Below are 60,948 nucleotides of genomic sequence, written 5' to 3' on the forward strand. Positions count from 1 at the left end.
CTTGTGAGACACGCCCCAGAGGACCTTGTGAGACACGCCCCAGAGGACCTTGTGGGCCACGCCCAGAGGACCTTGTGAGACACGCCCCAGAGGACATTGTGAGACACGCCCCAGAGGACCTTGTGAGACACGCCCCAGAGGACATTGTGAGACATGCCCCAGAGGACCTCGTGAGACACGCCTCAGAAGACCTTGTGAGACAGGCCCCAGAGGACCTTGTGAGACACGCCCCAGAGGACATTGTGAGACACGCCCCAGAGGACCTTGTGAGACACGCCTCAGAAGACCTTGTGAGACACGCCCCAGAGGACCTTGTGGGCCACGCCCAGAGGACCTTGTGAGACACGCCCCAGAGGACATTGTGAGACACGCCCCAGAGGACGTTGTGAGATACGTCCCAGAGGACATTGTGAGACATGCCCCAGAGGACCTTGTGAGACACGCCTCAGAAGACCTTGTGAGACAGGCCCCAGAGGACCTTGTGAGACACGCCCCAGAGGACATTGTGAGACACGCCCCAGAGGACCTTGTGAGACACGCCTCAGAAGACCTTGTGAGACACGCCCCAGAGGACATTGTGAGACACGCCCCAGAGGACCTTGTGAGACACGCCCCAGAGGACATTGTAAGACATGCCCCAGAGGACCTCTTGAGACACGCCTCAGAAGACCTTGTGAGACAGGCCCCAGAGGACCTTGTGAGACACGCCCCAGAGGACATTGTGAGACACGCCCCAGAGGACCTTGTGAGACACGCCCCAGAGGACATTGTGAGACATGCCCCAGAGGACCTTGTGAGACATGCCTCAGAAGACCTTGTGAGACAGGCCCCAGAGGACCTTGTGAGACACGCCCCAGAGGTCATTGTGAGCCACGCCCCAGAGGACCTTGTGAGACACGCCCCAGAGGACCTTGCGAGACACGCCCCAGAGGACCTTGCGAGACACGCCCCAGAGGAACTTGCGTGACATGCCCCAGATGACATTGTGAGACACGCCCCAGAGGACCTTGCGAGACACGCCCCAGAGGACATTGTGAGACACGCCCCAGAGGACCTTGTGAGACATGCCCCAGAGGACCTTGTGAGACACGCCCCAGAGGACCTTGGGAGACACGCCCCAGAGGACCTTGCGAGACACACCCCAGAGGACCTTGCGAGACACGCCCCAGAGGACCTTGCGAGACACGCCCCAGATGACATTGTGAGACACGCCCCAGAGGACCTTGTGAGACGCCCCAGAGGACATTGTGAGACACGCCCCAGAGGACATCTCGAGACACGCCCCAGAGGACCTTGTGAGACATGCCCCAGAGGACATTGCGAGACACGCCCCAGAGGACATTGTGAGACACGCCCCAGAGGACCTTGTGAGACACGACCCAGAGGGCATTGTGAGACACGCCCCAGAGGACCTTGTGAGACACGCCTCAGAAGACCTTGTGAGACACGCCCCAGAGGACATCACGAGACACGCCCCAGAGGACCTTGCGAGACACGCCCCAGAGGACCTTGCGAGACACGCCCCAGAGGACCTTGCATGACACGCCCCAGATGACATTGTGAGACACGCCCCAGAGGACCTTGCGAGACACGCCCCAGAGGACATTGTGAGACACGCCCCAGAGGACCTTGTGAGACACGCCCCAGAGGACCTTGTGAGACATGCCCCAGAGGACCTTGTGAGACACGCCCCAGAGGACCTTGGGAGACACGCCCCAGAGGACCTTGCGAGACACGCCCCAGAGGACCTTGCGAGACACGCCCCAGAGGACCGTGCGAGACACGCCCCAGATGACATTGTGAGACACGCCCCAGAGGACCTTGTGAGACACGCCCCAGAGGACATGGTGAGACACGCCCCAGAGGACATCACGAGACACGCCCCAGAGGACCTTGTGAGACATGCCCCAGAGGACATTGCGAGACACGCCCCAGAGGACATTGTGAGACACGCCCCAGAGGACCTTGTGAGACACGCCCCAGAGGGCATTGTGAGACACGCCCTAGAGGACCTTGTGAGACACGCCCCAGAGGACCTTGCGAGACACGCCCCAGAGGACATTGTGAGACACGCCCCAGAGGACCTTGCGAGACACGCCCCAGAGGACACTGTGAGACATGCCCCAGAGGACCTTGTGAGACACGCCCCAGAGGACATTGCGAGACATGACCCAGAGGACCTTGTGAGACACGCCCCAGAGGACATTGTGAGACACGCCCCAGAGGACCTTGCGAGACACGCCCCAGAGGACACTGTGAGACACGCCCCAGAGGACACTGTGAGACACGCCCCAGAGGACCTTGTGAGACACGACCCAGAGGGCATTGTGAGACACGCCCCAGAGGACCTTGTGAGACACGCCTCAGAAGACCTTGTGAGACACGCCCCAGAGGACATCACGAGACACGCCCCAGAGGACCTTGCGAGACACGCCCCAGAGGACCTTGCGAGACACGCCCCAGAGGACCTTGCGTGACACGCCCCAGATGACATTGTGAGACACGCCCCAGAGGACCTTGCGAGACACGCCCCAGAGGACATTGTGAGACACGCCCCAGAGGACCTTGTGAGACACGCCCCAGAGGACCTTGTGAGACATGCCCCAGAGGACCTTGTGAGACACGCCCCAGAGGACCTTGGGAGACACGCCCCAGAGGACCTTGCGAGACACGCCCCAGAGGACCTTGCGAGACACGCCCCAGAGGACCGTGCGAGACACGCCCCAGATGACATTGTGAGACACGCCCCAGAGGACCTTGTGAGACACGCCCCAGAGGACATGGTGAGACACGCCCCAGAGGACATCACGAGACACGCCCCAGAGGACCTTGTGAGACATGCCCCAGAGGACATTGCGAGACACGCCCCAGAGGACATTGTGAGACACGCCCCAGAGGACCTTGTGAGACACGCCCCAGAGGGCATTGTGAGACACGCCCCAGAGGACCTTGTGAGACACGCCCCAGAGGACCTTGCGAGACACGCCCCAGAGGACATTGTGAGACACGCCCCAGAGGACCTTGCGAGACACGCCCCAGAGAACACTGTGAGACATGCCCCAGAGGACCTTGTGAGACACGCCCCAGAGGACATTGCGAGACATGACCCAGAGGACCTTGTGAGACACGCCCCAGAGGACATTGTGAGACACGCCCCAGAGGACCTTGCGAGACACGCCCCAGAGGACACTGTGAGACACGCCCCAGAGGACACTGTGAGACACGCCCCAGAGGACCTTGTGAGACACGCCCCAGAGGACACTGTGAGACACGCCCCAGAGGACCTTGTGAGACACGCCCCAGAGGACCATCAAAATTAACACTAGATAAAACGTGCCTATATCTGTGCAGCGGTTTGGTAGATTTATAAAAACAAAAAACTTGAATATTGATGGGAGCAGTGTGAATAAAAAAAATTGCCTGAAGCGGCTTCGCCCAGGAAATCTCGGGGTCTCCCAGTCGGAGCATATACGAGGTAAAGATCACCCAAATACTTTTATGTATATAAAATGTCAAAAATTACCAAACAATTACATGAGAAAACAAGGGGAAATCTGTGATAAGATACGTCCCCATGTTATGGCAAACCTACCCGCGTTAAACCGGAGAAATTCCTCCCCAAAAAATGAACAATTGTAAATATAGATATTGTATATATGCGCATTAGTAATCAATGTAGATGTCCCGTAACAACCCTCATAGACAGAACTACAAATGGCCACAATAAGGAATAGCTAGGACAAGAGGCAAACCAGGAGAAACGGACAAGAAATCAGATAAAATAAGTGAAATAAACGCTCTAGTCCTGGGGACGGGCGAGTAACGGGAGAAAAAAGGCATATACCTGTACTCCAGCATAGGTGCGGGACAGCAGGAAGGAGCCAACGTGTTTCGCCGTCCTCTGTAGGCTTCTTCAGGGGTGAAGGCACAGAGCGCACGCTGCCTTTGAACAAATACTGGCCACGTCTCATCTAGTGATAGGTTGTCTTTAAGGGTTTGCAAAAGGGGAGCCATGGTGGTTAAACAATAAAAGATATAATCGCCCAGGCGTTCCTCTTCCCACCGCAGGATTTCTGTTGCGACACTTTCCACAGGATCAGAAGCATAACTAACGGGGGGAGACACAACTCACCCGTGGTGACGGCTACTCTTAACTGTATGGTGTGGACAGCACGCCGAGACAGTTAGGGTATGTGCACACGTCAGGATTTTTTCCTGACAAAATCCTGAGATTTCTGCCAGAAATCCGCGTTTTTTTTGCACGGATTTCTCGCGGAAATTGCGCATTTTTTGCGCGGATTTTGCGCGGTTTTTTTTGCAGAATTTTAGCAGATTTTTTTTTTTCCGGAATGTCATTTTGGGTTAGAAATCCGCAAAAATTCCGGAAAAAGATAGAGCATGTCCGGATTTTTAGCGGTAAGCGTTTTTTTGCGGAAAAAAACGCTTACATCTGCACAAAAAAAACGGAATGCATTCTAAATGATAGGATGCATAATTTTAGCGTTTTTAATGCGGAATTATAGCGTTTTTATAGCGAAATTCCGCAAAAAAAACGCTAAAAATCCTGACGTGTGCACATACCCTCAAACCCTGCGGCTGAGCAGAGGGACATGATCTCCCAGCACTGAAGCGCTCTGCTCTGTAGTCGTGTGTCACCTTATGCCTGCGGCCTACAGGACGGCATGGTGGAGGACAGTGAGTTCAGTCAGGTGGCTGTATAATACGGACAACGATTGCATCGCGGTGCTCGGAGTGGCCGTCGGCTCTCCTGACCCGAGCGTGACAGCCGTATAGAAATACATGCGGTCACATGTGAGAGAGCCGACGGCCAGTCCGTGTGATTGTCGCGCACTGTTCCTTTTTTGTAGTGGAACAAAAAACGGACGGAAAGATCTCAGGACCGAGGCGCATCGCTGCAGAGAAGATGGAACCTCTGCCACGTCCCGGGCCGCTCCTCGCAACACAAGGACGACTGCTGCTCTCCTTTATAGTTTGATCCTCACTTTGGCATTGGATCTATGGGATGTGTACCCCACAGGGTTACTGCCAAAAAGATAGGGGAAGAAAAAGGCCATAAACGCCTCCAGGTTTTCGCCTCCATGGAGTTCAAGCTACAGTAAAAACGTCCCGGCGACGGGGATCCTCATATCGGTAAGACTATGCCGATACCAATCTGGCACGGTGCATTTTTATAATTTTTTTTTTTAGTTGTCATTTAAATGGAGGCAGAAACTTAAGTTTTGTTTTTACAAAGTTGTTAACTTTTTTTTTAAAGCCACAAAAATAAATAAAAATAAGCAACTTTGGTAGCGACTAAATCATACTGACCCAGAGAAACACGTTTTTTGCACATAACGCACAAAATCCCCCCAAAAGACATCATTATAATTTTTTCACACTTGGAAGTGTTCCCACATTTTTCAGTAAATTATATAAAAAGAATGGTGTCATAAAAAATACAACTTGTCCCCCCCAAAAACAGAACTCAGACCTCATACTGTGGCTATTTGGAGGGGAAAACATATGCTGTACATCACTTTATCACAAAGAGGCAGCATTTACATTGCAGTGCATGATTGTACCACAAGGAGGCAGTATTTACATTGCAGTGCATGATTTTACCACAAGGTGGCAGTATTTACAGTGCACTGCAATACTTTTCCACAAGATGGCAGTATTTACAGTGCAGTGCATGATTTTACCACAAGGTGGCAGTATTTACAGTGCAGTGCAATACTTTTCCACAAGATGGCAGTATTTACAGTGCAGTGCAACACTTTTCCACAAGATGGCAGTATTTACAGTGCAGTGCAACACTTTTCCACAAGATGGCAGTATTTACAGTGCCATTTCAGTGTATTACTTTCCTATTAAAAATATACATTAAGTATAAATTACTTCTCGAACGTTCCCACAAGAGGGCAGTGCAGTACGGCTGTTTCCATTCAATGCGTTACACATTGACATTTACAACAGCTGCTATAGCACATCATTATGCATAAACTACATTTCCCGGCAGCCACCTCTATATCATGACGTCACATCCTGTTTTCAAGAGTCCGTCGTAAAACAAATCCGCGGTTATTTTCGGGAATTGTAGTCCATGTTGATAAAACGTATAATCTTTTGAGATCTTACTGTGGAATGTGGACTTTATATTCCATCATCCTTTGCGAACACAAAGCTAAACCGTCTGAGCTGTCAGCTGCAATGTCGCTGTGCATGCCGGATATTGCAGTCTATTCGTTACAGACTAGGTCAACACACAGCCAGCGATGGACTACATTTCCCAGCATGCCTTCGTGGCTAGGTTGAATTCCATGGTTTGAATGCGGCCCCGTCAGCGCCCGGGACGGCGGAGTTGGCAGGCGGGATGGCGTCTTTTGTGACCGAGGTGTTGGCGCATTCTGGGCGCCTGGAGAAGGAGGATTTGGGAGTAAAGATCAGTCGCCTGTCCCGGAGGGTGGAAGAAGTGAAGGTAAGTGCTGGGAATCCTATGGCGGAGGGTCCCTCGGTAAAACCTCCTGTCAGGACCCCGGGCCTGGTCATGTGACATGAAGGGCACACTGTATAAAGCAATAACCCTGCCCGGCCCCTCCACACAGTGTGAACAGTGACTGCAGAACTAGCAGAAAGTCATTGCGGTAGAGGCCTCTGTTCACACTGTATGGAGGAGCCGGCAGGTTATTGTGCTCAGCTTATTACAGGACCTTACACCGTCCGTCACCCGCTGACCCCAGTGACACCGCTGCGGACCTGTGTGCTGGGCTCTGTGCCCCCCGTGCAGCGTTCTCCTCCATATTACAGGACCTTACACCGTCCGTCACCCGCTGACCCCAGTGACACCGCTGCGGACCTGTGTGCTGGGCTCTGTGCCCCCCGTGCAGCTTTCTCCTCCATATTACAGGACCTTACACCGTCCGTCACCCGCTGACCCCAGTGACTCCGCTGCGGACCTGTGTGCTGGGCTCTGTGCCCCCCGTGCAGCGTTCTCCATATTACAGGACCTTACACCGTCCGTCACCCGCTGACCCCAGTGACACCGCTGCGGACCTGTGTGCTGGGCTCTGTGCCCCTGTGCAGCGTTCTCCTCCATATTACAGGACCTTACACCGTCCGTCGCCCGCTGACCCCAGTGACACCGCTGTGGACCTGTGTGCTGGGCTCTGTGCCCCCCGTGCAGCGTTCTCCATATTACAGGACCTTACACCGTCCGTCACCCACTGACCCCAGTGACACCGCTGCAGACCTGTGTGCTGGGCTCTGTGCCCCCCGTGCAGCGTTCTCCTCCATATTACAGGACCTTACACCGTCCGTCACCCGCTGACCCCAGTGACACCGCTGTGGACCTGTGTGCTGGGCTCTGTGCCCCCCGTGCAGCGTTCTCCTCCATATTACAGGACCTTACACCGTCCGTCGCCCCGCTGACCCCAGTGACTCCGCTGCGGACCTGTGTGCTGGGCTCTGTGCTCCCCGTGCAGCGTTCTCCATATTACAGGACCTTACACCGTCCGTCACCCACTGACCCCAGTGACACCGCTGTGGACCTGTGTGCTGGGCTCTGTGCCCCCCGTGCAGCGTTCTCCTCCATATTACAGGACCTTACACCGTCCGTCACCCGCTGACCCCAGTGACACCGCTGTGGACCTGTGTGCTGGGCTCTGTGCCCCCCGTGCAGCGTTCTCCTCCATATTACAGGACCTTACACCGTCCGTCGCCCCGCTGACCCCAGTGACACCGCTGCGGACCTGTGTGCTGGGCTCTGTGCCCCCCGTGCAGCGTTCTCCTCCATATTACAGGACCTTACACCGTCCGTCACCCGCTGACCCCAGTGACACCGCTGCGGACCTGTGTGATGGGCTCTGTGCCCCCCGTGCAGCGTTCTCCTCCATATTACAGGACCTTACACCGTCCATCGCCCGCTGACCCCAGTGACACCGCTGCGGACCTGTGTGCTGGGCTCTGTGCCCCCCGTGCAGCTTTCTCCTCCATATTACAGGACCTTACACCGTCCGTCGCCCGCTGACCCCAGTGACACCGCTGTGGACCTGTGTGCTGGGCTCTGTGCTCCCCGTGCAGCGTTCTCCATATTACAGGACCTTACACCGTCCGTCACCCGCTGACCCCAGTGACACCGCTGCGGACCTGTGTGCTGGGCTCTGTGCCCCCCGTGCAGCTTTCTCCTCCATATTACAGGACCTTACACCGTCCGTCGCCCCGCTGACCCCAGTGACTCCGCTGCGGACCTGTGTGCTGGGCTCTGTGCCCCCCGTGCAGCGTTCTCCATATTACAGGACCTTACACCGTCCGTCACCCACTGACCCCAGTGACACCGCTGTGGACCTGTGTGCTGGGCTCTGTGCCCCCCGTGCAGCGTTCTCCATATTACAGGACCTTACACCGTCCGTCACCCACTGACCCCAGTGACACCGCTGCGGACCTGTGTGCTGGGCTCTGTGCCCCCCGTGCAGCGTTCTCCTCCATATTACAGGACCTTACACCGTCCGTCGCCCCGCTGACCCCAGTGACTCCGCTGCGGACCTGTGTGCTGGGCTCTGTGCTCCCCGTGCAGCGTTCTCCATATTACAGGACCTTACACCGTCCGTCACCCACTGACCCCAGTGACACCGCTGTGGACCTGTGTGCTGGGCTCTGTGCCCCCCGTGCAGCGTTCTCCTCCATATTACAGGACCTTACACCGTCCGTCACCCGCTGACCCCAGTGACACCGCTGTGGACCTGTGTGCTGGGCTCTGTGCCCCCCGTGCAGCGTTCTCCTCCATATTACAGGACCTTACACCGTCCGTCGCCCCGCTGACCCCAGTGACACCGCTGCGGACCTGTGTGCTGGGCTCTGTGCCCCCCGTGCAGCGTTCTCCTCCATATTACAGGACCTTACACCGTCCGTCACCCGCTGACCCCAGTGACACCGCTGCGGACCTGTGTGCTGGGCTCTGTGCCCCCCGTGCAGCTTTCTCCTCCATATTACAGGACCTTACACCGTCCGTCACCCGCTGACCCCAGTGACTCCGCTGCGGACCTGTGTGCTGGGCTCTGTGCCCCCCGTGCAGCGTTCTCCATATTACAGGACCTTACACCGTCCGTCACCCACTGACCCCAGTGACACCGCTGTGGACCTGTGTGCTGGGCTCTGTGCCCCCCGTGCAGCGTTCTCCATATTACAGGACCTTACACCGTCCGTCACCCACTGACCCCAGTGACACCGCTGCGGACCTGTGTGCTGGGCTCTGTGCCCCCCGTGCAGCGTTCTCCTCCATATTACAGGACCTTACACCGTCCGTCGCCCCGCTGACCCCAGTGACTCCGCTGCGGACCTGTGTGCTGGGCTCTGTGCTCCCCGTGCAGCGTTCTCCATATTACAGGACCTTACACCGTCCGTCACCCACTGACCCCAGTGACACCGCTGTGGACCTGTGTGCTGGGCTCTGTGCCCCCCGTGCAGCGTTCTCCTCCATATTACAGGACCTTACACCGTCCGTCACCCGCTGACCCCAGTGACACCGCTGTGGACCTGTGTGCTGGGCTCTGTGCCCCCCGTGCAGCGTTCTCCTCCATATTACAGGACCTTACACCGTCCGTCGCCCCGCTGACCCCAGTGACACCGCTGCGGACCTGTGTGCTGGGCTCTGTGCCCCCCGTGCAGCGTTCTCCTCCATATTACAGGACCTTACACCGTCCGTCACCCGCTGACCCCAGTGACACCGCTGCGGACCTGTGTGATGGGCTCTGTGCCCCCCGTGCAGCGTTCTCCTCCATATTACAGGACCTTACACCGTCCATCGCCCGCTGACCCCAGTGACACCGCTGCGGACCTGTGTGCTGGGCTCTGTGCCCCCCGTGCAGCTTTCTCCTCCATATTACAGGACCTTACACCGTCCGTCGCCCGCTGACCCCAGTGACACCGCTGTGGACCTGTGTGCTGGGCTCTGTGCTCCCCGTGCAGCGTTCTCCATATTACAGGACCTTACACCGTCCGTCACCCGCTGACCCCAGTGACACCGCTGCGGACCTGTGTGCTGGGCTCTGTGCCCCCCGTGCAGCTTTCTCCTCCATATTACAGGACCTTACACCGTCCGTCGCCCCGCTGACCCCAGTGACTCCGCTGCGGACCTGTGTGCTGGGCTCTGTGCCCCCCGTGCAGCGTTCTCCATATTACAGGACCTTACACCGTCCGTCACCCACTGACCCCAGTGACACCGCTGTGGACCTGTGTGCTGGGCTCTGTGCCCCCCGTGCAGCGTTCTCCATATTACAGGACCTTACACCGTCCGTCACCCACTGACCCCAGTGACACCGCTGCGGACCTGTGTGCTGGGCTCTGTGCCCCCCGTGCAGCGTTCTCCTCCATATTACAGGACCTTACACCGTCCGTCGCCCCGCTGACCCCAGTGACTCCGCTGCGGACCTGTGTGCTGGGCTCTGTGCTCCCCGTGCAGCGTTCTCCATATTACAGGACCTTACACCGTCCGTCACCCACTGACCCCAGTGACACCGCTGTGGACCTGTGTGCTGGGCTCTGTGCCCCCCGTGCAGCGTTCTCCTCCATATTACAGGACCTTACACCGTCCGTCACCCGCTGACCCCAGTGACACCGCTGTGGACCTGTGTGCTGGGCTCTGTGCCCCCCGTGCAGCGTTCTCCTCCATATTACAGGACCTTACACCGTCCGTCGCCCCGCTGACCCCAGTGACACCGCTGCGGACCTGTGTGCTGGGCTCTGTGCCCCCCGTGCAGCGTTCTCCTCCATATTACAGGACCTTACACCGTCCGTCACCCGCTGACCCCAGTGACACCGCTGCGGACCTGTGTGATGGGCTCTGTGCCCCCCGTGCAGCGTTCTCCTCCATATTACAGGACCTTACACCGTCCATCGCCCGCTGACCCCAGTGACACCGCTGCGGACCTGTGTGCTGGGCTCTGTGCCCCCCGTGCAGCTTTCTCCTCCATATTACAGGACCTTACACCGTCCGTCGCCCGCTGACCCCAGTGACACCGCTGTGGACCTGTGTGCTGGGCTCTGTGCTCCCCGTGCAGCGTTCTCCATATTACAGGACCTTACACCGTCCGTCACCCGCTGACCCCAGTGACACCGCTGCGGACCTGTGTGCTGGGCTCTGTGCCCCCCGTGCAGCGTTCTCCATATTACAGGACCTTACACCGTCCGTCACCCGCTGACCCCAGTGACACCGCTGTGGACCTGTGTGCTGGGCTCTGTGCCCCCCGTGCAGCGTTCTCCATATTACAGGACCTTACACCGTCCGTCGCCCGCTGACCCCAGTGACACCGCTGTGGACCTGTGTGATGGGCTCTGTGCACCCCGTGCAGCTGTCTCCATATTACAGGACCTTACACCGTCCGTCGCCCGCTGACCCCAGTGACACCGCTGTGGACCTGTGTGATGGGCTCTGTGCACCCCGTGCAGCTGTCTCCATATTACAGGACCTTACACCGTCCGTCACCCGCTGACCCCAGTGACACCGCTGCGGACCTGTGTGCTGGGCTCTGTGCCCCCGTGCAGCGTTCTCCTCCATATTACAGGACCTTAAACCGTCCATCGCCCGCTGACCCCAGTGACACCGCTGCGGACCTGTGTGCTGGGCTCTGTGCCCCCCGTGCAGCGTTCTCCATATTACAGGACCTTACACCGTCCATCGCCCCGCTGACCCCAGTGACACCGCTGTGGACCTGTGTGCTGGGCTCTGTGCCCCCCGTGCAGCGTTCTCCTCCATATTACAGGACCTTACACCGTCCATCGCCCCGCTGACCCCAGTGACACCGCTGTGGACCTGTGTGCTGGGCTCTGTGCCCCCGTGCAGTGTTCTCCTCCATATTACAGGACCTTACACCGTCCATCGCCCCGCTGACCCCAGTGACACCGCTGTGGACCTGTGTGCTGGGCTCTGTGCCCCCCGTGCAGCGTTCTCCTCCATATTACAGGACCTTACACCGTCCGTCGCCCGCTGACCCCAGTGACACCGCTGCGGACCTGTGTGCTGGGCTCTGTGCCCCCCGTGCAGCGTTCTCCATATTACAGGACCTTACACCGTCCATCGCCCCGCTGACCCCAGTGACACCGCTGCAGACCTGTGTGCTGGGCTCTGTGCCCCCCGTGCAGTGTTCTCCATATTACAGGACCTTACACCGTCCGTCACCCGCTGACCCCAGTGACACCGCTGCAGACCTGTGTGCTGGGCTCTGTGCCCCCCGTGCAGCGTTCTCCTCCATATTACAGGACCTTACACCGTCCGTCACCCGCTGACCCCAGTGACACCGCTGTGGACCTGTGTGCTGGGCTCTGTGCCCCCCGTGCAGCGTTCTCCATATTACAGGACCTTACACCGTCCGTCACCCGCTGACCCCAGTGACACCGCTGCGGACCTGTGTGCTGGGCTCTGTGCCCCCCGTGCAGCGTTCTCCATATTACAGGACCTTACACCGTCCATCACCCGCTGACCCCAGTGACACCGCTGCGGACCTGTGTGCTGGGCTCTGTGCCCCCCGTGCAGCGTTCTCCATATTACAGGACCTTACACCGTCCATCACCCGCTGACCCCAGTGACACCGCTGCGGACCTGTGTGCTGGGCTCTGTGCCCCCGTGCAGCGTTCTCCATATTACAGGACCTTACACCGTCCGTCACCCGCTGACCCCAGTGACACCGCTGTGGACCTGTGTGCTGGGCTCTGTGCCCCCCGTGCAGCGTTCTCCTCCATATTACAGGACCTTACACCGTCCGTCGCCCCGCTGACCCCAGTGACACCGCTGCGGACCTGTGTGCTGGGCTCTGTGCCCCCCGTGCAGCGTTCTCCATATTACAGGACCTTACACCGTCCGTCACCCGCTGACCCCAGTGACACCGCTGTGGACCTGTGTGCTGGGCTCTGTGCCCCCCGTGCAGTGTTCTCCATATTACAGGACCTTACACCGTCCATCGCCCGCTGACCCCAGTGACACCGCTGCGGACCTGTGTGCTGGGCTCTGTGCCCCCGTGCAGCGTTCTCCTCCATATTACAGGACCTTACACCGTCCGTCACCCGCTGACCCCAGTGACACCGCTGTGGACCTGTGTGCTGGACTCTGTGCCCCCCGTGCAGCGTTCTCCATATTACAGGACCTTACACCGTCCATCACCCGCTGACCCCAGTGACACCGCTGCGGACCTGTGTGCTGGGCTCTGTGCCCCCGTGCAGCGTTCTCCTCCATATTACAGGACCTTACACCGTCCATCGCCCGCTGACCCCAGTGACACCGCTGCGGACCTGTGTGCTGGGCTCTGTGCCCCCGTGCAGCGTTCTCCTCCATATTACAGGACCTTACACCGTCCGTCACCCGCTGACCCCAGTGACACCGCTGCGGACCTGTGTGCTGGGCTCTGTTCCCCCCGTGCAGCGTTCTCCTCCATATTACAGGACCTTACACCGTCCATCGCCCCGCTGACCCCAGTGACACCGCTGAGGACCTGTGTGATGGGCTCTGTGCCCCCCGTGCAGCGTTCTCCTCCATATTACAGGACCTTACACCATCCGTCGCCCCGCTGACCCCAGTGACACCGCTGTGGACCTGTGTGCTGGGCTCTGTGCCCCCCGTGCAGCGTTCTCCTCCATATTACAGGACCTTACACCGTCCATCGCCCCGCTGACCCCAGTGACACCGCTGTGGACCTGTGTGCTGGGCTCTGTGCCCCCCGTGCAGCGTTCTCCTCCATATTGCTGGACCTTACACCGTCCATCGCCCGCTGACCCCAGTGACACCGCTGCGGACCTGTGTGATGGGCTCTGTGCACCCCGTGCAGCGTTCTCCTCCATATTACAGGACCTTACACCGTCCGTCGCCCGCTGACCCCAGTGACACCGCTGCGGACCTGTGTGCTGGGCTCTGTGCCCCCGTGCAGCGTTCTCCATATTACAGGACCTTACACCGTCCATCGCCCCGCTGACCCCAGTGACACCGCTGCAGACCTGTGTGATGGGCTCTGTGCCCCCCGTGCAGTGTTCTCCATATTACAGGACCTTACACCGTCCGTCACCCGCTGACCCCAGTGACACCGCTGCAGACCTGTGTGCTGGGCTCTGTGCCCCCCGTGCAGCGTTCTCCTCCATATTACAGGACCTTACACCGTCCGTCACCCGCTGACCCCAGTGACACCGCTGCGGACCTGTGTGCTGGGCTCTGTGCCCCCCGTGCAGCGTTCTCCATATTACAGGACCTTACACCGTCCATCACCCGCTGACCCCAGTGACACCGCTGCGAACCTGTGTGCTGGGCTCTGTGCCCCCCGTGCAGCGTTCTCCATATTACAGGACCTTACACCGTCCATCACCCGCTGACCCCAGTGACACCGCTGTGGACCTGTGTGCTGGACTCTGTGCCCCCCGTGCAGCGTTCTCCATATTACAGGACCTTACACCGTCCATCACCCGCTGACCCCAGTGACACCGCTGCGGACCTGTGTGCTGGGCTCTGTGCCCCCCGTGCAGCGTTCTCCATATTACAGGACCTTACACCGTCCGTCACCCGCTGACCCCAGTGACACCGCTGTGGACCTGTGTGCTGGGCTCTGTGCCCCCCGTGCAGCGTTCTCCATATTACAGGACCTTACACCGTCCATCGCCCGCTGACCCCAGTGACACCGCTGCGGACCTGTGTGCTGGGCTCTGTGCCCCCGTGCAGCGTTCTCCTCCATATTACAGGACCTTACACCGTCCGTCACCCGCTGACCCCAGTGACACCGCTGTGGACCTGTGTGCTGGACTCTGTGCCCCCCGTGCAGCGTTCTCCATATTACAGGACCTTACACCGTCCATCACCCGCTGACCCCAGTGACACCGCTGCGGACCTGTGTGCTGGGCTCTGTGCCCCCGTGCAGCGTTCTCCTCCATATTACAGGACCTTACACCGTCCATCGCCCGCTGACCCCAGTGACACCGCTGTGGACCTGTGTGCTGGGCTCTGTGCCCCCCGTGCAGCGTTCTCCTCCATATTACAGGACCTTACACCGTCCGTCGCCCGCTGACCCCAGTGACACCGCTGAGGACCTGTGTGCTGGGCTCTGTGCCCCCCGTGCAGCGTTCTCCTCCATATTACAGGACCTTACACCGTCCGTCACCCGCTGACCCCAGAGACACCGCTGTGGACCTGTGTGCTGGGCTCTGTGCCCCCCGTGCAGCTGTCTTCTCTATATTACAGGACCTTACACCGTCCATCGCCCGCTGACCCCAGTGACACCGCTGCGGACCTGTGTGCTGGGCTCTGTGCCCCCGTGCAGCGTTCTCCATATTACAGGACCTTACACCGTCCGTCGCCCGCTGACCCCAGTGACACCGCTGCGGACCTGTGTGCTGGGCTCTGTGCCCCCCGTGCAGCGTTCTCCTCCATATTACAGGACCTTACACCGTCCGTCGCCCCGCTGACCCCAGTGACACCGCTACAGATCTGTGTGCTGGGCTCTGTGCCCCCCGTGCAGCGTTCTCCTCCATATTACAGGACCTTACACCGTCCGTCACCCGCTGACCCCAGTGACACCGCTGCGGACCTGTGTGCTGGGCTCTGTGCCCCCCGTGCAGCGTTCTCCATATTACAGGACCTTACACCGTCCATCACCCGCTGACCCCAGTGACACCGCTGCGGACCTGTGTGCTGGGCTCTGTGCCCCCCGTGCAGCGTTCTCCATATTACAGGACCTTACACCGTCCATCACCCGCTGACCCCAGTGACACCGCTGTGGACCTGTGTGCTGGACTCTGTGCCCCCCGTGCAGCGTTCTCCATATTACAGGACCTTACACCGTTCATCACCCGCTGACCCCAGTGACACCGCTGCGGACCTGTGTGCTGGGCTCTGTGCCCCCGTGCAGCGTTCTCCTCCATATTACAGGACCTTACACCGTCCGTCGCCCCGCTGACCCCAGTGACACCGCTGCGGACCTGTGTGCTGGGCTCTGTGCCCCCCGTGCAGCGTTCTCCATATTACAGGACCTTACACCGTCCGTCACCCGCTGACCCCAGTGACACCGCTGTGGACCTGTGTGCTGGGCTCTGTGCCCCCCGTGCAGCGTTCTCCATATTACAGGACCTTACACCGTCCATCGCCCGCTGACCCCAGTGACACCGCTGCGGACCTGTGTGCTGGGCTCTGTGCCCCCGTGCAGCGTTCTCCTCCATATTACAGGACCTTACACCGTCCGTCACCCGCTGACCCCAGTGACACCGCTGTGGACCTGTGTGCTGGACTCTGTGCCCCCCGTGCAGCGTTCTCCATATTACAGGACCTTACACCGTCCATCACCCGCTGACCCCAGTGACACCGCTGCGGACCTGTGTGCTGGGCTCTGTGCCCCCGTGCAGCGTTCTCCTCCATATTACAGGACCTTACACCGTCCATCGCCCGCTGACCCCAGTGACACCGCTGTGGACCTGTGTGCTGGGCTCTGTGCCCCCCGTGCAGCGTTCTCCTCCATATTACAGGACCTTACACCGTCCGTCGCCCGCTGACCCCAGTGACACCGCTGAGGACCTGTGTGCTGGGCTCTGTGCCCCCCGTGCAGCGTTCTCCTCCATATTACAGGACCTTACACCGTCCGTCACCCGCTGACCCCAGAGACACCGCTGTGGACCTGTGTGCTGGGCTCTGTGCCCCCCGTGCAGCTGTCTTCTCTATATTACAGGACCTTACACCGTCCATCGCCCGCTGACCCCAGTGACACCGCTGCGGACCTGTGTGCTGGGCTCTGTGCCCCCCGTGCAGCGTTCTCCTCCATATTACAGGACCTTACACCGTCCGTCGCCCCGCTGACCCCAGTGACACCGCTACAGATCTGTGTGCTGGGCTCTGTGCCCCCCGTGCAGCGTTCTCCTCCATATTACAGGACCTTACACCGTCCGTCACCCGCTGACCCCAGTGACTCCGCTGTGGACCTGTGTGATGGGCTCTGTGCCCCCCGTGCAGCGTTCTCCTCCATATTACAGGACCTTACACCGTCCGTCACCCGCTGACCCCAGTGACACCGCTACAGATCTGTGTGCTGGGCTCTGTGCCCCCCGTGCAGCGTTCTCCTCCATATTACAGGACCTTACACCGTCCGTCACCCGCTGACCCCAGTGACTCCGCTGTGGACCTGTGTGATGGGCTCTGTGCCCCCCGTGCAGCTGTCTTCTCTATATTACAGGACCTTACACCGTCCATCGCCCGCTGACCCCAGTGACACCGCTGCGGACCTGTGTGCTGGGCTCTGTGCCCCCCGTGCAGCGTTCTCCTCCATATTACAGGACCTTACACCGTCCATCGCCCGCTGACCCCAGTGACACCGCTGCGGACCTGTGTGCTGGGCTCTGTGCCCCCCGTGCAGCGTTCTCCATATTACAGGACCTTACACCGTCCATCACCCGCTGACCCCAGTGACACCGCTGCGGACCTGTGTGCTGGGCTCTGTGCCCCCCGTGCAGCGTTCTCCTCCATATTACAGGACCTTACACCGTCCATCTCCCCGCTGACCCCAGTGACACCGCTGTGGACCTGTGTGCTGGGCTCTGTGCCCCCCGTGCAGCGTTCTCCTCCATATTACAGGACCTTACACCATCCGTCGCCCCGCTGACCCCAGAGACACCGCTGTGGACCTGTGTGCTGGGCTCTGTGCCCCCCGTGCAGCGTTCTCCTCCATATTACAGGACCTTACACCGTCCGTCACCCGCTGACCCCAGTGACACCGCTGCGGACCTGTGTGCTGGGCTCTGTGCCCCCCGTGCAGCGTTCTCCTCCATATTACAGGACCTTACACCGTCCATCGCCCGCTGACCCCAGTGACACCGCTGCGGACCTGTGTGCTGGGCTCTGTGCCCCCCGTGCAGCGTTCTCCATATTACAGGACCTTACACCGTCCATCACCCGCTGACCCCAGTGACACCGCTGCGGACCTGTGTGCTGGGCTCTGTGCCCCCCGTGCAGCGTTCTCCTCCATATTACAGGACCTTACACCGTCCATCTCCCCGCTGACCCCAGTGACACCGCTGTGGACCTGTGTGCTGGGCTCTGTGCCCCCCGTGCAGCGTTCTCCTCCATATTACAGGACCTTACACCATCCGTCGCCCCGCTGACCCCAGAGACACCGCTGTGGACCTGTGTGCTGGGCTCTGTGCCCCCCGTGCAGCGTTCTCCTCCATATTACAGGACCTTACACCGTCCGTCACCCGCTGACCCCAGTGACACCGCTGCGGACCTGTGTGCTGGGCTCTGTGCTCCCCGTGCAGCGTTCTCCTCCATATTACAGGACCTTACACCGTCCGTCACCCGCTGACCCCAGTGACACCGCTGTGGACCTGTGTGCTGGGCTCTGTGCACCCCGTGCAGCGTTCTCCTCCATATTACAGGACCTTACACCGTCCGTCACCCGCTGACCCCAGTGACACAGCTGCGGACCTGTGTGCTGGGCTCTGTGCCCCCCGTGCAGCGTTCTCCTCCATATTACATGACCTTACACCGTCCGTCACCCGCTGACCCCAGTGACACCGCTGCGGACCTGTGTGCTGGGCTCTGTGCCCCCCGTGCAGCGTTCTCCTCCATATTACAGGACCTTTCACCGTCCGTCACCCGCTGACCCCAGTGACACCGCTGTGGACCTGTGTGCTGGGCTCTGTGCTCCCCGTGCAGCGTTCTCCTCCATATTACAGGACCTTACACCGTCCATCGCCCGCTGACCCCAGTGACACCGCTGTGGACCTGTGTGCTGGGCTCTGTGCCCCCCGTGCAGCGTTCTCCATATTACAGGACCTTACACCGTCCGTCACCCGCTGACCCCAGTGACACCGCTGTGGACCTGTGTGCTGGGCTCTGTGCCCCCCGTGCAGCGTTCTCCTCCATATTACAGGACCTTACACCGTCCGTCACCCGCTGACCCCAGTGACACCGCTGCGGACCTGTGTGCTGGGCTCTGTGCTCCCCGTGCAGCGTTCTCCTCCATATTACAGGACCTTACACCGTCCGTCACCCGCTGACCCCAGTGACACCGCTGTGGACCTGTGTGCTGGGCTCTGTGCCCCCCGTGCAGCGTTCTCCTCCATATTACAGGACCTTACACCGTCCGTCACCCGCTGACCCCAGTGACACCGCTGCGGACCTGTGTGCTGGGCTCTGTGCCCCCCGTGCAGCGTTCTCCTCCATATTACAGGACCTTACACCGTCCGTCACCCGCTGACCCCAGTGACACCGCTGTGGACCTGTGTGCTGGGCTCTGTGCCCCCCGTGCAGCGTTCTCCTCCATATTACAGGACCTTACACCGTCCATCGCCCCGCTGACCCCAGTGACACCGCTGTGGACCTGTGTGCTGGGCTCTGTGCCCCCCGTGCAGCATTCTCCTCCATATTACAGGACCTTACACCGTCCGTCACCCGCTGACCCCAGTGACACCGCTGCGGACCTGTGTGCTGGGCTCTGTGCCCCCCGTGCAGCGTTCTCCTCCATATTACAGGACCTTACACCGTCCGTCACCCGCTGACCCCAGTGACACCGCTGCGGACCTGTGTGCTGGGCTCTGTGCCCCCCGTGCAGCGTTCTCCTCCATATTACAGGACCTTACACCGTCCGTCACCCGCTGACCCCAGTGACACCGCTGCGGACCTGTGTGCTGGGCTCTGTGCCCCTCGTGCAGCTGTCTCCTCCATATTACAGGACCTTACACCGTCCGTCACCCGCTGACCCCAGTGACACCGCTGCGGACCTGTGTGCTGGGCTCTGTGCCCCCCGTGCAGCGTTCTCCATATTACAGGACCTTACACCGTCCATCTCCCCGCTGACCCCAGTGACACCGCTGCGGACCTGTGTGCTGGGCTCTGTGCCCCCCGTGCAGCTGTCTCCTCCATATTACAGGACCTTACACCGTCCATCACCCGCTGACCCCAGAGACACCGCTGCGGACCTGTGTGCTGGGCTCTGTGCCCCTCGTGCAGCTGTCTCCTCCATATTACAGGACCTTACACCGTCCGTCACCCGCTGACCCCAGTGACACCGCTGTGGACCTGTGTGCTGGGCTCTGTGCCCCCCGTGCAGCGTTCTCCTCCATATTACAGGACCTTACACCGTCCATCGCCCGCTGACCCCAGTGACACCGCTGCGGACCTGTGTGCTGGGCTCTGTGCCCCCCGTGCAGCGTTCTCCTCCATATTACAGGACCTTACACCGTCCGTCACCCGCTGACCCCAGTGACACCGCTGCGGACCTGTGTGCTGGGCTCTGTGCCCCCCGTGCAGCTGTCTCCTCCATATTACAGGACCTTACACCGTCCGTCGCCCGCTGACCCCAGTGACACCGCTGTGGACCTGTGTGCTGGGCTCTGTGCACCCCGTGCAGCGTTCTCCTCCATATTACAGGACCTTACACCGTCCGTCACCCGCTGACCCCAGTGACACCGCTGCGGACCTGTGTGCTGGGCTCTGTGCCCCCCGTGCAGCGTTCTCCTCCATATTACAGGACCTTACACCGTCCGTCACCCGCTGACCCCAGTGACACCGCTGAGGACCTGTGTGCTGGGCTCTGTGCCCCCCGTGCAGCGTTCTCCTCCATATTACAGGACCTTACACCGTCCGTCACCCGCTGACCCCAGTGACACCGCTGTGGACCTGTGTGCTGGACTCTGTGCCCCCCGTGCAGCGTTCTCCATATTACAGGACCTTACACCGTCCATCACCCGCTGACCCCAGTGACACCGCTGCGGACCTGTGTGCTGGGCTCTGTGCCCCCGTGCAGCGTTCTCCTCCATATTACAGGACCTTACACCGTCCGTCGCCCCGCTGACCCCAGTGACACCGCTGCGGACCTGTGTGCTGGGCTCTGTGCCCCCCGTGCAGCGTTCTCCTCCATATTACAGGACCTTACACCGTCCGTCACCCGCTGACCCCAGTGACACCGCTGCGGACCTGTGTGCTGGGCTCTGTGCCCCCGTGCAGCGTTCTCCTCCATATTACAGGACCTTACACCGTCCGTCACCCGCTGACCCCAGTGACACCGCTGTGGACCTGTGTGCTGGACTCTGTGCCCCCCGTGCAGCGTTCTCCATATTACAGGACCTTACACCGTCCATCACCCGCTGACCCCAGTGACACCGCTGCGGACCTGTGTGCTGGGCTCTGTGCCCCCGTGCAGCGTTCTCCTCCATATTACAGGACCTTACACCGTCCGTCACCCGCTGACCCCAGTGACACCGCTGTGGACCTGTGTGCTGGACTCTGTGCCCCCCGTGCAGCGTTCTCCATATTACAGGACCTTACACTGTCCGTCGCCCGCTGACCCCAGTGACACCGCTGAGGACCTGTGTGCTGGGCTCTGTGCCCCCGTGCAGCGTTCTCCATATTACAGGACCTTACACTGTCCGTCGCCCGCTGACCCCAGTGACACCGCTGAGGACCTGTGTGCTGGGCTCTGTGCCCCCCGTGCAGCGTTCTCCTCCATATTACAGGACCTTACACCGTCCGTCACCCGCTGACCCCAGAGACACCGCTGTGGACCTGTGTGCTGGGCTCTGTGCCCCCCGTGCAGCTGTCTTCTCTATATTACAGGACCTTACACCGTCCATCGCCCGCTGACCCCAGTGACACCGCTGCGGACCTGTGTGCTGGGCTCTGTGCCCCCGTGCAGCGTTCTCCATATTACAGGACCTTACACCGTCCGTCGCCCGCTGACCCCAGTGACACCGCTGCGGACCTGTGTGCTGGGCTCTGTGCCCCCCGTGCAGCGTTCTCCTCCATATTACAGGACCTTACACCGTCCGTCGCCCCGCTGACCCCAGTGACACCGCTACAGATCTGTGTGCTGGGCTCTGTGCCCCCCGTGCAGCGTTCTCCTCCATATTACAGGACCTTACACCGTCCGTCACCCGCTGACCCCAGTGACTCCGCTGTGGACCTGTGTGATGGGCTCTGTGCCCCCCGTGCAGCGTTCTCCTCCATATTACAGGACCTTACACCGTCCGTCACCCGCTGACCCCAGTGACACCGCTACAGATCTGTGTGCTGGGCTCTGTGCCCCCCGTGCAGCGTTCTCCTCCATATTACAGGACCTTACACCGTCCGTCACCCGCTGACCCCAGTGACTCCGCTGTGGACCTGTGTGATGGGCTCTGTGCCCCCCGTGCAGCTGTCTTCTCTATATTACAGGACCTTACACCGTCCATCGCCCGCTGACCCCAGTGACACCGCTGCGGACCTGTGTGCTGGGCTCTGTGCCCCCCGTGCAGCGTTCTCCTCCATATTACAGGACCTTACACCGTCCATCGCCCGCTGACCCCAGTGACACCGCTGCGGACCTGTGTGCTGGGCTCTGTGCCCCCCGTGCAGCGTTCTCCTCCATATTACAGGACCTTACACCGTCCATCTCCCCGCTGACCCCAGTGACACCGCTGTGGACCTGTGTGCTGGGCTCTGTGCCCCCCGTGCAGCGTTCTCCATATTACAGGACCTTACACCGTCCTTCGCCCCGCTGACCCCAGTGACACCGCTGCGGACCTGTGTGATGGGCTCTGTGCCCCCCATGCAGCGTTCTCCTCCATATTACAGGACCTTACACCGTCCATCGCCCCGCTGACCCCAGTGACACCGCTGCGGACCTGTGTAATGGGCTCTGTGCCCCCCGTGCAGCGTTCTCCTCCATATTACAGGACCTTACACCGTCCGTCACCCGCTGACCCCAGAGACACCGCTGTGGACCTGTGTGCTGGGCTCTGTGCTCCCCGTGCAGCGTTCTCCTCCATATTACAGGACCTTACACCGACCGTCACCCGCTGACCCCAGTGACACCGCTGCGGACCTGTGTGATGGGCTCTGTGCACCCCGTGCAGCGTTCTCCTCCATATTACAGGACCTTACACCGTCCATCTCCCCGCTGACCCCAGTGACACCGCTGCGGACCTGTGTGCTGGGCTCTGTGCCCCCGTGCAGCTGTCTCCTCCATATTACAGGACCTTACACCGTCCGTCACCCGCTGACCCCAGTGACACCGCTGCGGACCTGTGTGCTGGGCTCTGTGCCCCCCGTGCAGCGTTCTCCTCCATATTACAGGACCTTACACCGTCCGTCACCCGCTGACCCCAGTGACACCGCTGCGGACCTGTGTGCTGGGCTCTGTGCCCCCGTGCAGCGTTCTCCTCCATATTACAGGACCTTAAACCGTCCATCGCCCGCTGACCCCAGTGACACCGCTGCGGACCTGTGTGCTGGGCTCTGTGCCCCCCGTGCAGCGTTCTCCATATTACAGGACCTTACACCGTCCATCGCCCCGCTGACCCCAGTGACACCGCTGTGGACCTGTGTGCTGGGCTCTGTGCCCCCCGTGCAGCGTTCTCCTCCATATTACAGGACCTTACACCGTCCATCGCCCCGCTGACCCCAGTGACACCGCTGTGGACCTGTGTGCTGGGCTCTGTGCCCCCGTGCAGTGTTCTCCTCCATATTACAGGACCTTACACCGTCCATCGCCCCGCTGACCCCAGTGACACCGCTGTGGACCTGTGTGCTGGGCTCTGTGCCCCCCGTGCAGTGTTCTCCTCCATATTACAGGACCTTACACTGTCCGTCACCCGCTGACCCCAGTGACACCGCTGCGGACCTGTGTGATGGGCTCTGTGCCCCCCGTGCAGCGTTCTCCTCCATATTACAGGACCTTACACCGTCCGTCACCCGCTGACCCCAGTGACACCGCTGCGGACCTGTGTGCTGGGCTCTGTGCCCCCCGTGCAGCGTTCTCCTCCATATTACAGGACCTTACACCGTCCGTCACCCGCTGACCCCAGTGACACCGCTGTGGACCTGTGTGCTGGGCTCTGTGCCCCCCGTGCAGCGTTCTCCTCCATATTACAGGACCTTACACCGTCCATCGCCCGCTGACCCCAGTGACACCGCTGTGGACCTGTGTGCTGGGCTCTGTGCCCCTCGTGCAGCTGTCTCCTCCATATTACAGGACCTTACACCGTCCGTCACCCGCTGACCCCAGTGACACCGCTGCGGACCTGTGTGCTGGGCTCTGTGCCCCCGTGCAGCGTTCTCCTCCATATTACAGGACCTTACACCGTCCATCGCCCCGCTGACCCCAGTGACACCGCTGTGGACCTGTGTGCTGGGCTCTGTGCCCCCCGTGCAGCGTTCTCCTCCATATTACAGGACCTTACACCGTCCATCGCCCCGCTGACCCCAGTGACACCGCTGTGGACCTGTGTGCTGGGCTCTGTGCCCCCCGTGCAGTGTTCTCCTCCATATTACAGGACCTTACACCGTCCATCGCCCCGCTGACCCCAGTGACACCGCTGCGGACCTGTGTGCTGGGCTCTGTGCCCCCCGTGCAGCGTTCTCCTCCATATTACAGGACCTTACACCGTCCGTCACCCGCTGACCCCAGTGACACCGCTGCGGACCTGTGTGCTGGGCTCTGTGCCCCCCGTGCAGTGTTCTCCTCCATGTTACAGGACCTTACACCGTCCATCGCCCGCTGACCCCAGTGACACCGCTGCAGACCTGTGTGCTGGGCTCTGTGCTCCCCGTGCAGCTGTCTCCTCCATATTACAGGACCTTACACCGTCCGTCACCCGCTGACCCCAGTGACACCGCTGCGGACCTGTGTGATGGGCTCTGTGCACCCCGTGCAGCGTTCTCCTCCATATTACAGGACCTTACACCGTCCATCGCCCCGCTGACCCCAGAGACACCGCTGTGGACCTGTGTGATGGGCTCTGTGCACCCCGTGCAGCGTTCTCCTCCATATTACAGGACCTTACACCGTCCATCGCCCCGCTGACCCCAGAGACACCGCTGTGGACCTGTGTGATGGGCTCTGTGCCCCCCCTGCAGCTGTCTCCTCCATATTACAGGACCTTACACCGTCCGTCACCCGCTGACCCCAGTGACACCGCTGTGGACCTGTGTGCTGGGCTCTGTGCCCCCCGTGCAGCGTTCTCCTCCATATTACAGGACCTTACACCGTCCGTCACCCGCTGACCCCAGTGACACCGCTGTGGACCTGTGTGCTGGGCTCTGTGCCCCCCGTGCAGCGTTCTCCTCCATATTACAGGACCTTACACCGTCCGTCGCCCCGCTGACCCCAGTGACACCGCTGTGGACCTGTGTGCTGGGCTCTGTGCCCCCCGTGCAGCTGTCTCCTCCATATTACAGGACCTTACACCGTCCATCGCCCCGCTGACCCCAGAGACACCGCTGCGGACCTGTGTGCTGGGCTCTGTGCCCCCCGTGCAGCGTTCTCCTCCATATTACAGGACCTTACACCGTCCATCACCCGCTGACCCCAGTGACACCGCTGCGGACCTGTGTGCTGGGCTCTGTGCCCCCCGTGCAGCGTTCTCCATATTGCTGGACCTTACACCGTCCATCACCCGCTGACCCCAGTGACACCGCTGTGGACCTGTGTGCTGGGCTCTGTGCCCCCCGTGCAGCGTTCTCCTCCATATTACAGGACCTTACACCGTCCATCGCCCCGCTGACCCCAGTGACACCGCTGCGGACCTGTGTGCTGGGCTCTGTGCAGCGTTCTCCTCCATATTACAGGACCTTACACCGTCCGTCACCCGCTGACCCCAGAGACACCGCTGCGGACCTGTGTGCTGGGCTCTGTGCCCCCCGTGCAGCGTTCTCCTCCATATTACAGGACCTTACACCGTCCGTCACCCGCTGACCCCAGAGACACCGCTGTGGACCTGTGTGCTGGGCTCTGTGCCCCCCGTGCAGCGTTCTCCTCCATATTACAGGACCTTACACCGTCCATCGCCCTGCTGACCCCAGTGACACCGCTGTGGACCTGTGTGCTGGGCTCTGTGCCCCCCGTGCAGCTGTCTCCTCCATATTACAGGACCTTACACCGTCTGTCACCCGCTGACCCCAGTGACACCGCTGTGGACCTGTGTGCTGGGCTCTGTGCCCCCCGTGCAGCGTTCTCCATATTACAGGACCTTACACCGTCCGTCACCCGCTGACCCCAGTGACACCGCTGCGGACCTGTGTGCTGGGCTCTGTGCCCCCCGTGCAGCGTTCTCCTCCATATTACAGGACCTTACACCGTCCGTCACCCGCTGACCCCAGTGACACCGCTGCGGACCTGTGTGCTGGGCTCTGTGCCCCCCGTGCAGCGTTCTCCTCCATATTACATGACCTTACACCGTCCGTCACCCGCTGACCCCAGTGACACCGCTGCGGACCTGTGTGATGGGCTCTGTGCCCCCCGTGCAGCGTTCTCCTCCATATTACAGGACCTTACACCGTCCGTCACCCGCTGACCCCAGTGACACCGCTGCGGACCTGTGTGCTGGGCTCTGTGCCCCCCGTGCAGCGTTCTCCTCCATATTACATGACCTTACACCGTCCGTCACCCGCTGACCCCAGTGACACCGCTGCGGACCTGTGTGCTGGGCTCTGTGCCCCCCGTGCAGCGTTCTCCTCCATATTACAGGACCTTACACCGTCCGTCACCCGCTGACCCCAGTGACACCGCTGCGGACCTGTGTGCTGGGCTCTGTGCCCCCCGTGCAGCGTTCTCCTCCATATTACAGGACCTTACACCGTCCGTCACCCGCTGACCCCAGTGACACCGCTGCGGACCTGTGTGCTGGGCTCTGTGCCCCCCGTGCAGCGTTCTCCTCCATATTACATGACCTTACACCGTCCGTCACCCGCTGACCCCAGTGACACCGCTGCGGACCTGTGTGATGGGCTCTGTGCCCCCCGTGCAGCGTTCTCCTCCATATTACAGGACCTTACACCGTCCGTCACCCGCTGACCCCAGTGACACCGCTGCGGACCTGTGTGCTGGGCTCTGTGCCCCCCGTGCAGCGTTCTCCATATTACAGGACCTTACACCGTCCGTCGCCCCGCTGACCCCAGTGACACCGCTGCGGACCTGTGTGCTGGGCTCTGTGCCCCCCGTGCAGCGTTCTCCATATTACAGGACCTTACACCGTCCGTCACCCGCTGACCCCAGTGACACCGCTGTGGACCTGTGTGCTGGGCTCTGTGCCCCCCGTGCAGCGTTCTCCTCCATATTACAGGACCTTACACCGTCCGTCACCCGCTGACCCCAGTGACACCGCTGTGGACCTGTGTGCTGGGCTCTGTGCCCCCGTGCAGCGTTCTCCATATTACAGGACCTTACACCGTCCGTCACCCGCTGACCCCAGTGACACCGCTGTGGACCTGTGTGCTGGGCTCTGTGCCCCCCGTGCAGCGTTCTCCATATTACAGGACCTTACACCGTCCATCGCCCCGCTGACCCCAGTGACACCGCTGCGGACCTGTGTGCTGGGCTCTGTGCCCCCGTGCAGCTGTCTCCTCTATATTACAGGACCTTACACCGTCCATCGCCCGCTGACCCCAGTGACACCGCTGTGGACCTGTGTGCTGGGCTCTGTGCCCCCCGTGCAGCGTTCTCCATATTACAGGACCTTACACCGTCCGTCGCCCCGCTGACCCCAGTGACACCGCTGCGGACCTGTGTGCTGGGCTCTGTGCCCCCCGTGCAGCGTTCTCCATATTACAGGACCTTACACCGTCCGTCGCCCCGCTGACCCCAGTGACACCGCTGCGGACCTGTGTGCTGGGCTCTGTGCCCCCGTGCAGCTGTCTCCTCTATATTACAGGACCTTACACCGTCCATCGCCCGCTGACCCCAGTGACACCGCTGTGGACCTGTGTGCTGGGCTCTGTGCACCCCGTGCAGCGTTCTCCATATTACAGGACCTTACACCGTCCGTCGCCCGCTGACCCCAGTGACACCGCTGTGGACCTGTGTGCTGGGCTCTGTGCCCCCCGTGCAGCGTTCTCCATATTACAGGACCTTACACCGTCCGTCGCCCGCTGACCCCAGTGACACCGCTGCGGACCTGTGTGCTGGGCTCTGTGCCCCCCGTTCAGCGTTCTCCTCCATATTACAGGACCTTACACCGTCCGTCACCCGCTGACCCCAGAGACACCGCTGTGGACCTGTGTGCTGGGCTCTGTGCCCCCCGTGCAGCGTTCTCCTCCATATTACATGACCTTACACCGTCCATCGCCCCGCTGACCCCAGTGACACCGCTGCGGACCTGTGTTCTGGGCTCTGTGCCCCCCGTGCAGCGTTCTCCATATTACAGGACCTTACACCGTCCGTCGCCCGCTGACCCCAGTGACACCGCTGCGGACCTGTGTGCTGGGCTCTGTGCCCCCCGTGCAGCTGTCTCCTCCATATTACAGGACCTTACACCGTCTGTCACCCGCTGACCCCAGTGACACCGCTGTGGACCTGTGTGCTGGGCTCTGTGCCCCCCGTGCAGCGTTCTCTATATTACAGGACCTTACACCGTCCGTCACCCGCTGACCCCAGTGACACCGCTGCGGACCTGTGTGCTGGGCTCTGTGCCCCCCGTGCAGCGTTCTCCTCCATATTACATGACCTTACACCGTCCGTCACCCGCTGACCCCAGTGACACCGCTGCGGACCTGTGTGCTGGGCTCTGTGCCCCCCGTGCAGCGTTCTCCTCCATATTACAGGACCTTACACCGTCCATCGCCCGCTGACCCCAGTGACACCGCTGCGGACCTGTGTGCTGGGCTCTGTGCCCCCCGTGCAGCGTTCTCCATATTACAGGACCTTACACCGTCCGTCGCCCCGCTGACCCCAGTGACACCGCTGCGGACCTGTGTGCTGGGCTCTGTGCCCCCCGTGCAGCGTTCTCCTCCATATTACAGGACCTTACACCGTCCGTCACCCGCTGACCCCAGTGACACCGCTGTGGACCTGTGTGCTGGGCTCTGTGCTCCCCGTGCAGCGTTCTCCTCTATATTACATGACCTTACACCGTCCATCACCCGCTGACCCCAGTGACACCGCTGCGGACCTGTGTGCTGGGCTCTGTGCCCCCCGTGCAGCGTTCTCCTCCATATTACAGGACCTTACACCGTCCGTCACCCGCTGACCCCAGTGACACCGCTGTGGACCTGTGTGCTGGGCTCTGTGCCCCCCGTGCAGCGTTCTCCTCCATATTACAGGACCTTACACCGTCCATCGCCCGCTGACCCCAGTGACACCGCTGCGGACCTGTGTGCTGGGCTCTGTGCCCCCCGTGCAGCGTTCTCCATATTACAGGACCTTACACCGTCCATCGCCCCGCTGACCCCAGTGACACCGCTGCGGACCTGTGTGCTGGGCTCTGTGCCCCCCGTGCAGCGTTCTCCTCCATATTACATGACCTTACACCGTCCGTCACCCGCTGACCCCAGTGACACCGCTGCGGACCTGTGTGCTGGGCTCTGTGCCCCCCGTGCAGCGTTCTCCTCCATATTACATGACCTTACACCGTCCGTCACCCGCTGACCCCAGTGACACCGCTGTGGACCTGTGTGCTGGGCTCTGTGCCCCCCGTGCAGCGTTCTCCTCCATATTACAGGACCTTACACCGTCCGTCACCCGCTGACCCCAGTGACACCGCTGTGGACCTGTGTGCTGGGCTCTGTTCCCCCCGTGCAGCGTTCTCCTCCATATTACAGGACCTTACACCGTCCGTCGCCCGCTGACCCCAGAGACACCGCTGCGGACCTGTGTGCTGGGCTCTGTTCCCCCCGTGCAGCGTTCTCCTCCATATTACAGGACCTTACACCGTCCGTCACCCCGCTGACCCCAGTGACACCGCTGTGGACCTGTGTGCTGGGCTCTGTTCCCCCCGTGCAGCGTTCTCCTCCATATTACAGGACCTTACACCGTCCGTCGCCCCGCTGACCCCAGTGACACCGCTGCGGACCTGTGTGCTGGACTCTGTGCTCCCCGTGCAGCGTTCTCCATATTACAGGACCTTACACCGTCCATCGCCCCGCTGACCCCAGTGACACCGCTGCGGACCTGTGTGATGGGCTCTGTGCCCCCGTGCAGCGTTCTCCTCCATATTACATGACCTTACACCGTCCGTCACCCGCTGACCCCAGTGACACCGCTGCGGACCTGTGTGCTGGGCTCTGTGCCCCCCGTGCAGCGTTCTCCTCCATATTACAGGACCTTACACTGTCCGTCACCCGCTGACCCCAGTGACACCGCTGCAGACCTGTGTGCTGGGCTCTGTGCTCCCCGTGCAGCTGTCTCCTCCATATTACAGGACCTTACACCGTCCATCGCCCCGCTGACCCCAGTGACACCGCTGTGGACCTGTGTGATGGGCTCTGTGCCCCCCGTGCAGCGTTCTCCTCCATATTACAGGACCTTACACCGTCCATCGCCCGCTGACCCCAGTGACACCGCTGCGGACCTGTGTGATGGGCTCTGTGCCCCCCGTGCAGCTGTCTCCTCCATATTACAGGACCTTACACCGTCCATCGCCCCGCTGACCCCAGTGACACCGCTGCGGACCTGTGTGCTGGGCTCTGTGCCCCCCGTGCAGCGTTCTCCATATTGCTGGACCTTACACCGTCCGTCACCCGCTGACCCCAGTGACACCGCTGTGGACCTGTGTGCTGGGCTCTGTGCCCCTCGTGCAGCGTTCTCCATATTACAGGACCTTACACCGTCCGTCGCCCGCTGACCCCAGTGACACTGCTGCGGACCTGTGTGCTGGGCTCTGTGCCCCCCGTGCAGCTGTCTCTTCCATATTGCTGGACCTTACACCGTCCATCGCCACGCTGACCCCAGTGACACCGCTAAGGACCTGTGTGCTGGGCTCTGTGCCCCCCGTGCAGCGTTCTCCATATTACAGGACCTTACACCGTCCGTCGCCCCGCTGACCCCAGTGACACCGCTGTGGACCTGTGTGCTGGGCTCTGTGCCCCCCGTGCAGCGTTCTCCTCCATATTACAGGACCTTACACCGTCCGTCGCCCCGCTGACCCCAGTGACACCGCTGCGGACCTGTGTGCTGGGCTCTGTGCCCCCCGTGCAGCGTTCTCCTCCATATTACAGGACCTTACACCGTCCGTCACCCGCTGACCCCAGTGACACCGCTGTGGACCTGTGTGCTGGGCTCTGTGCCCCCCGTGCAGCGTTCTCCTCCATATTACAGGACCTTACACCGTCCGTCGCCCCGCTGACCCCAGTGACACCGCTGTGGACCTGTGTGCTGGGCTCTGTGCCCCCCGTGCAGCGTTCTCCTCCATATTACAGGACCTTACTCCGTCCGTCGCCCCGCTGACCCCAGTGACACCGCTGTGGACCTGTGTGCTGGGCTCTGTGCCCCCCGTGCAGCGTTCTCCATATTGCTGGACCTTACACTGTCCGTCGCCCCGCTGACCCCAGTGACACCGCTGTGGACCTGTGTGCTGGGCTCTGTGCCCCCCGTGCAGCGTTCTCCTCCATATTACAGGACCTTACACCGTCCATCGCCCCGCTGACCCCAGTGACACCGCTGCGGACCTGTGTGATGGGCTCTGTGCCCCCCGTGCAGCGTTCTCCATATTACAGGACCTTACACCGTCCATCGCCCCGCTGACCCCAGAGACACCGCTGCGGACCTGTGTGCTGGGCTCTGTGCCCCCCGTGCAGCGTTCTCCTCCATATTACAGGACCTTACACCGTCCATCGCCCGCTGACCCCAGAGACACCGCTGCGGACCTGTGTGCTGGGCTCTGTGCCCCCCGTGCAGTGTTCTCCATATTACAGGACCTTACACCATCCGTCACCCGCTGACCCCAGTGACACCGCTGCGGACCTGTGTGCTGGGCTCTGTGCCCCCCGTGCAGCGTTCTCCATATTGCTGGACCTTACACTGTCCGTCGCCCCGCTGACCCCAGTGACACCGCTGCGGACCTGTGTGATGGGCTCTGTGCCCCCCGTGCAGCGTTCTCCATATTACAGGACCTTACACCGTCCATCGCCCCGCTGACCCCAGAGACACCGCTGCGGACCTGTGTGCTGGGCTCTGTGCCCCCCGTGCAGTGTTCTCCATATTACAGGACCTTACACCGTCCTTCGCCCCGCTGACCCCAGTGACACCGCTGCGGACCTGTGTGATGGGCTCTGTGCCCCCCGTGCAGCTGTCTCCTCCATATTACAGGACCTTACACCGTCCATCGCCCGCTGACCCCAGAGACACCGCTGCGGACCTGTGTGCTGGGCTCTGTGCCCCCCGTGCAGTGTTCTCCATATTACAGGACCTTACACCGTCCATCGCCCCGCTGACCCCAGAGACACCGCTGCGGACCTGTGTGCTGGGCTCTGTGCCCCCGTGCAGCGTTCTCCTCCATATTACAGGACCTTACACCGTCCGGCACCCGCTGACCCCAGTGACTCCGCTGCGGACCTGTGTGCTGGGCTCTGTGCCCCCCGTGCAGCGTTCTCCTCCATATTACAGGACCTTACACCGTCCGTCACCCGCTGACCCCAGTGACACCGCTACTGACCTGTGTGATGGGCTCTGTGCCCCCGTGCAGCGTTCTCCATATTACAGGACTTTACACCTTCCGTCACCCGCTGACCCCAGTGACACCGCTGTGGTCCTGTGTGCTGGGCTCTGTGCCCCCCGTGCAGCGTTCTCCATATTACAGGACCTTACACCGTCCATCGCCCGCTGACCCCAGTGACACCGCTGTGGACCTGTGTGCTGGGCTCTGTGCCCCCCGTGCAGTGTTCTCTATATTGCTGGACCTTACACCGTCCATCGCCCGCTGACCCCAGTGACACCGCTGCGGACCTGTGTGCTGGGCTCTGTGCCCCCCGTGCAGCGTTCTCCATATTACAGGACCTTACACCGTCCATCGCCCCGCTGACCCCAGTGACACCGCTGCGGACCTGTGTGATGGGCTCTGTGCCCCCCGTGCAGCGTTCTCCATATTACAGGACCTTACACCGTCCATCGCCCCGCTGACCCCAGTGACACCGCTGTGGACCTGTGTGCTGGGCTCTGTGCCCCCCGTGCAGCGTTCTCCATATTACAGGACCTTACACCGTCCGTCGCCCCGCTGACCCCAGTGACACCGCTGTGGACCTGTGTGCTGGGCACTGTGCCCCCCGTGCAGCGTTCTCCATATTACAGAACCTTACACCGTCCGTCGCCCCGCTGACCCCAGTGACACCGCTGTGGACCTGTGTGCTGGGCTCTGTGCCCCCCGTGCAGCGTTCTCCTCTCTATTGCTGGACCTTACAACTGTCCGTCACCCCGCTGACCCCAGTGACACCACTGCGGACCTGTGTGCTGGGCTCTGTGCCCCCCGTGCAGCGTTCTCCATATTGCTGGACCTTACACTGTCCGTCGCCCCGCTGACCCCAGTGACACCGCTGCGGACCTGTGTGCTGGGCTCTGTGCCCCCCGTGCAGCGTTCTCCTCCATATTGCTGGACCTTACACCGTCCGTCACCCGCTGACCCCAGTGACTCCGCTGCGGACCTGTGTGCTGGGCTCTGTGCCCCCCGTGCAGTGTTCTCCATATTACAGGACCTTACACTGTCCGTCGCCCCGCTGACCCCAGTGACACCGCTGTGGACCTGTGTGATGGGCTCTGTGCCCCCCGTGCAGCGTTCTCCTCCATATTACAGGACCTTACACCGTCCGTCACCCGCTGACTCCAGTGACACCGCTGCGGACCTGTGTGCTGGGCTCTGTGCCCCCCGTGCAGCGTTCTCCATATTGCTGGACCTCACACTGTCCGTCGCCCCGCTGACCCCAGTGACACCGCTGCGGACCTGTGTGCTGGGCTCTGTGCCCCCCGTGCAGCGTTCTCCTCCATATTGCTGGACCTTACACCGTCCGTCACCCGCTGACCCCAGTGACTCCGCTGCGGACCTGTGTGCTGGGCTCTGTGCTCCCCGTGCAGTGTTCTCCATGTTACAGGACCTTACACCGTCCGTTGCCCCGCTGACCCCAGTGACACCGCTGCGGACCTGTGTGATGGGCTCTGTCCCCCCCCGTGCAGCTGTCTCCTCCATATTACAGGACCTTACACCGTCCGTCGCCCGCTGACCCCAGTGACACCGCTGCGGACCTGTGTGATGGGCTCTGTGCCCCCCGTGCAGCTGTCTCCTCCATATTACAGGACCTTACACCGTCCATCTCCCCGCTGACCCCAGTGACACCGCTGTGGACCTGTGTGCTGGGCTCTGTGCCCCCCGTGCAGCGTTCTCCTCCATATTACAGGACCTTACACCGTCCGTCACCCGCTGACCCCAGTGACACCGCTGCGGACCTGTGTGCTGGGCTCTGTGCCCCCCGTGCAGCGTTCTCCTCCATATTACAGGACCTTACACCGTCCGTCGCCCCGCTGACCCCAGTGACACCGCTGCAGACCTGTGTGCTGGGCTCTGTGCCCCCCGTGCAGCGTTCTCCTCCATATTACAGGACCTTACACCGTCCGTCACCCGCTGACCCCAGTGACACCGCTGCGGACCTGTGTGCTGGGCTCTGTGCCCCCCGTGCAGCGTTCTCCTCCATATTACAGGACCTTACACCGTCCGTCGTCCCGCTGACCCCAGTGACACCGCTGCGGACCTGTGTGCTGGGCTCTGTGCCCCCCGTGCAGCGTTCTCCATATTACAGGACCTTACACCGTCCGTCACCCGCTGACCCCAGTGACACCGCTGTGGACCTGTGTGCTGGGCTCTGTGCCCCCCGTGCAGCGTTCTCCTCCATATTACAGGACCTTACACCGTCCGTCACCCGCTGACCCCAGTGACTCCGCTGCGGACCTGTGTGCTGGGCTCTGTGCTCCCCGTGCAGTGTTCTCCATATTACAGGACCTTACACCGTCCGTTGCCCCGCTGACCCCAGTGACACCGCTGTGGACCTGTGTGCTGGGCTCTGTGCCCCCCGTGCAGCGTTCTCCTCCATATTACAGGACCTTACACCGTCCGTCGCCCGCTGACCCCAGTGACACCGCTGCGGACCTGTGTGATGGGCTCTGTGCCCCCCGTGCAGCTGTCTCCTCCATATTACAGGACCTTACACCGTCCATCTCCCCGCTGACCCCAGTGACACCGCTGCGGACCTGTGTGCTGGGCTCTGTGCCCCCCGTGCAGCGTTCTCCTCCATATTACAGGACCTTACACCATCCGTCACCCGCTGACCCCAGTGACACCGCTGCGGACCTGTGTGCTGGGCTCTGTGCCCCCCGTGCAGCTGTCTCCTCCATATTACAGGACCTTACACCGTCCGTCACCCGCTGACCCCAGTGACACCGCTGCGGACCTGTGTGCTGGGCTCTGTGCCCCCCGTGCAGCGTTCTCCATATTGCTGGACCTTACACTGTCCGTCGCCCCGCTGACCCCAGTGACACCGCTGCGGACCTGTGTGCTGGGCTCTGTGCCCCCCGTGCAGCGTTCTCCTCCATATTGCTGGACCTTACACCGTCCGTCACCCGTTGACCCCAGTGACTCCGCTGAGGACCTGTGTGCTGGGCTCTGTGCCCCCCGTGCAGCTGTCTCCTCCATATTACAGGACCTTACACCGTCCATCTCCCCGCTGACCCCAGTGACACCGCTGCAGACCTGTGTGCTGGGCTCTGTGCCCCCCGTGCAGCGTTCTCCTCCATATTACAGGACCTTACACCGTCCGTCACCCGCTGACCCCAGTGACACCGCTGCGGACCTGTGTGCTGGGCTCTGTGCCCCCCGTGCAGCGTTCTCCATATTGCTGGACCTTACACTGTCCGTCGCCCCGCTGACCCCAGTGACACCGCTGCGGACCTGTGTGCTGGGCTCTGTGCTCCCCGTGCAGTGTTCTCCATATTACAGGACCTTACACCGTCCGTTGCCTGCTGACCCCAGTGACACCGCTGTGGTCCTGTGTGCTGGGCTCTGTGCCCCCCGTGCAGCGTTCTCCTCCATATTGCTGGACCTTACAACTGTCCGTCACCCCGCTGACCCCAGTGACACCGCTGTGGACCTGTGTGCTGGGCTCTGTGCTCCCCGTGCAGCTGTCTCCTCCATATTACAGGACCTTACACCGTCCATCTCCCCGCTGACCCCAGTGACACCGCTGCGGACCTGTGTGCTGAGCTCTGTGCCCCCCGTGCAGCGTTCTCCATATTGCTGGACCTTACACTGTCCGTCGCCCCGCTGACCCCAGTGACTCCGCTGCGGACCTGTGTGCTGGGCTCTGTGCCCCCCGTGCAGTGTTCTCTATATTGCTGGACCTTACACCGTCCGTCACCCGCTGACCCCAGTGACTCCGCTGCGGACCTGTTTGATGGGCTCTGTGCCCCCCGTGCAGTGTTCTCTATATTGCTGGACCTTACACCGTCCGTCACCCGCTGACCCCAGTGACTCCGCTGCGGACCTGTGTGATGGGCTCTGTGCCCCCCGTGCAGTGTTCTCTATATTGCTGGACCTTACACTGTCCGTCACCCGCTGACCCCAGTGACTCCGCTGCGGACCTGTGTGCTGGGCTCTGTGCCCCTCGTGCAGTGTTCTCTATATTGCTGGACCTTACACTGTCCGTTGCCCTCTGACCCCAGTGACACCGCTGCGGACCTGTGTGCTGGGCTCTGTGCCCCCCGTGCAGTGTTCTCTATATTGCTGGACCTTACACCGTCCGTCACCCTCTGACCCCAGTGACACCGCTGCGGACCTGTGTGCTGGGCTCTGTGCCCCCCGTGCAGTGTTCTCTATATTGCTGGACCTTACACCGTCCGTCACCCGCTGACCCCAGTGACACCGCTGCGGACCTGTGTGCTGGGCTCTGTGCCCCCCGTGCAGCGTTCTCCATATTGCTGGACCTTACACTGTCCGTCGCCCCGCTGACCCCAGTGACACCGCTGTGGACCTGTGTGCTGGGCTCTGTGCTCCCCGTGCGGCGTTCTCCATATTGCTGGACCTTACACTGTCCGTCGCCCCGCTGACCCCAGTGACACCTCTGCGGACCTGTGTGCTCGGCTCTGTGCCCCCCGTGCGGCGTTCTCTATATTGCTGGACCTTACACCGTTTGTCGCCCCGCTGACCCCAGTCAGAACGCTGCGGACCTGTGTGCTGGGCTCTGTGCCCCCCGTGCATCGTTCTCCATATTGCTGTACCTTACACTGTCCGTCGCCCCGCTGACCCCAGTGACACCGCTGCGGACCTGTGTGCTGGGCTCTGTGCCCCCGTGCTGCGTTCTCCATATTGCTGGACCTTACACTGTCCGTTGCCCCGCTGACCCCAGTGACACCGCTGCGGACCTGTGTGATGGGCTCTATGCCCCCCGTGCAGTGTTCTCCATATTGCTGGACCTTACACTGTCCGTTGCCCCGCTGACCCCAGTGACACCGCTGCGGACCTGTGTGCTGGGCTCTGTGCTCCCCGTGCAGCTGTCTCCTCCATATTACAGGACCTTACACCGTCCATCTCCCCGCTGACCCCAGTGACACCGCTGTGGACCTGTGTGCTGAGCTCTGTGCCCCCCGTGCAGCGTTCTCCATATTGCTGGACCTTACACTGTCCGTCGCCCCGCTGACCCCAGTGACTCCGCTGCGGACCTGTGTGCTGGGCTCTGTGCCCCCCGTGCAGTGTTCTCTATATTGCTGGACCTTACACCGTCCGTCACCCGCTGACCCCAGTGACTCCGCTGCGGACCTGTGTGATGGGCTCTGTGCCCCCCGTGCAGTGTTCTCTATATTGCTGGACCTTACACTGTCCGTCACCCGCTGACCCCAGTGACTCCGCTGCGGACCTGTGTGCTGGGCTCTGTGCCCCTCGTGCAGTGTTCTCTATATTGCTGGACCTTACACCGTCCGTCATCCGCTGACCCCAGTGACACCGCTGCGGACCTGTGTGCTGGGCTCTGTGCCCCCCGTGCAGTGTTCTCTATATTGCTGGACCTTACACCGTCCGTCACCCGCTGACCCCAGTGACACCGCTGCGGACCTGTGTGCTGGGCTCTGTGCCCCCCGTGCAGCGTTCTCCATATTGCTGGACCTTACACTGTCCGTCGCCCCGCTGACCCCAGTGACACCGCTGCGGACCTGTGTGCTGGGCTCTGTGCTCCCCGTGCGGCGTTCTCCATATTGCTGGACCTTACACTGTCCGTCGCCCCGCTGACCCTAGTGACACCGCTGCGGACCTGTGTGCTCGGCTCTGTGCCCCCCGTGCTGCGTTCTCTATATTGCTGGATCTTACACCGTTTGTCGCCCCGCTGACCCCAGTGAGACCGCTGCGGACCTGTGTGCTGGGCTCTGTGCCCCCCGTGCAGCGTTCTCCATATTGCTGTACCTTACACTGTCCGTCGCCCCGCTGACCCCAGTGACACTTCTGCGGACCTGTGTGCTGGGCTCTGTGCCCCCGTGCTGCGTTCTCCATATTGCTGGACCTTACACTGTCCGTTGCCCCGCTGACCACAGTGACACTGCTGCGGACCTGTGTGATGGGCTCTATGCCCCCCGTGCAGTGTTCTCCATATTGCTGGACCTTACACTGTCCGTTGCCCCGCTGACCCCAGTGACACCGCTGCGGACCTGTGTGCTGGGCTCTGTGCCCCCGTGCGGCGTTCTCCATATTGCTGGACCTTACACTGTCCGTTGCCCCGCTGACCCCAGTGACACCGCTGCGGACCTGTGTGCTGGGCTCTGTGCCCCCGTGCGGCATTCTCCATATTGCTGGACCTTACACTGTCCGTTGCCCCGCTGACCCCAGTGACACCGCTGCGGACCTGTGTGCTCGGCTCTGTGCCCCCCGTGCAGTGTTCTCTATATTGCTGGACCTTACACCGTTTGTCGCCCCGCTGACCCCAGTGAGACCGCTGCGGACCTGTGTGCTGGGCTCTGTGCCCCCCGTGCAGCGTTCTCCATATTGCTGGACCTTACACTGTCCGTCGCCCCGCTGACCCCAGTGACTCCGCTGCGGACCTGTGTGCTGGGCTCTGTGCCCCCCGTGCAGCGTTCTCCATATTGCTGGACCTTACACTGTCCGTCGCCCCGCTGACCCCAGTGACTCCGCTGCGGACCTGTTTGATGGGCTCTGTGCCCCCCGTGCAGTGTTCTCTATATTGCTGGACCTTACACCGTCCGTCACCCGCTGACCCCAGTGACTCCGCTGCGGACCTGTGTGATGGGCTCTGTGCCCCCCGTGCAGTGTTCTCTATATTGCTGGACCTTACACTGTCCGTCACCCGCTGACCCCAGTGACTCCGCTGCGGACCTGTGTGCTGGGCTCTGTGCCCCTCGTGCAGTGTTCTCTATATTGCTGGACCTTACACCGTCCGTCACCCGCTGACCCCAGTGACACCGCTGCGGACCTGTGTGCTGGGCTCTGTGCCCCCCGTGCAGTGTTCTCTATATTGCTGGACCTTACACCGTCCGTCGCCCCGCTGACCCCAGTGACACCGCTGCGGACCTGTGTGTTCGGCTCTGTGCTCCCCGTGCGGCGTTTTCCATATTGCTGGACCTTACACTGTCCGTCGCCCCGCTGACCCCAGTGACACCGCTGCGGACCTGTGTGCTCGGCTCTGTGCCCCCCGTGCAGTGTTCTCTATATTGCTGGACCTTACACCGTTTGTCGCCCCGCTGACCCCAGTGAGACCGCTGCGGACCTGTGTGCTGGGCTCTGTGCCCCCCGTGCAGTGTTCTCTATATTGCTGGACCTTACACCGTCCGTCGCCCCGCTGACCCCAGTGACACCGCTGCGGACCTGTGTGCTGGGCTCTGTGCTCCCCGTGCGGCGTTTTCCATATTGCTGGACCTTACACTGTCCGTCGCCCCGCTGACCCCAGTGACACCGCTGCGGACCTGTGTGCTCGGCTCTGTGCCCCCCGTGCAGTGTTCTCTATATTGCTGGACCTTACACCGTTTGTCGCCCCGCTGACCCCAGTGAGACCGCTGCGGACCTGTGTGCTGGGCTCTGTGCCCCCCGTGCAGCGTTCTCCATATTGCTGGACCTTACACTGTCCGTCGCCCCGCTGACCCCAGTGACTCCGCTGCGGACCTGTGTGCTGGACTCTGTGCCTCCCGTGCAGCGTTCTCCTTATTGCTGGACCTTACACTGTCCGTCGCCCCGCTGACCCCAGTGACACCGCTGCGGACCTGTGTGATGGGCGCTCTGTGCCCCCCCGTGCTGCGTTCTCTATATTGCTGTACCTTACATTGTCCGTTGCCCCGCTGACCACAGTGACACTGCTGCGGACCTGTGTGATGGGCTCTATGCCCCCCGTGAAGTGTTCTCCATATTGCTGGACCTTACACTGTCCGTTCCCCCGCTGACCCCAGTGACACCGCTGCGGACCTGTGTGCTGGGCTCTGTGCCCCCGTGCGGCGTTCTCCATATTGCTGGACCTTACACTGTCCGTTGCCCCGCTGACCCCAGTGACACCGCTGCGGACCTGTGTGCTGGGCTCTGTGCCCCCGTGCGGCGTTCTCCATATTGCTGGACCTTACACTGTCCGTTGCCCCGCTGACCCCAGTGACACCGCTGCGGACCTGTGTGCTGGGCTCTGTGCCCCCGTGCGGCGTTCTCCATATTGCTGGACCTTACACTGTCCGTTGCCCCGCTGACCCCAGTGACACCGCTGCGGACCTGTGTGATGGGCTCTGAGCCCCCCGTGCAGTGTTCTCTATATTGCTGGACCTTACACTGTCCGTTGCCCCGCTGACCCCAGTGACACCACTGCGGACCTGTGTGCTGGGCTCTGTGCCCTGTGCACCCGTGCGGCGTTCTCCTCCATATTGTTGGACCTTACACCGTCCGTCGCTCGCTGACCCCATTGACACCGTTGCGGACCTGTGTGCTGGGCTCTGTGCCCCCGTGCGGCGTTCTCCTCCATATTGCCGGACCTTACACCGTCCGTCGCCCCGCTGACCCCAGTGACACCGCTGCAGATCTGTGTGATGGGCTCTGTGCCCCCCATGCAGCTGTCTCCTCCATATTGCTGGACCTTACACCGTCCGTCGCCCCGCTGACCCTAGTGACACTGCTGCGGACCTGTGTGAAGGGCGCTCTGTGCCCCCCGTGCAGTGTTCTCCATATTGCTGGACCTTACACCGTCCGTCGCCCTGCTGACCCCAGTGACACCGCTGTGATCCTGTGTGATGGGCGCTCTGTGCCCCCCTTGCAGTGTTCTGCTCCATATTGCTGGACCTTACACCGTCCGTTGCCCCGCTGACCCCAGTGACACCGCTGCGGACCTGTGTGATGGGCGCTCTGTGCCCCCCGTGCAGCTGTCTCCTCCATATTACAGGACCTTACACTGTCCGTCGCCCAGTTGACCCTAGTGACACCGCTGCGGACCTGTGTGCTGGGCTCTGTGCCCCCGTGCAGCGTTCTCTATATTGCTGGACCTTACACCGCCCGTCGCTCTGCTGACCCCAGTGACACCGCTGCGGACCTGTGTGCTGGGGTCTGTATCTCCGTGCGACGTTCTTCTCCATATTGCTGGACCTTACACCGTCCGTCACCCCGCTGACCTCAGTGACACCGCTGCGGACCTGTGTGATGGGCTCTGTGCTCCTCGTGCAGTGTTCTCTATATTGCTGGACCTTACACCGTCCGTCGCCCGCTGACCCCAGTGACACCGCTGCGGACCTGTGTGATGGGCTCTGTGCCCCCCGTGCAGTGTTCTCCATATTGCTGGATTTTATACCGTCCGTCACCCGCTGACCCCAGTAACTCCGCTGCGGACCTGTGTGATGCGCGGTGATGTCCGGTCCTTCTGTCTCCACAGGGTGAAGTCTGTGACATGATTAATAAGAAATATGACGAGTTCCTCCCCAGCATGCAGAGCGCCGAGGACCTGGTGGCCCAGGTGAGCAGTCTGCACCGGGACGTGGACGTGCTAAAGTCAACTATTGAAAACGAGGTGAGTCCGGAGGAAGAGCCGCCGTCTGTGATGTCCTCGGTGGGGTAGAGGAGTCCCCCGTCTGTGATGTCCCCGGTGGGGTAGAGGAGTCCCCCGTCTGTGATGTCCCCGGTGGGGTAGAGCAGTCCCCCCATCTGTGATGTCCCCGGTGGGGTAGAGCAGTCCCCCGTCTGTGATGTCCCCGGTGGGGTAGAGGAGTCCCCCCGTCTGCGATGTCCCCGGTGTGTTAGAGGAGTCCCCCGTCTGTGATGTCCCCGGTGGGGTAGAGGAGTCCCCCCGTCTGTGATGTCCCCGGTGGGGTAGAGGAGTCCCCCCGTCTGTGATGTCCCCGGTGGGGTAGAGGAGTCCCCCCGTCTGTGATGTCCCCGGTGGGGTAGAGGAGTCCCCCCGTCTGTGATGTCCCCGGTGGGGTAGAGGAGTCCCCCCGTCTGTGATGTCCCCGGTGGGGTAGAGGAGTCCCCCCGTCTGTGATGTCCCCGGTGGGGTAGAGGAGTCCCCCCGTCTGTGATGTCCCCGGTGGGGTAGAGGAGTCCCCCCGTCTGTGATGTCCCCGGTGGGGTAGAGGAGTCCCCCCGTCTGTGATGTCCCCGGTGGGGTAGAGGAGTCCCCCCGTCTGTGATGTCCCCGGTGGGGTAGAGGAGTCCCCCCGTCTGTGATGTCCCCGGTGGGGTAGAGGAGTCCCCCCGTCTGTGATGTCCCCGGTGGGGTAGAGGAGTCCCCCCGTCTGTGATGTCCCCGGTGGGGTAAAGGAGTCCCCCCGTCTGTGATGTCCCCGGTGGGGTAGAGGAGTCCCCCCGTCTGTGATGTCCCCGGTGGGGTAGAGGAGTCCCCCCCGTCTGTGATGTCCCCGGTGGGGTAGAGGAGTCCCCCCGTCTGTGATGTCCCCGGTGGGGTAGAGGAGTCCCCCCGTCTGTGATGTCCCCGGTGGGGTAGAGGAGTCCCCCCGTCTGTGATGTCCCCGGTGGGGTAGAGGAGTCCCCCCGTCTGTGATGTCCCCGGTGGGGTAGAGGAGTCCCCCCGTCTGTGATGTCCCCGGTGGGGTAGAGGAGTCCCCCCGTCTGTGATGTCCCCGGTGGGGTAGAGGAGTCCCCCCGTCTGTGATGTCCCCGGTGGGGTAGAGGAGTCCCCCCGTCTGTGATGTCCCCGGTGGGGTAGAGGAGTCCCCCCGTCTGTGATGTCCCCGGTGGGGTAGAGGAGTCCCCCCGTCTGTGATGTCCCCGGTGGGGTAGAGGAGTCCCCCCGTCTGTGATGTCCCCGGTGGGGTAGAGGAGTCCCCCCGTCTGTGATGTCCCCGGTGGGGTAGAGGAGTCCCCCCGTCTGTGATGTCCCCGGTGGGGTAGAGGAGTCCCCCCGTCTGTGATGTCCCCGGTGGGGTAGAGGAGTCCCCCCGTCTGTGATGTCCCCGGTGGGGTAGAGGAGTCCCCCCGTCTGTGATGTCCCCGGTGGGGTAGAGGAGTCCCCCCGTCTGTGATGTCCCCGGTGGGGTAGAGGAGTCCCCCCGTCTGTGATGTCCCCGGTGGGGTAGAGGAGTCCCCCCGTCTGTGATGTCCCCGGTGGGGTAGAGGAGTCCCCCCGTCTGTGATGTCCCCGGTGGGGTAGAGGAGTCCCCCCGTCTGTGATGTCCCCGGTGGGGTAGAGGAGTCCCCCCGTCTGTGATGTCCCCGGTGGGGTAGAGGAGTCCCCCCGTCTGTGATGTCCCCGGTGGGGTAGAGGAGTCCCCCCGTCTGTGATGTCCCCGGTGGGGTAGAGGAGTCCCCCCGTCTGTGATGTCCCCGGTGGGGTAGAGGAGTCGCCCCGTCTGTGATGTCCCCGGTGGGGTAGAGGAGTCCCCCCGTCTGTGATGTCCCCGGTGGGGTAGAGGAGTCCCCCCGTCTGTGATGTCCCCGGTGGGGTAGAGGAGTCCCCCCGTCTGTGATGTCCCCGGTGGGGTAGAGGAGTCCCCCCGTCTGCGATGTCCCCGGTGGGGTAGAGGAGTCCCCCCGTCTGCGATGTCCCCGGTGGGGTAGAGGAGTCCCCCCGTCTGCGATGTCCCCGGTGGGGTAGAGGAGTTCCCCCGTCTGCGATGTCCCCGGTGGGGTAGAGGAGTTCCCCCGTCTGCGATGTCCCCGGTGGGGTAGAGGAGTCCCCCCGTCTGCGATGTCCCCGGTGGGGTAGAGGAGTCCCCCCGTCTGCGATGTCCCCGGTGGGGTAGAGGAGTCCCCCCGTCTGCGATGTCCCCGGTGGGGTAGAGGAGTCCCCCCGTCTGCGATGTCCCCGGTGGGGTAGAGGAGTCCCCCCGTCTGTGATGTCCCCGGTGGGGTAGAGGAGTCCCCCCGTCTGTGATGTCCCCGGTGGGGTAGAGGAGTCCCCCGGTCTGTGATGTCCCCGGTGGGGTAGAGGAGTCCCCCGTCTGTGATGTCCCCGGTGGGGTAGAGGAGTTCCCCCGTCTGTGATGTCCCCGGTGGGGTAGAGGATTCCCCCCGTCTGTGATGCCCCCGGTGGGGTAGAGGAGTTCCCCCGTCTGCGATGTCCCCGGTGGGGTAGAGGAGTTCCCCCGTCTGCGATGTCCCCGGTGGGGTAGAGGAGTCCCCCGTCTGCGATGTCCCCGGTGGGGTAGAGGAGTCCCCCCGTCTGCGATGTCCCCGGTGGGGTAGAGGAGTCCCCCCGTCTGTGATGTCCCCGGTGGGGTAGAGGAGTCCCCCCGTCTGTGATGTCCCCGGTGGGGTAGAGGAGTCCCCCCGTCTGTGATGTCCCCGGTGGGGTAGAGGAGTCCCCCCGTCTGTGATGTCCCCGGTGGGGTAGAGGAGTCCCCCGGTCTGTGATGTCCCCGGTGGGGTAGAGGAGTCCCCCGTCTGTGATGTCCCCGGTGGGGTAGAGGAGTTCCCCCGTCTGTGATGTCCCCGGTGGGGTAGAGGATTCCCCCCGTCTGTGATGCCCCCGGTGGGGTAGAGGAGTCCCCCCGTCTGTGATGTCCCCGGTGGGGTAGAGGATTTCCCCCGTCTGTGATGTCCCCGGTGGGGTAGAGGAGTCCCCCCGTCTGAGATGTCTGGGAACCCTATTGATCCTAAAAATAAATGGGCACAATGCCCTTATGGTTCTTCCCGCTCTGCACGGGACTGTCCCACGGCTCTGTGTGAATAAGGCCGAGCTGCACCTCTGTGTCTCACAAGTTGTCCTCCCATCAATTATAAAATACCCCCATTACCCCATCTTGACATAATATAGCATGTATCTAAGGGGTAATTAGCTTTAGTCAGATCAGTCCTCATACTTTGCCCTGACGAGGGGCAGTACTCTGAAACAGTGTCTGCAAACTGAGATTCTGGTTTGGCTATTATGTTAAGTCATGTGACAAGGCTCGTTAAAGGGTCAATGTTGACTGTTAGGATTGCTACTTCCAATAGGTGGCACTGGAGTTCTCGTCCTCTTCCTCTCTGAAGAGACAATTTGCATACATACCTGTCTGTCCCACGTCTGGTGCAGGTGTATGGAGCGAGCTCAGGAGCTGAGCCTGCACCATACCCAGCCTGCTCCTGCCTCTAACCAATCAATGACAGCAGCAGTTCAATGGCGCATGCATCGACTCTTGTTATCCAGTGGGTTGTGAAGCCCCCATGGTGGCCATCTTGGTACACCCGCGGGAGGGCGTCATTTTGGTTGCATGCTGCAGAAGGTAAGTATGGGTTATTTATTGTAGGACAGTTTGGTGTCGCCGTGTTCACACTGAGCTGAACAATCATGTTGCAGGTAAGTTTTACCGGATTGTGGGGACCCTGCCGACTTCGCCGGACCCTGCAGAGCCGCGGGGGTCTCACTTCTGACTGGACAGTATTTTCCTTTTATCTCTTCAGGTTCAGAATGAGCTGAAAGTGGCGATCAGCGAATTCACCGAACTGAAGCATCAGCTGGAGAGGAACACCATGATCCTGGCGGTGCTGCGGCAGCTGCAGGAGGTGAGCCACATGATCAGTGTCCGACCACTGAGACTCCCACCCATCCAAAGGATAAAGGGGGCTGCAGAGTTAGTGCAGTGGCCTCTTTGTTTCCCCTGTCCATCCGCTGTTCTTGAATTACAGTCGACCCCGTTCACTTCCTTGAGGATTATGTCGGATGGCTCGCTGGCGGAATAGCAGTGCTGGATAGGTTGGTTGACTCACTGGTGGAATAGCAGAGCTGGATATGTTGGGTGACTCACTGGCGGAATAATAGAGCTGGGTATGTCGGGTGGCTCACTGGCGGAATAGCAGAGCTGGATAGGTTGGTTGACTCACTGGCGGAATAGCAGAGCTGGATATGTCGGGTGGCTCACTGGCGGAATAGTAGAGCTGGGAATGTTGGGTGGCTCGCTAGCGGAATAGCAGAGCTGGATAGGTTGGTTGGCTCACTGGTGGTATAGCAGAGCTGGATAGGTTGGTTGGCTCACTGGTGGTATAGCAGAGCTGGATAGTTTGGTTGGCTCACTGGTGGTATAGCAGAGCTGGATATGTCGGGTGGCTCACTGGTGGAATAGCAGAGCTGGATAGGTTGGTTGGCTCACTGGTGGAATAGCAAAGCTGGATATGTCGGGTGGCTCACTGGTGGAATAGCAGAGCTGGATAGGCTGGTTGGCTCACTGGTGGTATAGCAGTGCTGGATAGGCTGGTTGGCTCACTGGTGGTATAGCAGAGCTGGATATGTCGGGTGGCTCACTGGTGGAATAGCAGAGCTGGATAGGTTGGTTGGCTCACTGGTGGAATAGCAGAGCTGGATATGTCGGGTGGCTCACTGGTGGAATAGCAGAGCTGGATAGGTTGGTTGGCTCACTGGTGGTATAGCAGAGCTGGATAGGTTGGTTGGCTCACTGGTGGAATTGCAGAGCTGGATAGGTTGGTTGACTCACTGGTGGTATAGCAGAGCTGGATATGTCGGGTGGCTCACTGGTGGAATAGCAGAGCTGGATAGGTTGGTTGGCTCACTGGTGGAATAGCAGAGCTGGATAGGTTGGTTGGCTCACTGGTGGTATAGCAGAGCTGGATATGTCGGGTGGCTCACTGGTGGAATAGCCGAGCTGGATAGGTTGGTTGGCTCACTGGTGGTATAGCAGAGCTGGATAGGTTGGTTGACTCACTGGTGGTATAGCAGACTGGATATGTCGGGTGGCTCACTGGTGGAATAGCAGAGCTGGATAGGCTGGTTGGCTCACTGGTGGAATAGCAGAGCTGGATATGTCGGGTGGCTCACTGGTGGAATAGCAGAGCTGGATATGTCGGGTGGCTCACTGGTGGAATAGCAGAGCTGGATAGGTTGGTTGACTCACTGGTGGAATAGCAGAGCTGGATAGGCTGGTTGGCTCACTGGTGGAATAGCAGAGCTGGATATGTCGGGTGGCTCACTGGTGGAATAGCAGAGCTGGATAGGTTGGTTGACTCACTGGTGGAATAGCAGAGCTGGATAGGTTGGTTGACTCACTGGTGGTATAGCAGAGCTGGATAGGTTGGTTGGCTCACTGGGTCATCAGATCGGAGCTGCAGATAAGTGAAGGACACAGGGTTGGGGCCTCAGTGACACATGCTAACACCCCGCATTCTCAGGAGATCCTTCACTGCCTGAGCCGGCTACGTGGCCGGGTAGAGTGATGTGAAAAGAGCGCAGCGGGTTGCATGGGCACCCTGGAGCAGAGAGTCGGGGGCTTTAGGGCATGTGCACACATTGTGGATTTGACGCTGCGGATTCGCAGCAGTTTTCGATGCGTTGTACAGGACTATGTAAACCTATGGAAAACAAAATCCGCAGTGCGGAAAATACAGTGCGGAAACGCTGCGTTGTTTATTCTGCAGCATGTCAATTCTTTGTGCGGATTCCGCAGCGTTTTACACCTGCTCCATAATAGGAATCTGCAGGTATAAAACCGCTGTTGAAAACCGCACAAAAAACGCGGTAATTCCGCTGTAAATCTGCAGGTAAAACAGGGCGTTTTTCCTGCGGATTTTTAGGAATCTGCATGGAAAAATCCGTGGTAGATTCCGCAACGTGTGCACATAGCCGCAGACCGAGGACAGAGCACTTGGCGCAGGAGAGATAAGGTAACAAGGATTGTGCTGTAGTTCCCCCGCACAATGTGCAGCGGTGCCACCGCCATGCAGATAAAGCGTAGGACCGATTGCTCTGTATCCGCGCTGCAGCCCCTTCATTTTGGGGATCGGTTGGGGTGTCCGCGGTCGATCACAGATGCTAACGATACGATTCGCCATCACTTTATATAACTGATCTCTGCTCCGACATTGGTATGGATGAAAGTGACAGTCATGAGGGGTGAGCGTCGCTGTGACTGCCGCGCTCCCCTCCATGAGACCAGGGCAGAAGAGTCGTCCCGAAATAAGGGGTAACGTGGAGGAGTGGCAGTGCGCCCTTCTCATATATCCATCTTCCATCTCTAATCTGGGCCCATTTCTCTACATCTCCCCCTAATGTGCTGACAATGCACTTCCTCCACGTCTGTGGCTTTCTGGCTGGGAATAAAAACTGAGCATCGTAAAGAGTTTGAGAGACCCCAACACACGACCCCCTCCCCAGCGACGGCGCGACCTCCCTGTGTGGTGCTGTCACCACAGGCGGTGCATATAGAATAATCTGATCTATAGATTTCTCCCTCTGACACTTGATTACTTGTCTCCTGTTTCAGTTTAATAGCGCCATAGAGACGTACAACGCCGCCTTGTCCGAGAGGAACTACATCAGCGCCGCCGAGCAACTGGAAAAGGTAAGTGACTAATGCGGCCATAAATCACCGATGCCGCGCTATGTCCTCTTTATAAAGTTACAGTATGTTATATTGTTTTAATGGGAAATTTAGCAATACTGTCTTTCTTTTTTTTTTTTTTTTTCCTGGAACAAGAAAATCATTTAACAGTTTAAAAAGATATAAAGACTTCAAATCTGTGGGTTGAGGAACTATATATATATATAATCAATACATAGGTGAGATCACTGCTCACCTCCTCCTCCTCCTGTACAATGACTGATAACACCTCTATATACAGTAGATAACACAGGATCCACCATTCACAATAGGTGAGGTCACAGCTCACCTCCTCCTGTACAATGACTGATAACACCTCTATATACAGTAGATAACACAGGATACACCATTCACAATAGGTGATGTCACAGCTCACCTCCTCCTCCTGTACAATGACTGATAGCACCTCTATATACAGTAGATAACACAGGATCCACCATTCACAGTGGGGGATGTCACAGCTCACCTCCTCCTCCTTCTGTACAATGCCCTCTGCAGAGATACCAGAGCATGCTTGCATGACTCCCTTTACAATAAAAAAAGGTTTGCCAAATTATAGATAACTCAAGAACAGTGATTCCTGGTTGTTGATGTTACAGCTCGCCTCCTCACCCTTCTTGCCCTCAACATGACTGCCCACTACACTTTCCCATTACAATGAATGTAACTATAACCTATTTGTAGATAACACAAGATCCCACATTTATGTGTCACTCCCCCTCCTCCCTCCCTGCACAGCGACCTCTGCACAGGTCATAGAGCATGCCCATAACAATGTCGCAGCCATGTTTTCCAGCTGGTAATGCCAGTTGTTGTGAAGAGCCTGTACTGGCAGTCCGGCCACCAATGTTACAGTGTATCCCAGCTTTGTCGCGATCTGTGGTTCACCGCTCAGAGACCGAATAGGGAGCAAGTGATGGGCGCTGGAGAGCGGCATTCCAGCTCATGTCCACACAGGATGGATTTTTCTGAAGTGAGAAATTGTTAGTAAAGTTGTCAATGGCCAAATGGGCTCCAGTCTTGCAGCCGCTTTCACATCGCTCCGCAGGTCACTTCAATGTGAATGAGTCCGGTTTCTTAAACGCTTATCCACAATGCCGTGACATTATTTTGCAGCGGATTCTCCGGCCACAATCTGTCGGGGTAAATCCGCCGTGGGAATGTACGATCACAGGACACGATCGATTTTCTCTTTTCAATCTCAGGCACAAAACTGTCTGAAAATCCTCAAGTCTCGGAAAGGCTTTGAGCTGAAGGTGCTGAAATCTCTGGGAATCGAGCTGACGGTGCAGAAGCAGAACATGCTGTACCACCTCGGGGAGGAGTGGCAGAAGCTGGCGGTGTGGAAGCTGCCCCCATCCAAAGGTACCAACCTCCGTATAAAGGGTGGAAGGCGCAGAAATCTCCAGGTCACACTTCCGTCTCTTACGGCGGCCTCCCACCACACCGCCTCCAGTGGGGCGCACTCTCCTATTACTGGCACATTGGGTTACGATACATTGTATCAGTGTGGAATACACTTAATTTTCTTTGTTAATTTTTTTACTTTCAGATTACTCAAGTCTGGAAATGGTCTTGAAAACCGAACTGCACTTGTGCACCCTGCCGTCTCCGGACGACACCGGTTCTGCGCCAATTCTGGGATCTGTCCTTCAGGCCTTGGCCATTCTGGGAGAGCTGAACACAAAGCTGAAGTTTTTCAGTAAGATCCTGATGGTTTGATATTATTTTGATGGGACACGGACCTTGGACATCCCAATTAGGCTATGTTCACACTTTGCGTTTTATTTTTTTTTCTGCAGGCAAAACCCGCTAGCTTTTGTTGGTACTGTAAAAACCCAGCTTTTAACCCCTTAACAACCAATGACTGATTTATACGTCATTGGCCGCCTCTCTCCCTGCTTGGTGCGGACTCCGGCGGTGAGCCCGCACCTTTTCCGGCACATGTCAGCTGTTATGAACTGGCTTCTAATAATAGTGCGGATCTGATTGGTGCTTGCGGACATTTTTACACGCAGATTATTGGCAGTGAAGACATTGTCTGGTTGACAGTGGCATTTAAAAGGTTAATCACCGGAGCTAAGCCGTGACTGTAGGTTCACATTGCGTTAGTGCAGTCCGTTCAACGCATACGTTAAACGGACTGCGCTGACGCAAGTGCCGACTTTGCACAGCGCTAGCGCAGATGGAGCATCTGCTAGCTCCATCTGCGCTAGCGGTGATGGACCCGGAAACGCTGCAGCCCGCGTCTCGGGTCCGTCACTCAATGCGATGCGTCCGACATTGCATTCAATGGCGCCGTTAAAGGAACTACGTTACACCGCGTTATGCCGCGGTGTAACGTAGTCCGTTAAACGGAGACACTGAACGCAATGTGAACCTAGCCAGGAGGCAGATGACGGCTGTGAATCACAGCTCACATTTCTCTGGTATGGTGCAGCCTCGGCTCCTGAGCCCGCCGAGACCACGTGTTAACGGCAGCAGGTAGACGCCCTTCTTGTAATAAGGCGGTACGTAAACGCTCCAGCTCTGTCCCTCAGGTCAGCTGCTCCTGAACTTCATCCTCAAGCCTCTGGTGTCGTTTCCATCTCTCCACGTCCTCGTGGAGACGCAGCCTCAGGGGGTCGTACTGCGCTTCGACAGCCTCAAGAGCGACCAGACGCACCCGCCGCCCGCAGAGGTGTTCCTGAAGCTGAAGCAGGTGCTGGAGCTGCTGCACAAGCACTTACTAGGTGAGGAGCCAGCGAGGTCCGATAATGTATCAGGAAGGGTTAGTCACTGCCTCGTATGCACACATCACGTCATATGAAGTGCGACCTGAGACCGAGGAGGTTCCTCCAGAATATCGGCACAGCCGGCACAACTTATTCCACTAATACCGCTGCTCTATGCCTCCTACAGGATCAGTTCTTTGAAGTTAGGAAGCCTCTAACCTTACATTTAAATGGAATCTTTCATCAGAAAAGACCTGTTGTGCAAAATGGGCCTTTATATTATATTATTTTTTTTAGTTCTTCTCAATTTTGTAATTTTCACACTGGCCAGACTCCACATGAACATTGGCGCCAATAGACTGACTCAGACCCTATTGGTTTGAACAGCAGCATTATCTGAGCATGCTCGACTGGGTAAAGTTCATTGTGAAGAGAGGGGGAGGAGGTGGTTGTGACACATTCTGCAAGATACGGTTACAGCACAACTCCAGCATTTTGTTGTTGTATTGCAGCGCTGCAGTGGTCCCTGATTGTAGTCTTATACTTGCCCACCACCACCTTCACCTATCAGCGTCGCTCCAGTCGGTCTTCAGCAGGTTGTGACCTGCCGGATCGCTCCAGCGTTTGCTGGGCGAGCTGCAGGTCACTTCTCCATGTAATGTGGCGCTCATATACTTTGAGAGCCTGTGGGCAGCCGGAAGTGGCGGTTATAAGATGGCGGGACTGGAGTGGCACTGATAAACGTTAAGTATAAGACATAGGACAGGAACTTTAGGTTGGTAGCACCACGCCAGCACTGAAAAATCCAACCCTGGAGTGGTCGTCACCCAGTTTTTTTATTTATTGTATGTATTAATAATAAGCGGCTGAGGCCACCAGAAGAGCGGACCGGTCACTTCTACTTTTTGACGGCCAGAAGAGCTTACGATGCGGCACTAATCTACCCAGTGCTGAGAAGATTATCCAAGACTGGGAATTAATGGCCGATCTGTCAAAGTCAACTGATCTTGGTAGATCACAAGGCATCCATGATATCTGCCACGGACTCTGTGTGGACTGAGCCTTGGTATTTCATTGGCTTTATTATTATTTTTTTTATCCATTCTTTAGATTGGACGAAAGCCATCAGGACAGGCCAAGCGTCTGGTGCTCATGACGTGACGGCCTCTTCACTCTTCCTCTTGGTAGATGAACGGTTGGGCAGTGGAAATTTTAACCTCCACTCTTCTTGTTTTCAGGGGAGATGTCTCATATCTGCCCATAGAAACCTCATGAACACCCGACCGTGCCTAACGTTAATTTATATGGGGGGGGATTGGGGGCGAGCTGTCATTTTGGGTTAGATTGACAGGCGCATACCCAAACACCTGGGATGTGGAGGAACCGACAGTCTCCGCTTTTCGAGGCCAAGGAGAGCGGGACTTCAATAATAATCTGGTGATTTAAGCTCCAAGCTTGATCTAAATTCCAGTGGAGTATGAAGCTTCAGATCCTCTGGGAGAAATTAACGTCACATTTCTGCTAGAACTTCCATCACTTTCTGTAAGAGGCAGCGCTGCCGTAAAGCCGCATCATCCACGTTATTGCACAAGTTCACCAAATGTTTTGATTCTTTACACCAGTTTTCCGGTGACAACTGAATGACTTCTTTTTGACCTTTTTGTCCGTTTTTTTTTTTCTAGATATACCCGTAGAAAACAAACGAGGGGAAGGAGGAAATAAAGTGGTCCTGGCTGAAGTTCTCGGTGATCTGATCTGGGAGGATATTTCAGAATCCATCATTAAAGACTGTCTGGTCTACTCCATCCCCACCAACAGCAGCAAACTGGAGCAATACGAGGAGGTAATTACTAAATAATCGGGGTCCTGAACTATTGGATCCCCGGGATGAATGCTTCTTCTCTAACCCATGATCAATCGGCCGTTATCAGCCGTTACGCTGGAGAATTGTGGTATTATATGGCAATAAATGAGGGTAAATGAACCTCGGAGGCTCCATCTTGGGTGGGGGTCTGCCAGAGTCAGAGTGCCCCTTTATAACTTCAGCTGTGTTGTTCCACAGCTAGAATCCAGGGCTGTCCCCAGAGAGTTCTGTATTGGACATGCAGCAGAGTTACACGAGGATTAACCCCAATGTCATGTCGAAACGGGGCAGTTATTCTTGTTAGACTGGTGCAGGTGTCGGACTGCCTCTTCGTTTGTTCCCTTTGGGGCTGCTGAGTGCCTCACTCTCCTTTTTTCCAGCAGCCCCATAGAGAATGATAGGAGTGACTGTCGGGCATCAGACCTGTTGCTCTATATTTCACTATGATAGAGCGCCCCCTACTGTTCTTTTGATTTTCTCTCAAAGTCCTACATGTGTGTCTAGTGCTGGCGACACGTCGTCTTTAGTATTGATCGGTCGGCTGCTCGTGTACAAGAGGATACGGGTGATGTCTGAGCGCTGGACACATGGCACGGATGTTCTGAGAGGGAATTAGCAGCAGGGGGCGCCACGTCACGGATGTAACAACAATCACTACACACGGGAGCATTTAATAGGAAACGTTTCCATTTTAATTCTCTCTTGTTCATCATCATCATTTCTTTGTATTCAGGTTATCAAATCAACCGAACAGTTTGAGAATGACCTTAAAGAGATGCAATACCTGAAGGGCGACGCCACCGAACTTCTAAAATACGCGCGAAATGTCAACTCTCACTTTGCAAGCAAGAAATGCCAGGACGTGATCGTTACCGCCAGGAACCTGATGACCTCCGAGATCCATAACACTGTGAAGGTGAGAAAGTCCGATGTACGTCCTCTGTATTCTCTCCAGCAAGGGTTAAAGGATTCCTTAGATGGACTAGTGATTACCTGAGTGCAGGGGAATCTGTTCACATGAGCGGATCTCCCCTCCTTCCTCTGACACCACAGCTCATCCGCCATTAATCCACCGTGTGATCCAGACATCTCAGTGCATGAGCGTAGCGGACATTGAGTATCAAAAAGTCAGAACCTTTTTTTTGTTTTTGTTTTGATACTTGCTTGTCCCGATATCGCTGCTGCTGCACAAAGCTACATGTCCTGTGTCGTGGCGGTCCAGCCCAGCCGTAAGGATAGGCCATCAATATTGTGATCCTAATTAAAGCCTTAATAATGATGGATAGATTTAGGATAAGCCAGTATTCTATCATGTAGGATCACACATTGGTGACTGCGCCTGTGTCCTGCAGCTCTGCCGAATCTCAGGTAACCCTTTTTAAAGGGGGTTTCTATTTTCAGGCAGGTAATGCTGTAAAATGGCAACATACGGTAAGCATTACTTGCCTGTTGAAGCCCCTGCCGCTCCAGTGCCGCCTTTCTGTTGATCCTGGACAGTTTTTCTACACCGGTCCACAGCGGTGACATCCCATCTCCAATATGCGACTGATGCAAACAATTTCTAGGCTCGCCTGTGATGGCACCAGACTGCTGAAGTCAGGGATTGCCTGCAGCGGTCATAGGTTGTAGACCTGGCTCCTCCGCTGCAGTCCTGTCGGCAGAGACCGATGAGGATCAGCGGAGAGGCGGCTACAATAAGTAATACTTGTTCTGTATTTTAAAGTCTTGCCAGCTTGTGGGATGATATTTTTTTTTCTAAGCCGGACAATCCTTTTAGGAGAAAGTCCTGTTCCCAGTGTGAATAGTAATAACACAATCGGTACAATGGGCTTCGTTCACCTGCAATGTAGCAGCAGAGAGATCTGAAATGGTGGCTGACAAGAGCTTGAATAATATTTCAAGGTTTGGTGTAAATCCGGCCCCATAACGCCCAGTTCACACGTCCAACATTTCTGGTCAGAGTATTCACCGCGAGGCTTGACCTGAACTCAACACGATCTTAAACATGTATGCGGCTATTGATTTCAGGTCAGGAGACCCGCGCCCGGTCTTGACACCGTGGTCCGTACACTGTATGTGACCGCACTCCTTACTGGACTTCATTTTTTTTTTTTTTTGCTTTGTTATTGTAGATCACACCCGATTCTAAAGTCAATATACCAAAGCTCCAGAGTCCTGGGGGCGAGAAGGTGAAAACACAGAAGAGTCCGTCACATGAAGCTCAAGCTTTAGAAAACGAAGTCAAGATGGGGCAGCACACGTTCTCGCTGCCCACCTGCCGGATCAGCGAGTCAGTACAGAAGCTGATGGAGCTCGCCTACCAGACCCTCTCAGAAGCTACTGCCAGCAAGAAGCCCTGGTGAGTGTGGCCCACGGCTCCAAGGACAGGAAGGATACGTGTTAGAGTTGTATGGATCCTTTGTAAGTCTGGGATTTCTGCCACCCAGGAACAGAATGTGCACTACATATTCCAGAGGGAATGCTCTTTGCAGCCTGTCGACACATGTCTTTATGTAGACCCCATTACTATAGGGCAGAGATATTGGGGCATAAGAGTTGTATCCGACAGCTTGAGGGCATTAGATGCTCATGTCTCCTAAAAATATGTCCCCTCTTGGGCTTTCAGGACGGAATTGAAATCTAGACATTCCTCGCATTGTGGAAGGGGAGCGCGGAATGAAAAAACATACTTTTTTTTTTCTTTTAGACAGAATCTGGCGTACATACCTTTTAAAGGAGTTGTCTAACTTTTCCTTCTCCTGGAGCACCCCGCACCTCTGCTTTCAAGCTTTATTTCTGCAGGGAACCTGTGTTCTGACGATTGACAGCTCAGGCAGAGGCAAGGTCTCATCGGAGGAAGCTCCGGTGCTGCAAGAGGTGGTCTTACCTCCAGCATCAAGGGGGCGCGCGATAATATGGCCAGCAACAGAGCTGCTCTTACATGCACATACATGCTCCTTGCCCAGGATACCGGCCACGCCAGCAGAGGAAGCCGGTAACAAAGGCAAGGAGTTGTAAATCATAACATTTTGAATAAATCGTAAGTTGCAACGTTCTTAGTTTTTACAAGCACGTTGCAATTTTAACCATTGAGACAACCTCTTTAATAGATTCCCTCCAAGTCTTTTAAGCCATTGGCCGAATGTGTGCGCAGCCAAAAGCTGTTCTTTCTGACCTTCCACGCACACGCACGCTCGCCTCAGTTTTGTTTGCATGTGTTCTCAATGATGAGCAGTCAGTAAGTCATTGCCAGATCCCAATGGTGAAATCCAAAATGCCCGACCTTTCTTTTCCTAGGGTCACGGTAATGGCGTTGGTGGTACTTTGGAAGGCTTTATACACAATAAGGGGGGCGAACAAACCTGACGATATTCTTCCAATGTTCTTCCATGTTTGCTGAGAGTTTAACACAGTGAGGTGGAACGATGAAGTCTAAATGCAGAACTGTAACCGTCAAAGTGGGAGCATTGGGCACAATCCTGCTGCTGCGTTTCCCCTACCAGACCGTAAGGGGCGCATCTTGCTCGATATAAGTCGGGTTTGGAAAAAAAAAAAAAAAGGATTGACGTGATATCAGTCAATGCCGGCCATGGAAAAATGAGCAGGAAACCCAATTGTACTCATGGTGGTTGCGATGTTGACTTGGGTCAGATTGTAATTTAGCGATCTGTGAGGCCGGGGACCCCGCAGGTGAAGCCGGATTAATGGTGGTTTATTCTAGCTGTCGTTCTTATCGGGTCGTAATCCTTTTCTCCCCGTTTCTCCTTTTTTTCAGCGCCATCCAGCTTTTCTACACAGTCAGAAACATTTTCCATCTGTTCTATGATGTTGTGCCAACGTATCACAGGTGAGTGTCCTCAGCATCCCCTCTAAGTTCGCGCCTGTGTGTGCGTCCTGACCCCAGTTGATATATAATGGGGTCTGTCCTGATGTTCGTCACTATTCTTTCTCAAAAGTTTGCCAGCAGAGTAGAAGTTGTAATCATCGGCGATCTGGCTGCTGAGACCCCTGTTATTTTTGCGAGGTACAGGAGTGTTTAGCTCCGCTCTGCACCCGTTCATCCTTTCTCTTCCACATGAATGTGAATTATATATCCATATGGGTCCATGAGACACACCTGACTCTCTGAGTAGAGATAAGCGATGTCAAAGGGGCCAAGCACTCGGCTGAGCGTTTTACTGGTGGGGTTTCCAGCACCTGGAGCCCCTCACTAATCGGTACCATGCACACAGGCGATATGGCGGCACACCTAGTCCCTTACGGCTTCCTTTCCTTTAGGCTCAAGACAACCTGAGATGTTCTTTAAAAGCCGAAGGTGACAACAACCGTAATTTTCATAGATAAGTGTTTTTAGCTAAAAACATTTTTCGGTGGAGTTTTATTAAAAATATTAAACCAGCTGGCTTCTACAGCCTGTATGTGTCACAATACATAGCAGACTGCATAATGAGCTCCCAGTGAATTCCATCAGTGAGCTTGATCTGACGCCAGGGTCTAATTCTTAATTAATCGCCCTGTCCTGTGACGTCTCCATATCCTCCAGCGGCTCTGACAGTGATGTCCTCTTTCTTTTTCAGAGAAAACCTTCAGAAACTTCCTCAGCTGTCCGCCATCCACCATAACAACTGCATGTACATCGCGCACCACATGCTGACCCTCGGACACCAGTTTCGGTACCGCTTTCCCTCTCCGCTCAGTGATGGAGCCGCCACTTTCGTGGACATGGTCCCTGGATTTAGGCGTCTAGGTAGGAAGATTAATGGGATCTGGTGAATATGTAAGACTGCAGCCGGACGCCATTTTTTTTTTCATTTCAAATGATGCAAATCACAGAAAATTTGTATGCATGAGAATCAGAATTATTATTATTTTTTTTAATAATTGGAGGCGAATTTGACTCCACTCCAGTGGATTCGCTCATTTCTGATTGTGATTTATATAGATAAAAAATAAATGTTGGTGGTGTAAGATCCGCAGCTAGAATGCATGCATTGTACGTAGGGTGTGATATGCACGACCTCTGATATCGAGCGTCCTGACGTGTCCGTACGTCGTCTCCATTAGGCACCGAGACCTTCCTGGCACAAATGCGGCTCCAGAAAGGCGACCTCCTGGACAGATTATCGAACGCTCGCTCCTTCGTTAATATGGAAGACGAAAACAATTACATTGCGGGTCACAAAGCGATTCGGCAGGTACGGAATATAATGCAGAAGATTGAAAGTTATTCCCCTGGATCATCACAGCAGACAGATCGCCAGAGATCCCTGTGTGATGGGTCCGAGGTCGAGTGTGCACCACCGCTCCATTCATTGTCTATGGGACTGCCGGAGATGGCCGCACTCAGCTTTCCACCAGTCCCATAGGTAATGAATGGAGCGGACCTGCTTTTTGTACTTTTTACATAAGGAACTGAAGTATACTGATTGGTAAAGGTCCCAGAAGTGGGTTATCTGATCTGTCCTGAATGGGGGTCCCCTGCTTGCTGTCCCACCCGATGTGGTTGGCGCTGACTTCTGCTTTCAGGCAAGGAACGAACACATTGGCGGCACAGTTTCTCTATTCATTTCTATGGGAGTTGATGGAAAAGACTCTTTATGATGTTTCTGAATCTTTCCGTGTTGCTATTATCGTGCTCTTTTCTAGTATAATGATCCGTACGATCTCTGTCATTCTGCTAAATTTTGACGTTTTAATTTATTTTTTTTAGGTTATTCATCAGCTGAGTCGTTTGGGTAAAGTGTGGCAGGACGTGCTGCCGGTGGGCATTTACTGCAAGGCCATGGGGACGTTATTAAACACCGCCATTACTGAGATGATTACCAAGATAGCTGCACTGGAGGTACGACCAGTATAACCATTATAACCCACACTCCAGGGAAAGCTGTGGTGGGAGCTTCAGTGCCAGGACCCTAAACAGTGATTAATCGCTCTGTCCCCTCAGCTTGATTAACAGTCCCTCTGAGCCCCCGGCTGCGGAGTCTCTGCTCGCATAGCGTCATTGATATCGACTCGGTGTTTTTCCTCCCTGCTGCTGCAAAGTCCCCCATATAGCCTCATTGATATTCCTTAGTGCTCCTCCTTTTTGCCGCCTGCCCTCCTAGCCTGATGACAGCTCCTCAGTGTCCCTCCTCCCTGCTGCTACTGAGGTCTCACTGCTCGGTACAAGCTGCAGCAGGCTCACTGGGTGGGTGAGAGGGAACTAAATACACTTGGATTAAAAAATAAATGTACTCATTTCAATGTTCATATTCAGCCATTGGGACATTTATGTTCACAGTAAGTACACCAGCCTCATCTGGTCTAAGTCCTAATAATGTGTGAAGTTAGAACTTAAAGTGAATTTAACATAAGATCTCACCATGCGATGTATGAGCTGATCAGTGGCCACATACCTATACATTACATATTGGCATCCATCTCCTTTTTCCTAGGATATTTCCACCGAGGACGGAGAGCGGCTGTATACTCTCTGCAGGACCATGATCGAGGAAGGACCCCTCGTCTTCACCCCACTCCCCGACGAAGGCAAAAACAAACAGTTTCAGGAGGAGGTGCCGGTCTATGTGCAGAAGTGGATGAAATTCAAAGAACTCATGATCATCCTGCAAGCAAATCTGCAGGAGATTGTCGACCGGTGGGTGTCTGGTGGTCCGCTCGCCCACTGTTGGTTTTCGTGTCATCTGATTCATGTTCCCGACCCACAGGCAGCACAGATCGGACTCTGCGGCGTGGTTCGGGCATAATGAATAAGATGACAGGTTCCCATTAAAAGTGATTTTAGTGAAAAATAAGACGTATCTGGCATATCTAGGCGAGGGTCCGATCTGTGGAATCCCCCTCTGCCGGGAGCAGAGTGCCCTCGCTTCTGTTTCTGGCCAGGATGTAGAAAACGACAGACCTGCAGCCACCTCTCCCTTCGGTCCTGATGGGTGGGCTTTTCCTGTTTCCCCTCCCGTCTCTATTCATTTGATTTCCACTTTCGATCTATTGTCTTGTGACTGCTGCAGGGGCATCGGGGGAGAACCAGTATAGTTGGGGGGTTTCTTCTGTTTTGCTGCAGAATCTCCTCCTTTTTTTAACCCCGCATCTTGTTTTTCAGGTGGGCGGATGGGAAAGGACCCCTGGCCACGGAGTTCTCCACTAACGAGGTGAAGAGTTTGATCCGAGCTTTATTCCAGAACACGGAGAGGAGAGCGGCGGCGCTGGCCAAGATCAAGTAGCGCCATTGGCTGTAATATTCTGTACAGATTTCTTTGACATCACCCGTAAATACATTTTTGAATGAAAAAAATCAGGTTTTTTTTCTTTTTTTTTGCAAAACTATTAGAAATGTTCTATAAGAGTAAAGCACAAAATGTTCATACAGTGACACGTCGCCATTGATTTATCTAGATGAGATGGTGAACCTCTGGGGCGGTGACTTCTGCAGCGGTAGTAAGTCAGCCGCACGCACGACTTCCCATCTGACGGATCCCACACCTGCAGCTCTCGTCGGATTAAATTACGGATTTTTCTTTTTTTCCATTTGCACCCTTCTCGTAGCCTTTGCTGCACTGTCTAATCCTGCAGAATGAGTTACCTAAGAATCCTTCAGTGATCTCATTCTGACAATTTCTTTCTTTTACAGCTGACATGTGACCACATCCAAGGAGAGCTGGACTTTGGGGTGGTCATAAATCACCTAGGAACAGATAAGAGGTTCAGACTCGCTCACTGAGGGATTCCCAGCGAACTCGCTCTGCAGCCAGCAATGTGCAGGGACACAGAGCGTGTAAAAGTCAAACACTGCGCCCCGTTTTTTTGAATGAATCCTGATTTCCAAATGCAAACATTTTTAACATAAAAGACACGCGTTTAAAGGGGTTGCCTGGTCACAGCATATTGGGGCCCTGTCCTATTCAAGATCATAGGAGAT

General features: G+C 58.2%; 1 protein-coding gene across 1 annotated transcript; it reads left to right on the plus strand.

Moving 5' to 3' along the window:
• Positions 1–6,227: 6,227 nt before the first annotated feature.
• Positions 6,228–60,402, plus strand: ZW10 (zw10 kinetochore protein). Its single transcript, XM_069741950.1, has 16 exons — positions 6,228–6,478; positions 41,561–41,695; positions 45,526–45,627; positions 48,336–48,413; positions 49,658–49,817; positions 50,005–50,154; positions 50,993–51,184; positions 52,849–53,009; positions 53,764–53,946; positions 55,163–55,389; positions 56,806–56,877; positions 57,608–57,777; positions 58,095–58,225; positions 58,741–58,872; positions 59,465–59,667; positions 60,133–60,402. Exons 1-16 carry the CDS (start codon positions 6,374–6,376, stop codon positions 60,251–60,253), a joined length of 2,322 nt encoding a protein of 773 aa, XP_069598051.1. The 5' UTR covers positions 6,228–6,373; the 3' UTR covers positions 60,254–60,402.
• Positions 60,403–60,948: the final 546 nt, after the last annotated feature.

Source organism: Ranitomeya imitator, chromosome 10 (assembly GCF_032444005.1).
Source record: "Ranitomeya imitator isolate aRanImi1 chromosome 10, aRanImi1.pri, whole genome shotgun sequence".
In the NCBI taxonomy this organism is placed as follows: Eukaryota; Metazoa; Chordata; class Amphibia; order Anura; family Dendrobatidae; genus Ranitomeya; species Ranitomeya imitator.

Coding starts and splice junctions, on each gene's coding strand:
- ZW10 (XM_069741950.1), top strand. CDS start 6,374: ATGGCGTCTTTTGTGACCGAGGTGTTGGCGCATTCTGGGCGCCTGGAG. Junction 45,628..48,335: donor TGCTGCGGCAGCTGCAGGAG/GTGAGCCACATG, acceptor CTCCTGTTTCAG/TTTAATAGCGCCATAGAGAC. Junction 49,818..50,004: donor GAAGCTGCCCCCATCCAAAG/GTACCAACCTCC, acceptor TTTTACTTTCAG/ATTACTCAAGTCTGGAAATG.